This window comes from Rhinatrema bivittatum, unplaced genomic scaffold (assembly GCF_901001135.1).
Source record: "Rhinatrema bivittatum unplaced genomic scaffold, aRhiBiv1.1, whole genome shotgun sequence".
Taxonomy (NCBI): Eukaryota; Metazoa; Chordata; class Amphibia; order Gymnophiona; family Rhinatrematidae; genus Rhinatrema; species Rhinatrema bivittatum.
In genome coordinates, this window is record NW_021820876.1 from 50,571 (window position 1) to 122,659 (window position 72,089).

The window sequence follows — 72,089 nt, forward strand, 5'->3', positions numbered from 1 at the left end:
AAACGCTCGCCTGGACTCTCAACCGGTGGATTTGGAGGTACTCAAGTCCATTCCCGGCCTTGACCAGAAACTCCAGTCAACTTTGGAGCTAGTAGTGGCAGACGTTAACCGTCTCACCACCCGTCAAGACGACCTGTCTCAACTTAACGTCCCATCTCCACCCCCAGCAGCTATCACGCCGGCTTCAGATCCTGGTCGAGTGGCTATTCTTCTGTCTGCACTGCCGCACTACTCAGGAAACCTTATGTGGTGTCGGGGTTTTTTAAACCAATACCACATACACTTCATCCTGCAACCAGCGTTGTTTCCAAACGACCCAGTTAAAACGACCTTGATCCTTTCCCTTTTGGATGGCAAGGCCTTGGTTTGTGCCTCTCCCTTGTAGGAGCGCTCTGACCTCTTGCTCTAAAACCTGCCACACTTCATCTCAGCTTTCAAACAAGTCTTCAAGGAACCCAGGACACTGCCCACCATGGGTTCAGATCTCCTTCGTTTGCGACAAGGCTCTCGCTCCCTAAATGATTATGCCATCGAATTTCGAACTTTGGCCATGGGGTTAAACTGGCAGGGGAACAGCCTTCACGCCATGTTTCTAGAGGGCTTAGCCCCCCAAATCAAGGACGAACTTGCAGCACGAGAACTTCCTGCTTCCCTCGAAGGGCTCATCAATCTCACAGGGAAGATCGACCGAAGACTCCAAGAGCGGGCCCGGGAGAATCTCGCTACCCAGCGGGTACACGTCAAGGACCCTCTCTTCCTAGCTGATGACCACCCGTTGCCTCCTGAGGAACCAATGCAACTGGGCCATGCTCATCTCTCGGTGGTTGAGAGCTCCTGTCGCCACCAGTTGGGACTTTGAGCCTATTGTGGTAATTCTTCACACTTGCAGTCCCAATGCCCTGAAAAGAAGAAGGTGACTCCTCATCAAGAGACTGCAGAAACTATAACCCTCGGCCTTACTATGGTTTCGCCCCTGTTCCTGTTGCCCGCCTCTTTGGAACTATCCTCCACTTGTACTTCCACTCAAGCCCTAGTGGACTCCAGCACGAGGGGAAACTTTATACAGCAAGATCTTGTGGATCAATATCAACTTCCCACATGTCCAGTGACTCCTCCTGTGGTTCTCTCTTCGGTACATGGGAACTTCCTCCCCGGGGAGGTCACACGAGCCACACGACCTCTGTCCCTGAGAATAGGACCAGATCACTCCAAACCCATTTCGTTCTACATTCTTCCTACGGCCGTGAGTCCTGTAATTCTGGGCCTGCCATGGCTGCAGAAACATCAGCCACAATTCAATTGGTCTTCACCTGATTCGATTCAGGGGGGGCCACAGTGTTCGGAAACCTGTATAGAAGCCACACGGTCTTTTCGGTCCCTAACCGTGGTTACGGTCCTTCCTAACCCTCTCCTTCCCTGCGAAAAATCTCAAGAGTCTCAGACCAGACCTGGTTCTCTCCAGAAAAACGTCCTGAAGGATGTTTTTGCTCAGTTGAAGGAGCAGTTGGCGCTCAAGACATCTGAACATGAAGCTCTCGTAAGGAAGCACAAGCAGGCCACAAAAGGCTTTGTATCCTTGCTGACCTACAAGGAGCAGGAGGTCCAGAGGTTACACGCTCTCTTGCAATTTATGAACGGAGGAGGGCATTCCTCTGTGGCCCTTTTGACACCTTTGAGATCCCCAGTTTCTCCTCGGGCTAATCTTAAGATGGTTGTTCCTCTGTGCTCCATTGGACTTCTGACCTCGAATTCACAAGGCTTGGAGAACAATCAGCTCCCGGGCCAATCTCATCCTCTTGGGGAGGGCCTTGAAGAGGGTGTACTGTTATGCCGGTTGGCCACGAACTGTTACCTCACGACACACTGCGGCACAAAAAGCCCCTGCTTCCACGCCCATTCCCCGACGTCTTCCGGCAGCAGCGCAGGCCGACGCGACCCGAGTCAAGCCCCGCCCATCACGGCGTGTCTAATTTCAACCCGGAAGTTCCTGCGTTCACGCGGGAACTTCAAATATATAATGAACTGAGCCCAGCACAATCTCGCCTCAGCTACAGGCTTGCTTGTGCTGGTGCTCCTGTGTGATTTTGCGGTTTGCCTTTGTTTCGACCTCGGAGTGTTTTCCTGGACTTCTCTGTTTGCTGCCTGCCTGTGATATTGGATCGGACCTGGACTTCTCTGTTTGCTGCCTGCCTGCGATATTGGATTGGATCTAGGACTCTTCTGCCTTTCACCTGTTCGGGGACTGGAGAGATACCCCTCGCTAGCGCTAACTACATCGCTCTACTATCCCCTGAAGGTAAGATTACGGTCTACTGTGGATTCACATACAAAATCATAACACGAACTACGCGGCCGACCCCACTCACCTTCCTGCCGGGGACGGTTTTCGGTGCTGCTGCAAGTTGGAGGAGGTGCCTGCAGCGCATCTCTCTTCTTCACGGCTCGACCCGCAGACGAGGAGCCTCGATTCGCAACAGGGACGCTGTTGCCATTCCCTGCTCTGCCCGTGGACCTCCTTAGGCACGCGTGAGCACTACCAGGACTGTATTTAAAGGGCCCAGGGCGGGAACCCTGGGCCATCCCCGTCTGATGACATCACTTTCAAGGAAATATTTAGCTCCTCCCCGGCTTCTCTCAGATTGACTTGGCAATGAGTTCCCTCATTCTCTGAATCCGCTGCTTTCGCTACAAACTCCTCCTTCCTGCTCCTGTTTCATCGGTGTGAGACTTCCTCGTCTCTGGCTATCTGCTCCTTGGAGGGCCCTGCACCTTGAACTTTTACCATCCCTGTTCCTTGGGGTTACTTCCGGAACCTTTTCTTACAGTGAGTACTCCGCACTGTGGACCTCCACCGTGACATCTCTTCAAAGGACTCTCGTCGGAGTACCCCACTCTGCGAACCATTGCCGTATCATCTCTATTGAGGAAACCTCATCGGTGTACCCCGGTCTGCAGACCATTGCTGTATCATCTCTACTGAGGAACCCTCACCGGTGTACCTCGTTCTGCGGCTCCATTCCCAGGGTCACCCTCTCCAGCCTTCCCAGTCCCTCTCTCTCCTCCATTTCTATCTGTTCTTGTGTTGCACACCCAGCGGCCAGACCTCACCTCCCGATGGTGAGGCTCAGTGGGGCTCCTCCTCATGGGTGGTACCACCTCTCACCTTGGCCCAAGTGCCCACGAACCTACAAATCATGAGCCATCCATATAATTTAAATATAGCCAGTTAAGATAAAATTGGTCGGGTACACATTTCTGGATAAATTTAAATCCAACTAACTATATTCAGTCATGACTGGTTAGGTTTGAAAGTTATCTGATAAATGTTGCCCAGATAACTTTATTCATATATATTCAGCTGAATGTTTATCCTGCTGAGTATTGCTGATAACTTATCCAGCTAAAACTAGCCAGAAATGTTATCCGTTTGCTGTTTTTGTGAATATTGACCTCCATATGTTAGACAGCCTATTCTGACATAAGGCCTCACTAATATTTAGTTATGGGGTCATCTTTCCAAAAGGTGTTCCTGGTTTATCCATACTTTGCTTAGGTAGGCAAATAAAATCTACCCATTTCAAACTCCCTGAGGCATCGAAGCCTGCAAATTCTAAAACAATTTCAGAGAAAATTGAAAGCCAGTTAAGCACTTGTAAAAAAGTTTCAACCCCCAAAGGAAAAAAACTCATGAATAAGGATTGTAATCCTACTTCTTTTAGAACAGCACAAGGAGAAGTGCACCTTCCGCATCCACGTAAATTTGTTTAGCTTCTTGTGCTTAGTTTTGGAGAGAGGATTCTTGTAATAATGAAAATCTGCAGGAATAATTTGAATCTCAGTCAATGCTTCAGTTCCTTTAGCAGGAGAGCTCAGCTCACTCACATTAAGGGAAATAGCTTTCAGAGATAAGAAAAAAGTACAGGAAACAAGATAATGCAGACAAAAGCTCTTTTCTGAATCTTTTCCTTTATTCCAATACTGCCCCTTCCCCCCCCCAAAGACCAAAGCAGAGAAAGAAGAAAGGAAAGATTACCAGCAGTTATCTGAAAACAAGTTAAAGCAACAGTTCCATGAGCCATCTTAGACCACCTATTTTCCCACAATTTCTATTCCCTCCCTTCCCTGAAACTGTAGGACCTGAACCCAGAAGGATTTACTGCATAACCCAGTACATCAAACGAGTGGTGAGTACAATCCAGTGGTCTCTCCAAAGATGTGAACACTAGCAATGTCATACATTGAACACTAAACCATGATCCCCATTAGATACAAGGCGTAACTTAGCACAAACTGCCGTGCCAGGGGAAGCCTCTTCCGCTACGATGTCTGTGTGGGCCGAGGGCATGTAAAGCAGAGACTTACGATGGAGCTGGCAGGGGACACTCTCAGAAGCCCTCTCACCAATTCAGTACTGCAAGGAAGGGGTCTGCACCCCATCCTATTTCGTGTCCCGCAGGTAGGGAGGGAGAGCAGGGGAAAAGGAAGGAAAGGAAGAGGGGCACTGAATGACTGGATTTCTTCTGCTGTATAGAAAACAAGAGTTATTAGCAAAAACTGTAATAAATGCAAATGGTCACACAATACTGAAAAATTCTTTTATACACAAGATGTTTTTATATACACAGGTGATGGTAACATTTAAACAGGTGCGCAGGTGCACAGGTGCATGCATTCATCGGCCCGCACCCAGGGTCATGGCCATTTTATAACATACGTGCGTAAATGCATATATGTTATAAAATAGCCTGAACCCGTGCACACGTGCCTATGCACAAATGCCACTTCTACCATGTAAGTGGGGGCATTTTAAAATACATGCGCGCCAACGTCATTACCAGTTCATTCCCAGTTCACTGAGATAAGGAAGAGGACTTCCAAACCCTCCTAGTTTAATACCTCCCTTCTCCCCTGTTAGCCCTGATCCTTAAAACCCCACTGATGTGTTAATTTTTGTTTTGCTTTCCAACATACATTTCGTCCATATAGGTATAGTTAGGCAACAGGGGACTCCAGCGAGTGCCTGTGTGCATAAATATTTATTTATTTATTTATTTATTTATTTATTTATTTATGTATTTATTTATTTGTTGACTTTTATATACCGTCATTCAGTAAAAACCATCATAACGGTTTACAAAAGCTCAAAATGCAAGATTTTTAACAATTGAGCAAAAGGCATAACAGGAAGTATATTAAACAAAAGAGAGACATTCAATTGCAAAGATATTAACTGGCATTTGCACTACGAATTGCACTAAGGGGTGCACAAAGGGGAGGGCCCCTTTGCCGCGCCCCTTCGGCGCGTGACGCACGGCACGCAGCGCCTGGTGGCAAGGTGCCTTTCAACGGTCGGTGCTGCCCTTGATGACATCGGGGGGCGGGGCTTCCAATCGGGTCTCTCCCTCACATTGCTGTTCCCTTTTCAGTTTCTGGTGTTTTTTCTTTTTTTTTTCTCATGGCGGTGGAGAAGTGCTGCAGGGTGCCCAAGGATGGTGGGTGGGCTCTCAGTTCGAGGGCGCCGGTGGCAAGGCTAATTTGAAGTTGAAATCCAGGAACACCCTTGCCCTGCCCAGACCACGCCTGTGCCCTGTCCCTTGTTTGGATCTTTTCATTTGTGCAAGCAGCGGGAGATAAGCATGAACTCAGGCAGCTTTTAAAATCCACTTGGCGTGCACCAGTACAACATATTCGAGCTTTTAAAATTCATCTTTAATGATGTAACTACTCCTGAGATGGCAGTATGTTCACTGTCCTTGAATCAAGAATGACTGTTCAAGATCAATTGTCAAATAAGTATTTTATATGTATGAATTATTTAAGGTGTTAAAAGTATAAAGATATGAAAAGTAGGTTCAAGAATTTGATGCTCACTGTCCTTTTACGAGTATTCCAGTTCATGCTATAGCTAGCTATAAGGCCCTTGTAGTAGTTAGCTATTTATATCTCTATAGGAGGCCCACCTAGTAACCCGAGGTGAGGTTTAGGTATTAGTGTAGGTGTTAGGGGCCACTTTGACATTCAGAGTGACATACGAACAGAACAGTGCTCTCTTGTGAAGATTTGATGACTAATCAAGCTAGGTTGAGAGAACATTGTACAAATCTCATCTTTGTGTAAGTTTCCTCACTCCGAAGGACATCAAATCTTCACAAGAGAGCACTGTTCTGTTCGTACGTCTCACTCTGCATGTCAAAGTGGCCTCTAACCCCCTTACACTAATACCTAAACCTCACCTCGAGTGACTAGGTGGGCCTCCTATAGAGGAGGGCCTTATAGCTAATCTCTCTCTATCTCTCTCTCTCTCCCTCCCCCCCCCCGTCTAGGGGCAGTCTTTTGCTTAAACTTCACATAAGTATTTTTATGCATACAGCGTTTTTAAAATCTAGCCAAAAATGTATAGCTAGAAAATTGTTTTTCCCTTAACTATTCTATGAATGATTTTCCACTAGTGTGGTATAGATGTTCTGTTTCGTTCACATTTTTAATGTATTCCTCCTCAAAAATGCCTACAATGTAGAACCATCTAGAAAAAAAAATAATCAAATGCAAAATAGTGTTAACAGCAAATCTGAAAGAAAAACAGTATCATAGTTTTTGCCAGAATCTGTGGATCTTTTTAAGATCACTGGGGAAATCCCGAGGATATTATAAGTGTGCACATCAAACAATTTGTTTTGTTTCATTTTGGTGAGAGGAGGTTTTTGACCAAATTTCATTTCATCAGGGAACTTTTTATTTGTTTCATTTTGGCAAATAGTGCACACTATTTCTAAATAGTGCACACTATTCACAAATGGCATACATTATTTGGAAATAGTGCAAGTGATTTACAAATGGCACATGCTATTTGCCAAAAAAATGCAAATGAAAAAAATCAAATTTCTGAGGGAATTTTTTTTTGTTTTATTTAAAGACAAAACATAATGAAATCAGGATATTTTGTTGCATTTTTCATTTTTTTTAATCATGTACATCCCTAGTGGATGGCTTTTTTTTGGCTCTTGGGGAAAATCAAATATTAATTCATATAAACCTTGGGAAGATCAATCAATCCATTGAAGTTCATGCCAGAATTTGCTAAGATTTACTTCAGATTTATGTAAATAACCACAAATTTTGCCATTGATGCAAATATTTTAAAAATAGGTTTGTTGAACCAATCCATTAAACCTGCTGATTTTCTGCAGGTTCTTCAAACTGGTTCACAAACTTCTTTTGTAGAAAGATTAGATCATCCCTACCCAATGATATGTTATATGAAGTATTAACACAGTTGAATAAAATTTGTTGTCAAATGTATATGAGTCTTATGGAATGGACTAAATATAGGCTGTGTATTACAGTAGGAGCTGGAACAATACAATTTTTGCCTACTGGCAGACAGCAATGTAGGAAAGCATGTTTTCTGTTCGCTCAGCTAGTCACCATGCTTTCTTCATATTATCATTACAGACAGAGTCACATTTGGGAAGAAAGACTAGCGTTTGCTGATGCATGAAGTGTTGTACATTCCCCTTGTCTGTTTTGTATTACTAGGGACTTAAATTATATTGCTCACCAGTTCTTTTTTTCCCCGAAAACATAATCAGACTAAGACACTGGCGATCTATAAACATGCTAGATTAAATTGAAAACAAAGCATCAAAAGTCATGGCTGCACGAAATGAAGGTGTCTTCAATTAACATTTTTTAAGTTTGTACAAACACCAAAAATCAAAAGGAATTCTGTTTGACTTTTTTAAGACAATATGCTTACATAACATTTTATTTAAAACATGTAAAATGAAATCATTCCACCAATAATTTAGAGTACTGCTGGTTTCAAATTGTTATAAATCAAGAATATTTTCTAACAGTGTTTCCTCTGAACATGTTTAAGGAAAAACTCCTGGACTGGATGTTTAATCTCCTTCTTCTTCTGTCCAGCCTGATCACACAAAATTGTATATATCATTCTTCGACAATCTCCAGTGATTCTGACTTGTATGATACAGTATCTCAGGACTGGAGAATATGCATTTAATTGAAAAGATGGATTTTCTTGTTGTCCTCTTGAGAATTTGCCGTCAATAAAATTATAGTGTCTAATAAAATAAGAGAGATATGTGAACATTTCATGCTGCCTAGTTTGATTCTTTGGTACAGAATATTGTGCATGGTTATGACCATGGGCCTCATTTTCTAAAGTATTGCAGGCCTGCGATACTTTAAAAGATGAGGGGCGGGGGGCCGAAATGGGTGGCAGGCCTGCACTAGCCGGCAGCGATCGCACCATCGCGGTGCGATTGCTGCCGGTTTCGCACCCAATAGCGCCACCATAGGAGGTGTAACTATTCTGAGCGAAATAGGACGCAAAAAGGGCCTTACCTTTTCGCTGTCCACGGCGTCGGCGCAAAGTAAGCCCCGGTGACACCCCGACTCCTCGTCTTCCGGGGCCGACTCCACCCCGACTCCGCCCCCATCCTGGTATCGCACGTGATAAGGGACTTTTCACGTGCGAAAGGTCCCTTATCGCGTGCGAGCCGCTTAGAAAATGAGGCCCCATGTTTGTTATGTCAATACCGGTGTTTATTTATTTATTTTATTTAAATCTTTTCTATACCGTCGTTAAGGTGGGTACCGTCACAACGGTTTACAGTAAGGCACAAAAGCAATGTTATTAAAATCTATCAGTTTACACAGGTGCCATTATGTTCGGTAACATAGTTTTTAATCAATGCTAGTTGTTAAATGAGTGTGATCACTATTATGTCCAGGTCAATTCTATAGCAGTTTTGAGTCTAGGACTCATTCTATAAATGTAACTTATCCTTTAGTGATGAATTCTATTAAAACGTACACCCTTAGTGATTCCTGTTTGTGTGGGTGTTTTGTATCTTGCACTTCCCTGGTTTGAACCTTGCAATTCCCTGGAATCTATTCTCCCTTCTCTTTTTGAAAGGCTTGTTTAAATAGCCAAGTTTTTAGATTTTTTCTGAATGTTTTGTTTTCTCGTTGTAGTCTTAATTCCAAGGGCATGGAGTTCCATAGTATGGGTCCCGCTAAGGATAACGCTCTTTCTCTTACCTGGGTTAGTCTTGCTGTTTCGACTGATGGAATAGTTAGAAGTGCTTTGTTGGCTGATCTTAGATTTCTGTTGGGATGTGTACATGAAGGGCTGTGTTAAGCCAGTCTGCGTTTTTGTTGTGTATTAATTTGTGTATGGTGCATAGTGTTTTGTACTGTATTCTTTGTTCAATGGGAAGCCAGTGCAATTCAGCCAGTGTTTCCGTAATGTGGTCTCTTTTCCTTTTTCCAGTTAATACTCTTGCAGCCGTGTTCTGCAATATTTGTAGTGGTCTTATGGAGGTGTATGGTAAACCTAGTAGAAGGGTATTGCAATAATCAGTGCTTGCAAATATTAGCGCTTGCAGTACTGATCGAAAGTTGGCGGTTGTTAGAAGTGGTTTAAGTTTTTTCTGAGGACCATGAGTTTGGCGTATCCTTCCTTTACTTTTATGGATATATGTTGTTTTAAGCTTAGTTCTGTGTCGATTATTACTCCTAGATTTCGTACTTTCTCTGCAATTATTATTTGTTTGTTGTTATTGAGTGTGATTGGGTTGTGTGAGATCTCCATGTTTTTTTTCCTTTCTAAATGAAGGAATTCTGTCTTCTTCTCTACAGACGGCCGTGGCCATCATAAAGATGGCCACCGCCGTATTTAAAGATGGCTGCCGCCATCTTTAAAGATGGCGCCAGCCATCCAGTGCTCCTACCATGTGACAGGAGCCAGCCAATGGCACAGATACCCTGTCATATGGTAAGGGCAAAGGGCCATCGGCGCCATCTTTATGTGTGGCAGCCGACGGCCTGAGAACGGGAGATCGCTCCCGGGACCACCACTAGACTACCAGGTATGTTTTGGGGGGCTCGGGAAGGTGGGAGAAACTAAGGGGTCATTTTTAAAGGGTTGGGTGGCTTTTTTTTTTTATCAGGCCATCGGCGCCATTTTTGAGTGGCAGCCAAAATAGCACCGATGGCCCGAGAGCGGGAGATCGGTCCCCGCGCCCCCACTGGACTACCAGGTAATCGTAAAAAGTTTTGGGGGGGGTTCGGGAGGGTGGGGGAAGGTAAGGGGTTAATTTTAAAGGGTCGGGCCTCACTACAAAAAAAATAATGATGTGAATCAGAACCAATTCCGATTCACATCACCCACATCACCCACGATCAGATTTTTCCCCCCTCTAGCCGAACCCGATCGTTAAGACGATCGGGCACACTATTCACATCTCTAATATATATGTGTGCATGTTTTAAAATAGCCTGAATGCGCACACACGTGTACGCAGTTTTAAGTAAACACACGTCTATGTGTGCAAATGCTGCTTCTACCGCATAAGTGGGGATTTTAAAAGACATGTACACCAACACCATAACCAGTTTTACCAGTTTGCCCAGGTAAGGAATAGGACTCCAAACCCCACTAGTTTAAAAGAACATAAGAAAATGCCGTACTAGGTCAGAACAAGGGTCCATCAAGCCCAGCATCTTGTTTCCAACAGTGGCCAATCCAGGCCATAAGAACCTGGCAAGTACCCAAAACCTGTCTATTCCATGTTACCATTGCTAATGGCAGTGGCTATTCTCTAAGTGAACTTAATAGCAGGTAATGGACTTTGCCTCCAAGAACTTATCCAATCCTTTTTTAAACACCGCTATACTAACTGCACTAACCACATCCTCTGGCAACAAATTCCAGAGTTTAATTGTGCGTTGAGTGAAAAAGAACTTTCTCTGATTAGTTTTAAATGTGCTCCATGCTAACTTCATGGAGTGCCCCCTAGTCTTTCTACTATCCGAAAGAGTAAATAACCGATTCACATCTACCCATTCTAGACCTCTCATAATTTTAAACATCTCTATCATATCCCCCCTCAGCCGTCTCTTCTCCAAGCTGAAAAGTCCTAACCTCTTTAGTCTTTCCTCATAGAGGAGCTGTTCCATTCCCCTTATCATTTTGGTAGCCCTTCTCTGTACCTTCTCCATCACAATTATATCTTTTTTGAGATGCGGCGACCAGAGTTGTACACAGTATTCAAGGTGCGGTCTCACCATGGAGCGATACAGAGGCATTATGACATTTTCCGTTTTATTCACCATTTCCTTTCTAATAATTCCCAATATTCTGTTTGCTTTTTTGACTGCCGCAGCACACTGAACCGACAATTTCAATGTGTTATCCACTATGACGCCTAGATCTCTTTCTTTGGTTGTAGCACCTAATATGGAACCCAACATTGTGTAATTATAGCATGGGTTATTTTTCCCTATATGCATCACCTTGCACTTATCCACATTAAATTTCATCTGCCATTTGGATGCCCAATTTTCCAGTCTCACAAGGTCTTCCTGCAATTTATCACAATCTGCTTGTGATTTAACTACTCTGAACAGTTTTGTGTCATCTGCAAATTTGATTATCTCACTCGTCGTATTTCTTTCCAAATCATTTATAAATATATTGAAAAGTAAGGGTCCCAATACAGATCCCTGAGGCACTCCACTGTCCACTCCCTTCCACTGAGAAAATTGTCCATTTAATCCTACTCTCTGTTTCCTGTCTTTTAGCCAATTTGCAGTCCACGAAAGGACATCGCCACCTATCCCATGACTTTTTACTTTTCCTAGAAGCCTCTCATGAGGAACTTTGTCAAATACCTTCTGAAAATCCAAGTATACTACATCTACCAGTTCAACTTTATCCACGTGTTTATTAACTCCTTCAAAAAAGTGAAGCAGATTTGTGAGGCAAGACTTGCCCTGGGTAAAGCCATGCTGACTTTATTCCACTAAACCATGCCTTTCTCTTTGTTCTGTGATTTTGATGGTTAGAACACTTTCCACTATTTTTTTCTGGCACTGAAGTCAGGCTAACTGGTCTGTAGTTTCCCAGATCGCCCATGGAGCCCTTTTTAAATATTGGGGTTACATTTGCTATCCTCCAGTCTTCAGGTACAATGGATGATTTTAATGATAGGTTACAAATTTTTACTAATAGGTCTGAAATTTCATTTTTTAGTTCCTTCAGAACTCTGGGATGTATACCATCCGGTCCAGGTGATTTACTACTCTTCAGTTTGTCAATCAGGCCTACCACATCTTCTAGGTTCACTGTGATTTGATTCAGTCCATCTGAATCATTACCCATGAAAACCTTCTCCATTACGGGTACCTCCCCAACATCCTCTTCAGTAAACACAGAAGCAAAGAAATCATTTAATCTTTCTGCGATGGCCTTATCTTCTCTAAGTGCCCCTTTAACCCCTTGATCATCTAAGGGTCCAACTGACTCCCTCACAGGCTTTCTGCTTCGGATATATTTTAAAAAGTTTTTACTGTGAGTTTTTGCCTCTACAGCCAACTTCTTTTCAAATTCTCTCTTAGCCTGTCTTCTCAATGTCTTACATTTAGCTTGCCAACGTTTATGCTTTATCCTATTTTCTTCTGTTGGATCCTTCTTCCAATTTTTGAATGAAGATCTTTTGGCTAAAATAGCTTTTTTCACCTCCCCTTTTAACCATGCCGGTAATCATTTTGCCTTCTTTCCATCTTTCTTAATGTGTGGAATTCATCTAGACCAGGGGTGGGCAATTCCGGTCCTCGAGGGCCGCAAACCAGTCAAATTTTCAGGATACACCTAATGAATATGCATAATGGAGATTTGCATACAGCTGAGGCAGAGTGCATACAAATCTCTTTTATGCATATTCATTAGGGATATCCTGAAAACCTGACTGGTTTGTGGCCCTCGAGGACCGGAATTACCCACCCCTCATCTAGACTGTGCTAGAATGGAATTTTTTAACAATAACCATGCCTCTTGGACATTTTTTACTTTTATAGCTGCTCCTTTCAGTTTTTTTCTAACAATTTTTCTCATTTTATCAAAGTTTCCCTTTTGAAAGTTTAGCACGAGAGCCTTGGATTTGCACACTGTTCCTCTTCCAGTCATTAAATCAAATTTGATCACTATTGCTAAGCGGCCCCACCACCATTACCTCTCTCACCAAGTCCTATGCTCCACTGAGAATTAGATCTAAAATTGCTCCCTCTCTCATTGGTTCCTGAACCAATTGCTCCATAAAGCTATCATTTATTCCATCCAGGAACTTTATCTCTCTAGCGTGTCCCGATGATACATTTACCCAGTCAATATTGGGGTAATTGAAGTCTCCCATTATTACCGCACTACCAATTTGGTTAGCTTCCTTAATTTCTCTTAGCATTTCACTGTCTATCTCATCTTGACCAGGTGGACGGTAGTATACCCCTATCACTATAGTCTTCCCCGACAAACAATGGATTTATACCCATAAAGATTCAATTTTGTATTTAGTCTCATGCAGGATATTTATCCAGTTGGACTCTATGCCATCCCGGACATAAAGTGCCACACCTCCTCCCGGGTGCTCCTCTCTGTCATTGCAATATAATTTGTACCCCGGTATAGCACTGTCCCATTCGTTATCCTCTTTCCACCATGTCTCTGAGATGCCATAAGAACATAAGAACATAAGAAATTGCCATGCTGGGTCAGACCAAGGGTCCATCAAGCCCAGCATCCTGTTTCCAACAGAGGCCAAAACCAGGCCACAAGAACCTGGCAATTACCCAAATACTAAGAAGAACCCATGCTACTGATGCAATTAATAGCCTTGGCTATTCCCTAAGTAAAATTGATTAATAGCCATTAATGGACTTCTTCTCCAAGAACTTATCCAAACCTTTTTTGAACCAAGCAACACTAACTGCACTAACCACCTCCTCTGGCAACAAATTCCAGAGCTTTTTTGTGTGTTGAGTGAAAAAGAATTTTCTCCGATTAGTCTTAAATGTGTTACTTGCTAACTTCATGGAATGCCCCCTAGTCCTTCTATTATTCGAAAGTGTAAATAACTGAGTCACATCTACTCGTTCAAGACGTCTCATGATCTTAAAGACCTCTATCATATCCCCCCTCAGCCGTCTCTTCTCCAAGCTGAACAGCCCTAACCTCTTTAGTCTTTCCTCATAGGGGAGCTGTTCCATCCCCTTTATCATTTTGGTTGCCCTTCTCTATACCTTCTCTATCGCAACTATATCTTTTTTGAGATGCGGCGACCAGAATTGTACACAGCATTCAAAGTGCGGTCTCACCATGGAGCGATATAGAGGAATTATGACATTTTCCGTTCTATTAACCTTTCCCTTCCTAATAATTCCTAACATTCTGTTTGCTTTCTTGACTGCTGCAGCACACTGAGCCGATGATTTTAAAGTATTATCCACTATGATGCCAAGATCTTTTTCCTGGGTGGTAGCTCCTAATATGGAACCTAACATCGTGTAACTACAGCAAGGGTTATTTTTCCCTATATGCAACACCTTACACGTGCCCATATTAAATTTCATCTGCCATTTTGATGCCCAATCTTCCAGTCTTGCAAGGTCCTCCTGTAATGTATCACAGTCTGCTTGTGATTTAACTACTCTGAATAATTTTGTATCATCCGCAAATTTGATAATCTCACTCGTAGTATTCCTTTCCACATCATTTATATATATATTGAAAAGCACCGGTTGAAGTACAGATCCCTGAGGCACTCCACTGTTTACCCTTTTCCACTGAGAAAATTGACCATTTAATCCTACTCTCTGTTTCCTGTCTTTTAACCAGTTTGTAATCCACGAAAGGACATCGCCTCCTATCCCATGACTTTTTAGTTTTCTTAGAAGCCTCTCATGAGGGACTTTGTCAAACGCCTTCTGAAAATCCAAATACATTACATCTACCAGTTCATCTTTATCCACATGTTTATTAACCCCTTCAAAAAAATGAAGCAGATTTGTTAGGCAAGACTTCCCTTGGGCAAATCCATGTTGACTGTGTCCCATTAAATCATATCTTTCTATATGCTCTACGATTTTGATCTTGAGAATAGTTTCTACTATTTTTCTCTGCACTGAAGTCAGGCTCACTGGTCTATAGTTACCCAGATCGCCCCTGGAGCCTTTTTTAAGTATTGGGGTTACATTGGTCACCCTCCAGTCTTCAGGTACAATGGATGATTTTAATGATAGGTTACAAATTTTAACTAAGAGATCAGAAATTTCATTTTTGAGTTCCTTCAGAACCCTAGGATGCATACCCATCCGGTCCAGGTGATTTGCTACTCTTTAGTTTGTCAATCTGGCCTACTACATCTTCCAGGTTCACAGTGATTTTGTTCAGTTCGTCTGACTCCTCACCCCTGAAAACCAACTCCGGAAGTGGTATCTCCCCAACATCCTCATTAGTAAACACGGAAGCAAAAAATTAATTTAGTCTTTCTGCAATGGCCTTATCTTCCCTAAGAGCCCCTTTAACCCCTCGATCATCTAATGGTCCAACTGACTCTCTCACAGGTTTCTTGCTTCGGATATATTTAAAAATGTTTTTATTATGAGTTTTTGCCTCTATGGCCAACTTCATTTCAAATTCTCTCTTCGCCTTTCTTATCAATGTTTTAAACTTAACTTGACAATGCTTATGTTTTATCCTATTTTCTTCAGATGGATCGTTCTTCCAATTTTTGAAGGATGTTTTTTGGCTAAAATAGCCTCTTTCATCTCACCTTTTAACCATGATGGTAATCGTTTTGCCGCCTTTCCACCTTTCTTAATGTGTGGAATACATATGGACTGCGCCTCTAGGATTGTATTTTTAAACAATGTCCAAGCCTGTTGAACACTTTTAACCTTTGCAGCTGCACCTTTCAGTTTTTTTCTATTTTCCTCATTTTATCAAAGTTTCCCTTTTGAAAGTTTAGTGTTAGAGCTGCAGATTTACTTATTGTTCCCTTTCCAGTTATGAATTTAAATTTGATCATGTTATGATCACTGTTGCCAAGTGGCCCCACCACCGTTACCTCTCCCACCCAATCTTGTGTTCCACTAAGAAATAAATCTAAAATAGCTCCCTCTCTTGTTGGTTCCTGTACCAATTGCTCCATGAAGCAATCATTTATTACATCCAGGAACTTTATTTCTCTAGCAAGTCCTGATGTTATATTTACCCAGTCAATATTGGGGTAATTGAAATCTCCTATTATTATTGCACTGCCAAATTGGTTTGCTTCCCTGATTTCTCTTAGCATTTCATCATCTGTCAGACCATTTTGTCCAGGTGCACGGTAGTATACTCCTATCACTATACTCTTACCCAACACACACGGGATTTCTACCCACATATATTCTGCTCAGCATTTAGTCTCTTCTATGATCTTTAACCTGTTGGACTCTATACCTTCCCAGACATAAAGTGTCGCACCCCCACCAAATTGATCCTCCCTATCATTGCGATATAATTTGTACCCTGATATAGCACTGTCCCATTGGTTATCCTCCTTCCACCAAGTCTCTGTGATGCCAATTATGTCAATCTCATCTAACTCTCCCATCTTACTTCTTAGACTTCTGGCATTGGCATACAGACATTTCAAAGTGTGTTTTTTGTTTGTTTTAACAACCTGCTTTTCAGTTGTTTGGGATAATTCAGAAATCATTAGCTTTGGTGATTTTTTACATATAGGCATATGGACTATGTTTGCTTTTAATGGAACCTCTCTGTTGGGATGCCCTAACTCTCCTATTTCATTAGTATCCTTCAAGGATACATTTTTCCGAACTATGCACTGCTGAGTGACTGTCGGCTTTCCCCCTTGTTCTAGTTTAAAAGCTGCTCTATCTCCTTTTTGAAATTTAGTGTCAGCAGCTTGGTTCCACTCTGGTTAAGGTGGAGCCCATCTTTTTGGAAAAGTCTCCCCTTTCCCCAAACATTTCCACAGTTCCTTACAAAGCTGAATCCCTCTTCCCTGCACCATCGTCTCATCCATGCATCGAAACTCTGGAGCTCTGCCTGCCTCTTGAGACCTGCACGTGGAACAGGAAGCATTTCAGAGAATGCCACCCTGGAGGTTCTGGATTTCAGCTTCCTACCTAAAATCCTAAATTTGGCTTCCAGAACCACTCTCTCACATTTTCCTGTGTTGTTGGTGCCCACATGTACCATGACAGCCGGCTCCTTCCCAGCACTGTCTATAATCCTATCTAGGTGACACGTGAGGTCTGCCACCTTCGCACCAGGCAGGCAAGTTACCAGGAGGTCCTCACGTCCACCAGCCACCCTGCTATCTACATTTCTAATAATCAAATCTCCAACTATGATGGCTGGCCTAACCCTTCCCTCCTGGGCAGTAGCCCTGGGAGACTTGTCCTCAGTGCGAGAGGACAATACATCACCCGGAGAGCAAGTCTTTGCTACAGGATCACTTCCTGCTACACCAGGGGAGACCTTTCTGATCCAAGGCAGCACTGGGGCTGCCAGACTGGATTTGGGATTTGGCTACTATGTCCCTGAAGGTCTCATCAATGTACCTCTCTGTCTCCCTCAGCTCCTCCAAGTCTGCTACTCTAGCCTCCAGAGATCGGACTCATTCCCTGAGAGCCAGCAGCTCTTTGCACCGAGTGCACACATACAATCTCTCACTGGTGGGTAAAAAATCATACATGTGACACTCAATGCAAAAGACTGGAAAGCCCCCCTCTTGCTACTGGGCTGCTGCCGCCTTCTTAGTTTTATTGAGTTCCTAGTTAAATTTTCAGGTGAATTTACTTAATTTGTCAGCTAGTGTCCTACAAGGGGATGATTAAACTTTCAATAAGGGCTGGTACAATAGTATGATTTCGATAAGACCCTGATTTATTTTTAATGAGAAAGTCTCATGCCTAAAAATAAAGGGTTGAGTGGGTGGGAAAGACAGACACTAGAATTAACTACCTCTGGCTTGCTTATTACCTCAGACACACACAAACTCTAAATAATATAACCCTTAATTTCACCTTTCACCAAACTTTTATAAGCCCAAACATTTCTGAAAGCTATACTTACCAATCCTCTTTAAGCACCATTAAATTAATCTTCACTCATTTAATGGAAGAGTTTGAGATTTGTGCGCCTGACGGCGTGCACTTTCGGTCCTCCTCTACTGCAAAGGGTGCGGAGCCTCTGTAAGCTGGGGCTGTGGAAATCGATCCCTGAATCGCTTACGGTAACCTCTGTAGTCTACTAAGAAAAGAGAAAAAGGTTATGAGAAAAACCAGTGGGTGTCGTGAGAACTACCTACCGAGCAATAGGGAGTGAACCAAAGGCTTTTGAGAACAAATTTGTGTTTAATTTTTTTTAATTCATTGTGCGATGGAATCTACCTTAGGTGGTCTAGGATACAGTTCCAGAGTGAGGGGCCTGCAATTGAAAAGGTGCGTCTTCATGTGATGTCAAGTCTAGCCAAACAAACCGATGGTATTTCAAAGAGATTTTTGTGTAGTGAACATAGCTGCCTATTTGGTTGATAGATGTGGAGAAGCAAACAGAGCCAGGTAGAAGAATCTTTGTAAATCATGTTATGTATAATGGATAAAACTTTATATTGTATTCTGTGTTGAACTGGTTGCCAATGTAATGAATGTAGAATTGGGGTTATGTAGTCTTTTCTTGATGACCCAGTTAGAATGTGAGCAGCTGAGTTTTGGATTAGTTATAGAGGGCGAAGTGCGTTATCATGAAGACAGAGGTAAAGGGTGTTACAGTAATCTATTCCTGTGAGAATGAGAGATTATAGAATGGTGCGGAATTCATTAGCAAATATTAAAGGACGGAAGTATTTTAATAAGTGAAGTTTGAAGAAGGAGTTTCTAACAGTAGTTGAGATGTGATGAGACATAGATAGACGAGTAAGATTACGCCAAGGTTTCGGGCTTTTGATATAATTGGACTATGGAAGTCATCTAGGAATAGATGAGATGGGGGACTATAGGCAGAGTGTGGTATAGTTGAGAGGTGAAGAATTTCTGTTTTTGATGTATTTAATTTATGACAATTATGGGATACCCATATAGTTTTAATATATAGACATATGGTAGAAAGTGCAGTAGGCCATGATGTAGAATAAGGCACACAAAAATGAATGTCGTCGGCATAGATTTTTCTTTATTATTGATGTTTTTGAGGATTGGTGATATTTTTGTGTTTGCATTGTTGCACTGCATAGTCTTGCATCTTGCAATTTCAGTTCATTTCAGTTTTTGTTTGCACATTTCTATTTATGATTTATTGTGTTTTATTCTGTATTTGGTGAGCTTCTGTCTGTGTTTCATACATGTGACAGAGGTAAAGCATTCTTCTAGCTTATAGTTTCTATGTAGGGATCTACAGCAGCATGACTTGTTCTGTTTTCCTAATAGGAGGTGTATTGGTGTTTTAGGGCCTGATGCATTATTTGCAATGTTGTCTTTTCACCGTATAGATCTTTAGGTATAGCAGCTTACAAATGTGTAAATAGGTAGGGTTGTTAATGCTTGAGTTCTAACAGTTAGTTCTGTTTTCATATGGAAGGTTTATTATATTGTAATGGTAATTCTATTTATTCATGACTTTCTGAGGGCCAGCCCCACATCCAATATGCTTTACAATAGACCTAATACTATATGAGTTCCAAGTGTATTTTTTTGCAGGGTTTTCTTTTTATCCTGACAGCAATGCATGTAAAAATAATATACATGTTGTTAAGTGATTTTTTTTACATCAGAACACTGTACTTAATTCACTTTGAATGTCCTTTAGGGAAGTGGTTAATAAGAAATGTTTAAATAAGTACATCATTTTTATTTGTGCATGAATAACTGACTGACCTGCTCTGAAGGAATGTTTTCGCAAGTCTACAAGATTCACCTAGGGCACTTAATTCCTTTTGCACCAGTCCAGACCCCCACCATTCACCCATTTCTCCAGGGAACAGATGCTGGGGAAGGGTGGCAAGCAGTTGGCAGGGTTCCTGGAAGTGTGGCAGGGTTTCCAGCTTCCTAGAAATCTTATCAGTGATACTTTATCTGTCACTCCTCTAGGAATCCTGACCCCTGCATCCCTTCCTTCCCCAGCATTTCAAATAACCACAAAGGCAGGACTCCATGTGGACCCCCCAAACTTGGCTTTCACAGTGATTTGACTTATGCACTGCCATGGGGAGGAGGGAGCACCATCTCCCTCAGGCATCAAATTTCTTTGAGCCATCCCTGATTGTTCTTATAATATGTCCTTTTAGTTTTGCCCACTGCTCTTCTACTTCCTCTAGATTTTTCCATCCAGCTAGCAACTCCTTGAGTTACTCTCCCATTTTAACAAAGTTAGTTTTCTGCATGTCTATGACCCTCACCTCTGGGTTAACCTTCCTCTTCTGTGCTCAAATACTGAACCATACCATCCAGTGATCACTAGATCCCAGATGATCATCCACCCCAACTTCAGAATCACTGTCTTCACTGGTAAGCACCGAGCCCAAAATCTCCTCCTCCCATTTGGGTTCTGTTACCATTTAATGGAACAGTTCTTCCTGCGGAGAAATCAGTATCTTCCTGCTTCTAGAAAATGCCACAGCTGGGATGTCCCATCCTGCAGATTGAAATCCCCTGGTAATAACTCCTTCCCTTTCATAGCAATTTTAGTAAATCTCTATGTTCCATTTCCTTTTTTCAGTTTAACCCACAGTTCATCTTCCTTATCTTGTAAGCCCTACAATTCTATTGCTTTAATATTATTTTATATATAGTGCCGCCCTAAATAGATTTTAGCCCAGTATAACTATATCCCTGTCATGGTTTTCCATGTATGAGGTCTCTGTGAGGGCCACTACATCCAAGTTAGCTTCTTCCACGACTGCCTCTAGATCTGGGACTTTATTTCCCATATTATGAGCATTAGTATACATAGATTTCTAGATGTACCCCATGTCTATACAAGTATTTCATGTTTTACTTTAGCGCTTTATTCCCTACTCCTGAAAATCTTAGTTTAAAGTCCTCCTCAGTAGGTTTGCCAGTCAGCATTGGAAGACACTGTGCTCCTTCATGGACAGGTGGACTCCATCTCTGCTCACTAATCCTTGAAACATCACCCCATGGTCCAAGAAGCTGAAACACTCTCATCTACACCAACTATGCAGCCATTCATTTCCAGAATGTGAGCTTCCCTGCCTGGGTCTTTTATCCTTGACTGAGAGAATGGATGAGAATATTACATGTGTATCACTATCTATCTGCTTTATCTTCTCTTCTAGATCCATGAAGCCACACAGTGGGGCAGATATTTAAAAAGTATGCATGCGCGTACTTTTGTTCGCGCAACCGGCGCAAACAAAAGTACGCCGGATTTTAAAAGATATGCGCATAGCCATGCGCATCTTTTAAAGTCCGGGGTCGGCACGCGCAAGGCTGCGCAAAATTGGCAACCTGCGCGTGCCGAGCTGCGCAGCCTGCCTCTGTTCCCTCCGAGGCCGCTCCAAAATCGGAGCGACCTCGGAGGGAACTTTCTTTCCAGCGCCCCTACCTTCCCTTTCCTTCCCCTAACTAACCCTCCCCCGGCCCTAACTAATTCCCCCCCTACCTTTATTTCAAAAGTTACGCCTGCCCAAGGCAGGCGTAACTTGCGTGCGACCCGGGGCTTGCGCGCACCACCGAGCCTATGCAAGATAGGCTCAGCGCGCACAGGGGGTGGAAGGGGCAGCTTTTTGGGGGTTATGCGCGTATCTTACACGCGTAACCCTTTGAAAATCTGCCCCAATATGATCTGTATAGTACCTTGCAGTTTCACTCGTGCTAGCATGGATGAGCACTTGAGCAGCATCAGATAGTACTAGTCAGTAGACTTCATGACTTTTGGCAATCTCTCCATAATGTCTTGGATTTTGGCTCCTAATAACAGCTTACTTCCAAGGACAACATGTCTGATCAGCAGATGGATGCCTCTATGCTCCTCAGAAGTGAGTTACTAATCATCATCACTACCCTTTTAAGTGCTATGGGGCAGATTTTCAAAGGGTTACCCGCGTAACTCCCGAAAAGCTGCCCCAAGCTGCCCCTGCACGCGCTGAGCCTATCTTGCATAGGCTTGGCGGCGCGCACAAGCCCTGGGATGCGCATATGTCCCGGGGCTTCGAAAAAGGGGTGTTCTGGGGGCGGGGCGTGCATGTTATAAAATCAGGCGTAGATTTGTTTGCACCAGGTTGTGTGAACAAATCTACGGCCACGCGCAGGTTTAAAGATCTGATCCAAAGGTTGTTAAGCTCACAGCTTTGGGGTTGGCAATTTTTTTTTTCCTTATCCTGGGATGGCTTCTCCTCCTCTGCTTCCAGGGCTGAACACCAGTTCTTTAGCTCAAAAGAAATTGGAGTCGGGGTATAAGGTCTAATGGCTATATTAATCTGGATTCATCTGTCATCTTGTGGTCCAGTTTCACCTTCTATTCTGCTTGAGTTTTTCATCTTTGATGCCTCAGTAAGCATTCCAACGATGTAGTCTTCATTCTCCCAGATACATGTCAGTCTTGCCACCTCCTCTGAGTTCTGCCACCTGCTTCCTGAGGGAGTTGATATGCAGACATCCTTCACATTGAACCGGTTCCTGCTATAGAACAGGATATCTGTCTGGACAGCAGTAGAAATGATAACAGTGGTGACGGCTTTTGACCCATTTTGACTTATTCAACCCCATGTGGGAAGGTTGGAAGGGCAAGGGGGAGGCAGCAGTAGTGATGGGTGCATTCTAAAATGAAAGAGAATCCCTAACCAATTTTGTTTGGCTTATCCTTTCATTTTGTTTAGAAATGATCCAAAATGCAATGGAGTGTTAGGATATATGTCTCATGTCATTTTAAAATGAGTTCATGCTGCTAATGAATTACACCACAGGGTGTGTTAGAGGGATGGTAAGGTGGTAACATTGGTTGTTACTAGGATTCAGGGCTTGAGAGCAAGGAGAACTGCTGAATTCCATGGCTTTTAAGAGAGTAATTTTCAAACAGCCTGCATGGGGCAAAAGTTTGTGGGAACTGTTACCCACAGCTTTATCCCAAATTTTCAAAGTGGAGGTATGCCAACAAGTCTGCTTTGAAAATTCAGAGGTTCACCGGGTATGTGCCCCACCTGGAATGCATTCTGCAAATGAAGGTAAATTTGCATGCAAAATCATGTTTTATGCTTACATTTACATGCACAAATCAAAGTTTATTTTCAAAGTGCTGCTTGTATGCATAAGGCATGTTTTAGTATGTAAGTTGCTTTAAAAATCACTACCTAAACTCTTTCAGTCACATAAAGGTTTCATCAATGCAGTTAGGATGAACTTTCCTCCACAACCTCAGGCATACATTCAGGAAAAAAAAAAGTTAGGCCTACTATTTCCCTCTGCAGACCAACCTGAATTTGTTCCAATAGGAAACACAGAGAAAAGGGTACAAGGCATACAAAGAAGAGCATGGAAGCAAAATTGTTTTATGCTTTCCGTAAAATTTTGGAGAAGTAAAAAATATGGAGTAACTCAAATTTATGAATTTATTTCTTCTAATGGCAGTTCCGCTGGCAGAGAACTCTGAATTAATACAAGTATAGGTGTAACTGTTATTTAAATATTATTCTCGCATCATAGTTGTAGGTTTTCCATTAGCCTCAGGTACAGACAGCAGATAAGAACAAGAAAAATAGTTGTATATGCTGGAGAATGGTAAACGACAAGAGGAGCCGTTTTTAGATATTTTTCAGCTTGCATGCTAAAATGCCATCACTTCTGTTTTCAAAATAATTTATAAAACCTGATTTGCCAATATCCTTAAAAGTGTTCTTTATATTAAAGTGCACATTTGAATCTGACTGTTTCTGTTATCAAATTCTTTCAATAATACTTTGTAACTTTGCCTTTTTTTTTTTTCTTTTTTCCGTTAAAGCAACCTAGCCCTTTTGCAGACAAAGAAGTGTTTGATACTTACCAACAAAGCTTCTTAAAAGATAAAGAATGAAATGCAAGTCAAGAGCATGCCTGGCAGGCAGACAGAAGCTGGCCAGTATAGGCCAAATTCTTCAGGGGTTTGGTTTCCGCTTCAGCTCAGCTTTCTTTCTGAATCTCTACACCTAAAGAAAACAAACCGTAATCCTAGCTGGGGCCAGCGCTGGGTTTATTTCACCTGGTGAAAAAAAACGTTGCCAGCTCTTCCAGACACTGAAAATCCAAATGCACCCAGCTTTGGAGCTGTTAGAAACAGAAAGATGTTCCAAATTACAGAGAATCTGATAGGTAATAATGCAAGCTTAGGGCTGCATATTTGTACTCTTAACTTGTGTGCAATAAAATGTCACTATGCAATGTCAAACATGAATCTGATGTTACTTAAATACAGTAATCCAAGAATTAATATTTGTAAATTAGTAAAGGAAGTTGCTTTTAAAATACCCTCAAAGTAGATTCATTTTGATTCTAGAATATATCTCCTGTAATCACATTTTATTCCATGCAACTTGGCCTTGAGTAAACTTATATTGTTTTGTTTAAGGTTACCCTAGCAATAGGTTACAAAATGTGCCCCTTTGCTTTCCTTCCTACCTTTCTTTCTGCAAGCTGCAGGATATGGACTTTGCTGCTTTTTAGGAGGAGCTCTTCCACCCTGCTCAGTGATTGCAGTTCTTGGTGTACAGTAGGTTATCTCGGGGTGAGCAGATGACTGTGTGAACGCTAGGACATTTCTGTCCCATGTTGCTTTTCAAACCTTGAAAAGGCTCAGGGACTCGTAGTTTCAAGCAGCATTATAAAGCATAGGATATTAAGGGATAGGAAATTAACAAAAAAAAAATTACGCCACTGTTCTCTGAGTTCTGTTGAGTTACTTTTGGTGATCTTGATCTGTTTGATGAGTAACGTCATTTCATTGATCATCAATGAAATGGTGATGTCATTTCTGTTCAGAAATTGAATGCATGTTAGCAGTTTTTCCTAGCTTCACACTGTCATACCCAGAATCATCTCTATAAGGATCTCTATGAAAGAAGTCTATAATATTTGAATGCCAGCAGTCTCTGTTGGACACATGGCAGTAATGAAATGTGAAGATGAGAGAGCAGGTTAATGTAGTTGGTATTCTCCAGCTAGGCTGGCTTGTGGGGCAGCTCCATTAGCTACTCTGTAGTATGCTATTCTTTGGAAGTAGTTGTTGAACTCTTATTTAATCCACAAATTATTTTCTCTTTAGACATTCCTATTTTTCTGAGGCCCTATGTTTGGCCCATCATTTTCTATTATTTCTGTGATTTTTAGTCTTTCATGATGTGTTCTATGGTTTATTCGTTTTCTTTTTTTCATTTTATTGTTGTCTCATATTGCTGATATTACTTTATACCTCATCAAAGGCGTGCCCAAAATAATGTGTCCTTAATGTGATTAAATAAATAACAATCACTATAATACTCATTGTTCTACTCAAACAGCAGTCTTATTAAAACATAGAAAAATGGGTGTGGTTTTAGACTTGGAGTATTGGTTGGCTCTGCCTCTAGTAGCTTTTATCAGTTCATAACAGTTGTTCATTACAGTGTAATAGATGATCTGGAAGTCACAAAATACAGCAGATGAAGAAAATCTCATGTAATAATTTCACTTTCTAATTTTGCTTTTGGAGTATTTGAGAATACAAACCTGATACTCTGTGAATAAGTCTCCTAAAAGAAATGAATTCTTTGCAGGTTGTAACGTGTGATGTGGTTTTTTTAGAACAAGTTAAGAAGTAATTATCTAAAGAGGATGAAATGCACGAACTTTTGACACGTCATGTGGTCATGAATGCATCATCTTTGAGTAATTCTTTTATGTTTGTTCAATAAAAGACATCACAAAAAGATATCCAGTTATCTGCATGACCAATATTAGTGCTATAATTTAAAGGAAGCAAATAGATCATGAATTTTCATGCAGTGGTACTATATTTCTCTAATTGTTCCTGGTAGAGATGTGCAAAACATTTTGCACCAAAAATAAAAAAGAAATGTGCAAAATTATAAATAGTAATGACTACATTTCGATAAATTTGTTGCTATGTAAAAACATACTATTAATCAACTGCTGAATTTGCATTTTTCTGTAAAGATTTCATGAGGATTTGTCATTAATTTTATGAGAACTCATCATTTTTAATTTTGGTTTTACATGAAAAACAGGGATTTTTGACTGCACAAAAGATTTGAAATTAAAGATTAGGGCAAAAGTGAAAAATAGTGACTTATTGTGAAATTATTTGTAAAATGGAAAACCTTATTTGCTCCATGTCTTTACTTTATGATTTTAGAGCATAGATCTGATTCCAGGCCCGCAAACTTTATATTACATCTTGAATCTGTCATATACTGTAATAATGCCAAGCCACAAGCAGGAGGGATCCAACTAAAGCAGAATGAATTATGCTATAAGGGGTTGCGTTATCTAGGTGTAGTAAAATTGCAGCCTTAACCCTGATTTTCAGTGTTATCCAGCTTGGGGCTAGATTCATCAAACTATCACATGTGATAGGAAGAGGGACATGTTTTATGGTAATAGCACACTTTGTGCTAAATAAGCTATCTTAGCACTTCACATAGGTATTGGAGAGAGAGAGAGACTAGCTATAAGGGCCTTCTAGTGGTTAGTTATTTATACCTCTATATGAAGCCCACCTAGTTACTCGAGGTGAGGTTTAGGTATTAGTAGTGTAGGGGTTAGGGGCCACTGACATTCAGAGTGAGACGTACGAACAGAACAGGAACCCACAAAACAAGAAGGGAGGTGATCTATGAAAGTTGTAATGGTGTCAACAAACAAAATAGATGCCGGATGTCCTTTGTAAGTATTTATTGTGATGGAGACATAAAAAATACCCGACTCAGGCCGAGTTTTGCCAATTCGCAAGTGGCTAACTCAGGGGCTGAATTGTTCAAGGATCTGAACATACATATAACGTTCTGTTATATGTACTCTTAAGTGGAGATTACACATCCAAATAGTGTCAAAATGACAGGCATTGACTGGTGCCTTTTTACCTTCAAACAGAATAGAACAGTGCACTCTTGTGAAGATTTGATGTCTTCGGAATGAGGAAACTGGCCCAAAGATGAGATTTGTACAATGTTCTCTCAACCTAGCTTGAGTCCAGCGCTCGCAAGTTATATAATCGGGCGTACATATGTGCGCGCCAGGTAGCACACTCACATGTATGCTGCGTGCGCCCCTTAGTGAGATGAATAAGTGTAGGACTAAGATTCAGCTGCCCTAAAGTTAGCCAGATAAATTTATCCAGCTAACTATAAGATCGGCAAGTATATTCAGCAGCAATCGAGAGCTAAAACTCTCTTTTTTAGGTCAGAATTTGAATGAGCAAAAGATGATTTTAATTGAAAATGTAAAGCAGTGTTGCTGCCATTAAAAGCATTCCAGTGACTGGGTACTACTTCTTATCATTGTAATGCCTTTCATGGTTCACTTATGGCAATAACACTTCTTTATATTTTCAGGTAATATCATATTTTGCTCATTCAAATTTTGATATTAAGAAGAGAGTTTTAGATCTTGAAAGATGGTCAAGAAATGATAGTCCAATAACAAGGTACCACCTCATAAACAAACAAACAAACAAATATATATATATATATATATATACACTATATTTACACACATATATACACACACATTTGTTTTTATATGTTAACCTTTATGTCTTGGCATTCAAGTGGACTAACCTAGTAACCACACTACTTTATCCTTACACTTTTAAGGCATTGGTATCACTTATTTGACAGAGAAAGTAAGAGGATACCAACTTACCTGAAACCTGTGATCTAGCCAAAAGCAACATCTTACTCCCTCTTTCAAGTCCCTCCACACAAAATAAAATCCAGGTACAATATTTTCAAGGGATTGGCACTTGTCTGTGAAACTCTCTCCCTATGATCTTTCAAATCACAGATGTGTTTCATCGCCAACTTAAAATCATGGCTCTTCAGCCCACAAAAGCATGACCCCAAGAGATTGGACTCTGGCAACCCACAATATATCAAATAAGCAGTGGACCATATATATGATATCTCAACTCTAGACTGAATTGTAATGCTATTATAACACATCTATATTATTGACATACTACCTCAATCCTATGACATAACTATCATGTTTTTGTACTCCATCAAACCTATGATTTAATCCTATAATCCTATTGTAATCCACCTTGAAGTGACTGCCCAGCCATGAAAAGTAAAACAGAAATTTAAAATTAAAGTGAAAATTAGCTTGACCATTTAATGTAAACTTTAAATTTGTAACAATGATTGCTGATAAATAGTGACTGCATCACAGGTATTGTGCTGTCTTTGTTGGCACTGTTCAGCTTTGTGTTTTTATTGCTTCTTGTTCCTACTCTAGAGTGATTTGCCTTAATGAGGGGTTTGTCTGTACCAGGAATCTAGGATGTTCCACTACAGACAAGAATTGTAGTTGGGTGGTGCAGATTCTTTGTGTGGAAAGTTTAGTGCAAGCTGTTCCCTGGTGGGAAAAGATGCGATAGAAGCTAGCTCCTGCCGCTCGCCTGAAGACTAGGCGGATCCTCAGATATCGGAGGGTCTTCTACCCTTACCCCCTGTGGAGAAGAAGCAACCTCCTGTCTTCTCTCTAAACTGCAGGGCCTTTTCAGTTCTACAAAGGTTTCTGTTAGAGAAAGGAAGCATTTAGAAATTTCTCTTACAGGTCAGAAATAAACATCATAGTTGAGGTGGAGGATAACACTGCCAGAAAAACATCTGCTCACCTGCAATTCCTGAGAACTGTTTCCTCTGAGAGCTGCGAATTGAGAAACTTTCAGGTGGCTTTGCCTCGCGAGTGAACAACCACGAGCGACTTCCGGGTACCTGACATCAGGAGGAGGGACTACGAGGCGTATAAAAATAGACACCCTGCGGTGTGTCGACGTCACCAGCGTGTCGCCGAAGCCGCGCGCGCCAAAGTGGCGCGCAGCTTAGTCTTGAAGGAAGTTACAAAGCGAGAGAGTCTCAATTCCTAAAAAGTGAGTAATAAATTTCAATTTTGATTCTTCTACCTGCCTCTTTTCGCATGAAGAACTTTTTATATTTTGAGAAGGAGGGTAAAGGAACGTATTATCTGAGTATAAATTCAGTATTAAATCCTTTTATTTCAATGCCTCATACTAAGCGGAAGGCAAGAGTCAGGGAGATGTCTACATCATCCCTTGTACTGACTGCCTCCCAGTTTCGGAAACCAGCTTTCTTTGCTCCCACAACAGGTGTAGAACCGGTGGAGCGGGCCGCTGGAGGCAATGGTGTAGAGCAAATACCTGCCCCCCTGGCTGAAACAACTTTAAGTCCCGGTGCCCCAAGTACTCCTCCTCCACCATCACAGATTTCCATAGACTCTTTGCAATTACAACCTGACAATTATGGGCAAGGAGTGTCTGAAATACCAGAGAAACTATTCCTGCACTTGGATAAACTATCTTCAATAACAATGGAAAGTCTGTGGGATGCCATTAAAGCATTAGAAAATGCTGTGTTAAATCTGACGAAGATTACTATTGACTCTAATCAGCGGTTTAATAAAATAGAAACAGCAATATCTAAGCTGAATACACAATCTAAACGTGTGGAGAAAAGATTTGAGAATTTGGAAGTGTGGCAGCAGAAGTTTGCCAGAGCGGAAATAGTTTATGATAAAAAACTGGAAATTTTGGAGAATTCATTTAAATATTTGAATTTGCGAATATTAAATTTCCCAAAACATAATTTCCGCTTATGATATGTTTAAAGAATATCTACTGGAAATATTGAAAATTCCACAACAAGCTATTCCCACTATTTCAAAGATATATTATGTCGAACCGAAAGGATTAGCATTACGTCAGAATCATAATATGGAATCTTCTCTAGATTTAACTGGGGTGATAGTCAACTATAGATACAGTTATATCTACATTACATGCATCATTCTCATTTGCTACAGATAGGGATAATATCTTAGATCATATATGAGAAATAGAATGAGTGTGATTTATGGTAGTAGAATTTGGATTTATCCAGATCTTTCCAAACAAACCCAAGATAGAAGAAGACAATTTCTAGATTTAAGACCGGATGTAGAAAGAAAAGGAGGGAAAATGTTGATAAAATTTCCCTGTAAATGTGAGGTAGAAATACAACAACAAAAAAATGTATTTTTTGAAGTTTCTCAGTTACGTGTATTTTTAGATTCTATTCCCCAAGTAAATGCGGCAGTAGATCTTGTGGCTTAAAAGGAATGATATCTGTTGGTTCTCAATATTTCAATTGTTCATTTGAGTAGGAGTAACCCACTATATGTTTCCTCAAAAATGCTCTCTTACATAATCTTCATGTGAATCTTATTTCCACTATTCTTTTTCATTAACTATGAATACTGATAATTATTATTATTGTTTATTATATACTTTGATAAGATGGATCTGTATTCATTTGTTTATATCCTTATCATAATTTGAAAATACATAAACAAAAAATTAAAAAAAAAAAAGAAATAAACATCATAGTTAATTCAAGTTATCCACATGCATTTTACTTACTGAATTGCTGGTATGCCTTAAAACAAAAAAAAAAAAGTTTTCTTTTGCAAGAGACTGTGGATGTTAAAATAACTTTATTTACTATAGCAGCCTCTTTTTCTTGCTTATCAACTCTTTTCTCACTGAAAGTCACTCTTTCCTGTTTCCAAAGAAGTTGCCTGCCTTCAGCTAAGAACTATCCAGATTTAGGATTAACTCTTTCACTCCAGTGTCGAAATTCTGCCTCCTTTCTCTAACAGGGACAGTGTCAGAATTTGCTTCCTCTTTCTCCTTTCCTCCAGAATATCTGCACTGCTACTTACTGTGGCACTCACCATACTGGAATATGCTCTGTGCCAGAGAATACATTTAACCTTTATCCAGGTAAATCACTTTGTAGTAGGGACAAAGCGATTGTGAGTAAAAAGTCTCCATGCATTTACCTGCAGTAAGCAGAGGCTTTTCCAGGGAAGGGGCTTGCATATTTTGTGCATATTTATTTTTCTGAAAACTTCTACTCACAGATTAACAGGGGGTTATTGTGTGAGGGAGTTTTGGTGAGATAATATTCAAAAGGAAAGTGCACGTACACTTTTCCTGTGAAAATTGATGTAAGGTCTGTGGGTAATTTACCCTTAAATTTATAGAGCCTGGTCAAAATTACCCACTATATGTCTTTAGGTACGTTTCAATTTGGCACGATATACTGCTTTAAAAGTACATCCGTGACTTTATACGGGTTTCAGTGCCTAACTTTGGGGAAAATAATTAGATCATTAAAAGCAGAGGCTGTCCTGCAGCTGTACACAAGCCAAAATAAATCAGCATTTACCCATTCACATATTTGAAATGGCATTGGAAAGGTACTGTATCTGTGACCTGCTGAATAAGGAAAAGAAACAACAGAAGAAAACCTAATGCTCACTGTCACACTGTGTTTCCCAGATTAAACAATCAGTGTCAGGACAAAAATAAGCCCTTTATGAACAAGCACAGTTTTCCAGCTGTTTAAATCTTAGTGACTCTCAAATAACAAGATTAGGCAATTGTAGGCTACAGGAAGGATACCAGTAATTATAGCATGATTGGCAAGGAGCTATAATTAATGTGTGGAGCACTTCAGACTGTATGAGTAGCAGTCAGGTTTGGTAAAAGCAGTCCCTTTACATTTTACATTTTATTTACTCGGTTTAAAATTTTCTTTTAAGGAATGCTGTTAATCATTCCCCCCGGAATTTCCTTCCAGGTTTTATAATTAGAACTAATAGTTCTTTGTCTAGTTCATTATTTTAGTCTTTTACCCTCCCAAACACAGCCAAAGATTAGAGGACTAAAAATGTGGTTAACTGGAGCACCCACCCACAATGCCCTGTTCAGCCACCCCCTTCCCCCAAAAGATGATTCCCGCACAAAAAAGACAGATGCCAATTTGGATTTAATGGTCACAACTGTTTGATAACCTAGCAAGGAAATCTAATAGATAGCAGAGTCTTCTTATCCTATTCTCTGCCCCTTTTAGGAGGCGCTTTCAAGATCAGGTTGCCGCCAGTGCCCACACAAGTCAACTCAAACCTCACAACTGCTCCACGGACATTATTGAGTTGCACTGTCTGTGAGGGAAGCCACCACACAGCAAGCCTACTGGCCTCCCCTCTCATCTGCAATTTGGTGTATTTGCCCCCATTCCCTTGGGCCTATTCTATGTCAGACATTGGGTCATCTGTCATTGCCAAGATGGTGGCCATAGCTATGCCAACTGTACACCTGTTTGCACCTTCCTTCAATCTGATTCCCCCCTCCCCCCAATACTGGCCTCAGCAGTCCAATGCAGCAGAGATATCAACAGTAATTGCAAGCATATTCCAACCTAACTAACAAAAATCATCCTTATTTTCAGCCAAACGTGAGGGATGGGTCAGGTCGGAAAGTTGACCTGGAGCTGGCAGTGAAGAGGAGGTAGCCACAGGAGCTGGCAAATTTTAAATTCCCCACCGACTCTGCCCCTAGCATTCATGTTACAACTCCAGCCTGGGAGCCAATCAAGAATGGTCAGTGTTGTGGCCTGACGACATCACTGCAACTGGCGATGGCTAATTCAACAGCGCTGTGTCATCACATGACAGTGGAAAAGTTGGGCTTCCCATTGGCCACTGCAACAATGTGGCTGGCAACATTCCCCCACCCACCTCAGCGCAGCCTCCCCGTCCCAGGATGCTATCGCGGGTAGGCCCTGGTAGCCCCACAGTCGGGTACATGGCATGCTTATTAGTGTCATTTGTGCATCTGTGTTCAGGTGGGGGCCACCCATTAGTTTGACGAGTTTCCACACAAGGCAGTCCTGTTACGAGCGCGCGCGGGTGCGGTCGTCTCGGGCGGGTGGTGAGCCCTTGGGCCACGGCAGGACCCCAGGAGGAGCCCAAGGCCACACCGTGGGAGATGAGCTGAGCAGGCATGGTGAGCGAGGCAGGCAGGAACAGAAGCAGGGAGTCCGACCCTCAGCCGGACCTGCATGCCCATGGTAGCCAACACGGGGAAGTTGACTAATGAACGGTCCTCCGACTGTTCCCGGCCCTTTCGGACCTGCCGCAGGGAACGGCAATAGGGATGTGAATCGTGTCCTCGATCGTCTTAACGATCGATTTCGGCTGGGAGGGGGAGGGAATCGTATTGTTGCCGTTTGGGGGGGTAAAATATCGTGAAAAATCGTGAAAAATCGTGAAAAATCTAAAAATCTAAAAATCGCAAAACCGGCACATTAAAACCCCCTAAAACCCATCCCCCACCCTCCCGAACCCCCCCCAAATGAGTTAAATAACCTGCGGGTCCAGCGGCGGTCCGGAACGGCAGCGGTCCGGAACGGGCTCCTGCTCCTGAATCTTGTTGTCTTCAGCCGGCGCCATTTTCCAAAATGGCGCCGAAAAATGGCGGCGGCCATAGACGAACACGATTGGATGGCAGGAGGTCCTTCCGGACCCCCGCTGGACTTTTGGCAAGTCTCGTGGGGGTCAGGAGGCCCCCCACAAGCTGGCCAAAAGTTCCTGGAGGTCCAGCGGGGGTCAGGGAGCGATTTCCCGCCGCAAATCGTTTTCGTACGGAAAATGGCGCCAGCAGGAGATCGACTGCAGGAGGTCGTTCAGCGAGGGTTCCGGTGCCTCGCTGAACGACCTCCTGCAGTCGATCTCCTGCCGGCGCCATTTTCCGTACGAAAACGATTCGCGGCGGGAAATCGCTCCCTGACCCCCGCTGGACCTCCAGGAACTTTTGGCCAGCTTGTGGGGGGCCTCCTGACCCCCACGAGACTTGCCAAAAGTCCAGCGGGGGTCCAGAAGGGACCTCCTGCCGTCCAATCGTGTTCGTCTATGGCCGCCGCCATTTTTCGGCGCCATTTTGGAAAATGGCGCCGGCTGACGACAACAAGATTCAGGAGCAGGAGCCCGTTCCGGACCGCTGCCGTTCCGGACCGCCGCTGGACCCGCAGGTTATTTAACTCATTTGGGGGGGGTTCGGGAGGGTGGGGGATTTAATTTAAAGGGTCGGGGGTGGGTTTTAGGGGGTTTTAGTGTGCCGGCTCACGATTCTAACGATTTATAACGATAAATCGTTAGAATCTCTATTGTATTGTGTTCCATAACGGTTTAAGACGATATTAAAATTATCGGACGATAATTTTAATCGTCCTAAAACGATTCACATCCCTAAACGGCAATGGGCAGCAGGCCGGACAGAGGCGAGGGCAGACAGAGTCCTTGAACAGAAGACATCAGACGGGGCAGAAGCAGGCTGAAGCAAGACGGAGACATCAGGACAAGGGCTGAAGCGAGACACAGGAAAGGTCCAGGTGAGCAGGAACTCCGATGCTGGGATACTCACATCCGAAGCCCCCTCGGCTGGCAGAAGCTCAAGAGCCCGTGGGACGAATCCCTCCTGTTGGCCACTCCAGGGCCCAACAGGACAGAAGGCTCAGGAACCAGGTCAAGGCAGAGACAGGAAGACATCCGGACAAGGGCTGAAGCAGACACTGTAGACAAGGCTGGATGGAAACATTGCACTGTCCATCAGGGCGCCCTACTCAGCCCACCCGTGGGACTGAGTCGCGGACCACCCTGTCCCAGACGCGCCCTACACAGCCCAGGAAGGCTGGTCGCGGACCACGCTGAGAAGGAGGGTGCGGGGAAGACCCAGGCGAACAGGAACTCCGATGCTGGGATACTCACATCCGAAGCCCCCTCGGCTGGCAGAAACAGGAGCAGACATCAGGCAAAGACACTGGACTAGGAACCATGGAAGACCTGGATCAGCACAGTTACAGCCAACTGTAAGGCCTGATCGAAGGCCCTTTGCAAGTGAACAGGCAGTCCTTAAATACTGGAGGCAGAAGGCAACTCCCTGGGAGGAGCTTGCCAAGACCGCCCACCGCTGGTCCTATAAGTCAGGTGGAGAGCTGCGGGCCAGCCCCTAGGAGAAGGGCGTCGCCAAACAGGAAGTCCAAACGCAGAGGCATGCAAGCCACAGGCACAGCTAGGCCTCTCAGGCCCTGGAGCAAGTCCCGGATGGAACACAGGCGAGGCCCTGGCTTCAAGGCGGCCTCTGGAGGAAGGTAAGAGACCTCCTGTAGCGCAGCAGCAGGGGGGATCGCAACAAGTCCACATTCACTCCAAGCATGACAGGAGTAGAAAATGGTTTTAAAAATGATAACTTCAGTTCATGAAATCTTAACAATAAGCCAGACCTGAGCCCAAATACCCAGAACAAAATATCTCAGGTCTGGCTCATTTTTGCAGTGTCATGATTTAAAAGCACTATTCCTTAAACCTTTTCCTGTTGCTTTCATGACTTGGGGAGTGCGGAGTGCTATGTGTTTATAATATATTTAAATGGGTGCTTAGCGCTTTGTTCCTGTGATCACCTGGGTCTCTTTTATTCTGGTGCAGGCTTTTTGGTGCTCATTAGTTTGACTAAATTATGGTAAGTAGTACCAAAGTGTCTAGCAAATATTCAGTTCTTTACTAAAAGGAAAGCTCTCCCAATCATGTTGTGTAGTCCAAAGATGCTTCTCTACTTCACAATATTAGACTTTTTGGGGGTAACTTATTTAATGGCCCGCATAGATTTAAAGTCAATTACCAATGGATTTTATACCAATTTTCAAAGACAAATTGCATGTATACTTTCCTTTTTAAAATTATTCCACCAAAACTATCCACACACATCATGTATGCACAGAGATATTTGGAGAAATAGATAAGCACATTTGAAAATACAGCTGTATGCATGCAAGTGCAAACCCTCCCTCCCCAGAAATGCCTCTGCTTACTGCAGGCAAAAGTGCATAATTACAGGCCTAATGCGTGCACCTTTACCCACTTAGCATACGGTTAGGGACCTTTCTTTTCCGTTTTTAGTTTCAATATTTGTATTGACCACAATCAGTTTTTCATTTATTTTTGCAGGGAACGTATTAATGTTTATTATAATGAACAAAAACTGGGAGAAAAATCATTGGGGAAAAAAAAGAGCATAAGCTAGCAAGTCATCCCTCCTATGTCCTAGATTGCAGTACATCAAATTGAACATTTCAAACTATTTTTGATTTACATTATGCAATTTCAGCGATCAAAACAGTCTGCTCTGATTAATAATTATAACAGTACTAGTGTAAAAGGGCTTATCCAAAATGATGTCCAAAAAAGGCATTTATGCATATAAAGTTAATCCTTGGATTTTTCCCCACATAAAAGAATGCCTCTTTCCTCAGCAGTGGAAAAAGCAACTGTTTATGCACATTAACCAGTAGGGATATTCGTTCATTTGAAACAAATGGGTAAACATAATAAAGGAGCCCATATTTGTTTCATTTGTGGTCCCCCAAAATGAATGGAAGGGTCCCATGAATGAAACAAATAATCTTCATCTCAATTGTTTATGTTCCCCATTCATTTTTCTGGCCTATTGAAGTCTATGGCTCTGCTCTAAGTAAATAAAAAGGTGCAGGTAATTTAGCAAACAGCTTTAGCCTGTGTGACCTCATCGCCTTGTCAAAGCATTGTCAGAGCTGAGGCAGGGTAAGTTTGCTAGGAAACTAGCTGGAGGACAAATCACAGTGCAGGATGAGCTATCTGGATCAAATGATGATGACAACCTCGCACTGTAAAGTCTGAGCATATGCAAGAAGCTCTGTAGTTCCTCTCTAGCTCTTGGTACAGTAGGATGTGCTACCAGAAGCTCTCAGTTTTTACTCCTATTTAAAGTAAAAAAAAACCTCCAAAAAACAGTGTAAAGAATCTTCAGAAGGAACCCTGGAGCATGATGTAAATAATTGCCCATATTTACAAAATAATTCTTATTAAACTAGCCTTTCAAAGCAAGTCAGTACGCAAGACGCGTTTCATACTGTGGTATTAGGAAGAAATCACTAAAGCATTTGAATCATTACAAACATTTAGGATCAGTCCTATATTACATTTAATTTGTTGTGTGTAATAGTTTTGTTTGACTAAATGACGGTTAATAATAATTTGTTTTCTATGCTGACATTTGAACATGGCTATGACTGAAGCCAGCTGGTCAATTGCTCTGCAGGCTTAAGTAAATGTATTGAGGGCTGAATAATTAAAGTTCAATTTATGCAAAATAAATTTGGCCATTGGAGGGCGAATGTGGGAAAAATGTGAATAGGATGCATTTTTAAGTAATATGGAAAATGCAACAAAGCACTCCATTTCATTATGTGTCACTTCAAAACAAAACAAAAGTGGGCTCCAATGAAATTCTTGTATTTTGGAATGCAGCTTCTGCCTTGCCTCTGCCACTGGCATCAACAAATCCCCCACCCTCCAGCAATGCCAAAATAATAATAAAAAAATTAAACCCTCCAGTTATTCCTGAATCCCTTCAACTGTCTCTGGACACATCTTACCCTATCCTTTGGTTGCAAGAAGAGAAATGGAGCAGAAGTGATCCCCAGTCTCTTCTGCCCTCCAGGTCACATGTTCAAAATGGCTCTGGCCGATCCTGAGGCTTGCAAACATTTAACACAATGGTGCCAACCTCAGGAGCAGCCAGAACAATTTTGTAAACGAGATCCGGCAAGGCAAGATGAATATAATAACTAAGTAGCATAGTAAATGACGGTAGATAAAGATCCAAATGGTCCATAGAGTCTGCCCAGCAAACTGTTTGGGGTAGTAACTGCCACTTTGTGCAGGTTATCCCCATCCCTTTTATTAAGGTTAGTAATTGCAGTATCCCCATGCAAGTACCCCGGTTTCTTCTTTTCCATCGTCTAGCCAGTAGGGATCCTCTGTGTTTATCCCATGCCCTTTTGAATTCCATTACTATTCTTGTCTTTCACACCTCTTCTGGAAGGTCATTTCATGCATCCACTACACTTTCCATGAAGAAATATTTCCTGACATTGTTCCCGAGTTTACCCCTTGGAGTCTCATATCATGACTCCTAGTTTTACAGCTTTCTTTCCATCAGAAAAGGTTTTGTTCTTTTGCATCATTAAATCCTTTCAGATATTTAAAAGTCTGTATCATATCTCCCCTCTCTTCCAGGTTACGTATATATCTTTAGGTCCTTCAGTCTCATCTCATAAGTCTTTCGGTGCATACTTAACACTATTTTGGTTGTTTTTCTCTGGACATTATCATTTCCTTTACCCCCTTCTCTTCTCATCACCTTTGCTCTCTCCTCCTACACCCCACCTCCTTTTTGAGATATGGTTTCCAAAACTAAACAGAGCACTCCAAATAAGGCCTCACCAAAGAACTGCCCAGGAGCCATTATCACCTCCTTTTCCCCTGCTTGTTATGCTTCTCTCTGTGCAGCCCAATATCTTTTTGTCTTAGCCTGACCAGCTGAGGGTTTGTGACTTTACTGGGGGGAGTTCAGGCTAAAGAACCAGCAGCAGGGTCATGAGGACACAGAGATGGACTGGGAAAATTGGTGGCCAAATTGGTAAAACTGGTAATTTCCATCTTGTGTACATGTGTTAAAATTTTCTGAATTGTGCATGTACTCTCGCCCTAGCTTGATAGCAGCTAGGAAGAGAGTGCATCAAACTAGGTCAAGAGTACAATGTACAAATCTCATCTTTGTGTATCTTTCCTCACTCCAAATCACATCAAACCTTCACTGATGTGTACTGTGCTGTTTGTACATCTGGCTGTGCATGTAAAACTACTCCCAAACTCTAGACCAACACCAAAACCTCACCTCTAGTTATTAATTGACCCTCCTACAGTGGTTAAGGCTAGTAACCGCCACACCAGCAAGTTACCCATACTTATTTGCTTTCTCCCCATGTTTATTTGTTTTCCCAGATCATCAAATCCAGTGTCCTTGTTCGTTGCTCTCTGAATCTAATTCACCTTTTCCTCTTTTCCCCCGCCATAAAAGCAGAGAGAATAATGGAATTGCATCAACATTATGAAGGCTTATTGGTTAAGGGTAGTAACCACTACACCAGCAAGTTACCTCCATGCACTCTTTTCTTCAATTCCATCCTCTAGCCTTTAGGGATCCACAGTGTTTATCCCATGCCCCTTTGAAATCTTTCACCATTTTTGTCTTCACCATCTCCTCTGGAAGGGCATTCCAGGCATCCATCACCCTTGACATTGGTTCTGAGTCATCCTCCCTGAAGTATCATTATGTGACCCCTAGTTCTACTGATTTCTTACCATCGGAAAACATTTGTTCATTGTGCATCATTAAAACTTTTCAGATATCTGAAGGTATGTATTACATCTCCCCTGCACCTACTCTTCTCTAGGGTATACATTTTTAGGTCCTTCAATCTCTCCTCATAAGTCATTTGATGGAGACCCCTGACCATTTTTTTTTGCCATTCTCTGGAACGCCTCCATCCTATCTCTGCCCCTTTTGAGATATGGTCTCCAGAACTGAATACAATACTCCAGATGAGGCTTCACGAAGGACCTGTACAAGGGGGTCTATCACTTTCTTTTTTTTACTGGTTATCTATACAGCCCAGCATTCTTCTGGCTTTAGCTATCGCCTTGTCACATTGCTTCACCGTCTTCAGATCGCTAGACACTATCACCCCAAGGTCCCTCTTGTGTTCCGTGCACAACAGCCCTTTACCCCCTAAGATGTACAGCTCTTTTGAATTACCACACTCTGGATGCATGACGCTGCACTTCTTGGCATTGAATCCCAGCTGCCATATCTTTGACCACCATTCAAGCTTCCTTAAATCATGTCTCATTCTCTCTACTCCTTCCAGCATTTCCACTCTGTTGCAGATCTCAGTATCATCTACAAAAAGACAACATTTACCTTCTATCCCTTCCACAATGCCACTCACAAAGATATTGAACAGTACCAGTCCCAACACCGATCCTTGCAGCACTCCACTTAACCCTGCTTTCTCTTCAGAGTAAGTTCCATTTACATCGCACACTGTTTTCTATCCATCAACCAGGCCACCACCTTGGCACTCACTCCAAGGCTTCTCATTACTTAATTTGTCGTAATGTACTTTTTCTGGTATACACTTTATTTAAGATTATTGCAATACGATCTTTCTCAAGTAATATTTTGCAAGGCAGATTACAATAATAACATAAAATAAAACATCAAAATAAAAGTCATGACAACAAAAACAATAAAAAAATGCATCATATAACTTTTAAAACAAATATGTTGTACACTTTACAGCTCTTAAACTCTATTGCCTGAATTTTAAGAGGTCTGCGCGCGTAAAATCTGGGGGTTACGTGCATGGCTGGGCCGTGCGCGCACTGGGGTAGATTTAAAAAGGTGCACGCGGGTGTACATGTGCGTGCACTACCCGGCGCAGCACATGTACACCCAATTTTATAATTTGCATGCACAGGCATGCACAAGTTATAAAATCAAGGGTCGGCGCGCGCAAGGGGGTGCACAATTGTGCATCCCCTTGCGCGCCGAGCCGCGCTGCCTTCCCCTGTTCCCTCCCAAGCCACTCCGAAATTGGAGCAGCCTTCCCACCCCTTCCCCAGACCTTTCCCCCCCCTAGCCCTACTCTAGCCCCCAAAAACATTTTTATTTTACCTTTTGCGCCTGCCGGCAGGCTGCCAACATACAAACCCTCAACACAGCAGCAATGGCCACTGTGTTGCAGGCCTCTGGCCCCATCCCGTACCACCCCCACCCCGTCCTGCCCCCACCCCATCCCCGTACTGCCCCTTTAGTAAAGCCCCGGGACTTACAGACATCCCTGGCTTTACTCGCCTTGCCGGGCCTTTTTAAAATAGGCCCGGCGCGCATAAGACCGGTTATGCGTGTAAATCCTCCGAATTTACGCACGTAACCTTTTTAAAATACGGCCCACTGAGCGCATTTTACAAATGGTCCGGCCATGTGCATAACTGCCAATATGTGCAGAAGTGCTGGGTCATGGAAAAGGGAGCCAGCCAAGGGGTGGGGAGGAGGCCGGCCAGGACAGCGGCCATTAGGCCCTGTTCTGGGGAAGCGTGCGCCGGCCAGCTGCCAGCGTGCTGAACTTGCTTCATCTATTCAGATGAAGTAAGTTCCGAAATAAAAAAAATAAAGGTAGGGAAAGGGGTTTTAGGAGTTGGGGAGGAGAGGGGAAAAGGGAGGCAGAGTAGGAAGGAGTATAGGAAAGTTCCGTCCCAGTCTGGGACTGGGAGGGAACTGGGGAAGACCTACTTTCATCGCCGCACATTGGTTTTAAAAATTCCCCCCTCTGTGCACGCAAGTCCCGACCTGCCAGCACCTGTGCGCACGAATATTAAAATCTGGCACACATGTGTGCGCGGGAACTGCATTTCATAACACGCGCGCGCCGACGCTTGCCTGTTATAAAATTGTGTCCATGTGCACATGTAGGGATCTGCGTACACATAGATACACGCATGCTTCTTTGAAAATCGACCCCTATATGAGACAAACATGCATTTATATAGTTAGAAAAATTACATTTTATTTTTACAGGGAAAATTGTCACAGGCTGGAAAGTAATTCTAGGTAAGAAACAATTTGACATACATTTATTTCAACTTTTCCTTCAGGAGCAAAAACATTCTCTTCTACTGTCTGCTTTTGGTTTACAGGAACTGAAATTATGTCAATAATCCCTAAATTTAGTACATGAACTATTTGGTAAGAAAACTGTTCTGTTTTAAAAAATCAATAGTAGGTTTGCTGAAGTTCTTTAAACTGAACTTTTCTTTTTGCAGGGAACGCCCTCGAATTTCAGAAAAAAATGGATTCACCAACTCTTCCAGGTGAGCGCTACTTTAAAACACTCTTTTTAAAGAAAATAATTTGTATCACTAATTATATTCTTTCATAACTTCACACAGATTTTAAAGAACCTCTGTGTGTATGAGCTTCACTATATAATAATGTTTAAAGATGAGCATTTTTGGAACAGTTTCAATATTCTCCTTTTAACAAAAGTTAAAATAAGAAAATGTGAACAATTCAAATCTGAATTATTTAATTTCAGAGGTGGGTGTAATTGCATAACCAGTAGGTACCAGGAGCCCAATATTCAAAAGATCCTAACATTAAGAGTTTAAGCAATCAGACTTTTCAATTAAAAAATGTGCTGGCTTCAAGTGCCTTCATTTTGGCATCTTGAAAAGGGGCGGGAACCAGGCGGGTGACAAAGCCAGGCACCTAACGCTAATTATCAGTGCTAGGTGTATAACTTGGGGGATGGAACGTAGGTGCTGACAAAGGAGGCCTAATTCTGGCCCCCTACCTGCCTTCCCTGTTAAAATAAAAACCTATGGAGGGGAATCTGCCCTCCCAGCCCCTCCCTTTACCTCCTCATCCCTGTGCAGGAGATCTGTAGCCTCTCCTACCTCAGCACTCTCTCTGCCTCCAGCCTTGTGCAATTAACAGAACAGAAACCAGTCTCCCATTTAGAGCTGAGCTCTGAACAGTGATGAGAATACATTAATGCCTATGCTGGGAATTATCAAAGCTATCATTTAAAGGTGAATTTTCTAATCTACATTCTCATCTTACTAGATCTACCTGCAGCATTCGACATGGTCGACCATAAAATCCTAATTGAACGACTAACCGAAATAGGCATAACAGGAAATACACTAGCATGGTTCTCTTCTTTCCTTCGTAACAGATCATTCCAGGTAGCCATCAACAACTCCCTCTCAGAATCAATCCCTCTTGAAACCGGAGTGCCACAGGGATCAGCTGTATCTTGCACCCTGTTCAACATCTATATCCTACCGCTATGCCTACTATCAAATCTCGGCATCACCTATTACATGTACGCAGACGACATCCAACTTATCATCCCTGTAACAAGCACAATAGAGAATGCCCTCAACCTTTTAACCACATATCTTACCAACATAAAAAATACCTTAAATCAAATGAAACTAGGCTTGAACATCGACAAGACCGAATACATTCTGCTCGAAAGAAAAAGCTCAACAAACCCTCCCATTAACACAAGTCTAAATGGCAACACAATGATCAAACTCCGAGAAAATGTGAAAGACCTAGGTATATGGCTTGACCCTGAACTGAATTTCAAGAAACACATTGCCTTGAAAGCCAAAGAGGGCTTCTATAAACTCGCAATACTTAAACGACTAAAACCACTTCTAAACCAACCAGAATTCAGAACAGTACTGCAATCACTAATTTTCTCATGCTCTGACTACTGCAACTCACTACTCTTAGGACTCCCTAAAACAACCACACATCCTCTCCAAATTCTTCAGAACGCCACAGCCAGAATTCTCTCCAGATGAAAAATGCATTGAACACAAAATGCTCACAATAATCCACAAAACCATACATAACAATGAACCCAACTGCCTAAATACATTATTCCAAAAGCATCATCCCCAATGAAACACAAGATCAGCAAACAAAGCCCTACTAGCAATTCCCCCAATCTCCTCAGCAAACCTCACAACAGTCAGAGAAAGAGCGACATCAATAGCTGGACCATACTTATGGAACTCACTGCCAGAAAACATAAGGCTTCAAAACGACACACAACTCTTCAAAAAACTACTCAAAACTTGGCTATTCTGACAAGCCTACAAAGACGGTATTGGATAAGCCGACTGTACTAGATAAGCAGTTATATCAACCTCTTGCATTTGTTTTTGTTTATTTCATAGTTATGCTATTTAGCGGTGCTCCCACGATTGTTATTGTCCTTTGATATTTATATAACTTTAGTCTACAATATTTTAGATTATTTTAACTACTATTACTAATGCTTTACTTCTTTATATATTTTAACTGTCATCATTCTTTTACTATATATTATTGTACTTTCCTTGTTAAATGATTATAAACCGTTGTGAAGGTTCCCACTGATGCGATGGTATAGAAAAACAAATAAACCATAAACCATAAAGTTGAACACATAAATATCAGCATTTGTGTGAGTAACTATATGCAAGCATATATGCTATTTTGCAAAACTAGAACCCAGCATGTGCAAATAAGGGTGCTCGGGTAAAAAAGGGGCGGTCCAGGGAGGCCAACATTTATGTGTGTAAGTTGCTATTTTATAAGAGATTTACATGTGTAGATTTGGCAGCTTACTTGCATATATTTACACCTGCTCTTTATCTGGAGTAAGTGATTGCAATCATCTTAAAATAAAATACTGACTAGGTGGGGGATCTAGGTAAATCGGGAAGTTGAGGCTGAAGAGCCAAGATGGAGTCTTTGTCTGGTACATGGAGGAGATATACTAATTGGTAACACTTATAATTTCATTGCTGCACACGAGTTAGAAAATCTCCTAACTTACACGTGTAAAACCTGACTTTTGGGGGGTTGATAAATGCATGTAAATTATGTGGGTAACATCTCCATGTGTATATTTTTAAAGGTAGAAATAAAAATATGTGGGTATAGTTGTTGCACACCAATCATCCGGATAAGTTTCAAGTTATCCGGCTATGTAGTGGCTTTGCCACTGGATAAGTCTGAAAAATGCTATTTATCCAGAGACAGGTAACTAGCTCTATGTAAGACTTATCCAGCTGTCTGACTTAGTCGGACAAGTAGTGCTTTTAAGACTTATCCAGCTAAGTACCTGCAAAGCTGCTAGTTAGGCACACACTGAGCTGAGGATTTCAAGATATTGTCCCCAAGGACTCCGAGGCCATTTTCCTGAGTGGTGACAGCATCATGCACCTGTATCTGTGATCATTCTTTCCTGTGTGCATCACTCTGTTCTCATCCACATTGAATTTCATCTGCCATTCAGATGCCCAATCTCCTAGTCTCAATGTTCTTCTGCAGTTCCCCACAATCCATTACTGTTTAAGCAACTTTGAATAATTTCATGTCCTCTGCAAATTTGATCACTGCACTAGTTGCTCCCTTTTCCAGATGATTAATGAATATGTTCAGCTTGGAGAAGAGACAGCTGAGGGGGGATATGATAGAGGTCTTGAACGAGTAGATGTGAATCGGTTATTTACACTTTCAGATAATAGAAGGACTAGGGGGCACTCCATGAAGTTAGCATGGGGCACATTTACTAATCAGAGAAAATTCTTTTTCACTCAATGCACAATTAAGCTCTGGAATTTGTTGCAGAGAATGTGGTTAGTGCAGTTAGTGTAGCTGGGTTTAAAAAAAGTTTGGATAAGTTCTTGGAGGAGAAGTCCATTACCTGCTATTAATCAAGTTTACTTAGGGAATAGCCACTGCTATTAATTGCATCGGTAGCATGGGATCTTCTTAGTGTTTGGGTAATTGCCAGGTTCTTGTGGCCTGGTTTGGCCTCTGTTGGAAACAGGATGCTGGGCTCGATGGACCCTTGGTCTGACCCAGCATGGAAATTTCTTATATTCTTATGTTCTTATGTTCTTATGTTAAACAGCACAAGTCCCAGTAAAAATTATTGTGGTTCTCCACTATATGAGGGTAACCTGCACAAAGCAGCAGTTATTACCATAAGCAAATTGTTGAGCAGACTAGATTGACCATTTTGTCTTTATCTGCCGCCATTACTATATTACTATGTTATTATAAGTCTGAATGTATACCAATAAGTGCAATATGTATTTGCACATTTATTTTTTATCATATGCATGCATGTTGCAGGGTACATTTGCACATATCTTATAACCCGTGCCTATCACATATGTGCATATTGTAAAATGAAGGTGTAAATTTTTGCATGCCTGTATATACCAAGTTATCCTTCCTGTATTCAACCAAGCAGAGAACTGGTAAGATCACCTTTTCCTCCTTCTGGGTCAGCTTAAGGAAGGTAAGGGGGGAAGAGGGCTACCATTGGAGGGAGGACATGGGGGCTGATGCCTGATGACTCTCCCACTGACATTTTTACAAGTTCTAAGGCAAGTAGAGTGTTCGTTTCTTTTACACAGGAAAGATGGAGACTGCAGAAAGAGTGTGGAATGGTGAATCAACTACCTACCCCTCAGCACAGACTATTTTTTCCATGGGAGAGAGGTGGAGATTAGGCAGCTATATTCAGACAATGCTGAGTGGCCCATTTTTAAGCATCTACAAAATGTAGGTATTTATTTTCAAAATCACAGAGAGTGACAAACTATCACACATAAGTATCCAAGTCTGTATAGTAGAGATAGTGATACAAGTGAAACCCCAAAGAGCATACCAAAATGCAAATCAAACTCTAAATGTGTGTTTCTGGGGTCCAATGAATTCACTACTCTTAGTTTTTCTGACACTGATTTACAGCGGTTATTAGACAAGCCTTCAGTTTTTTCAGATATACCAGAAAGTTTTGCAGACCTTCCATACCACCATAGAATATGTATAGAACTACATAAAGATGCATTGACAGAATACGGTCGAGTCCATCACATTCCTTGGAGGTAGTGGTTTATGAAAGAACCCTGCTTATATATTGAACAGTTTATTGCTCAATGGAATGTGATCCTTAATATATGTAATTTAGATCTGATGATTTTGATTATACAAGGGGCACATGTGTTTTTGCATACTATATGTTTGGAAATGTCTGAAGCTACTGCATCATTATAGACAATCTTATCTGATGACCTGCTTTCTGCACAACACTGAGATTTACAAGATAATTTTAAAAAGTTTGAGTGAATTAAAGAAATTTAAATTGGAGAAATTCTGTAAATATGATTTAGATTATCAACAAAGATTGGACTACCCATGGAGCTCTTGAGCCACTACTTTGGCATCACTTTCAATTCATCTCGGGAGCACTCTTCAGGAGGTAAAGGGTCTGGACATCAGATCGTATATCATATCATTACTTCTCTCCTTATCCACAAGGATTTTTATCAACAGGGAGCTGCTGAGGATGCAGCAGATGCAAGACTCGGAACAACCAACACAGAGTTTTTTTACCTTCTTCCATGTTTGGAGCAAACCTTCCCAAGAGTGACTCAGTAGCAATCCAACAAACTTCCATTTTAAATTTGTCATCAACAATTTTGTCCCCAGTGGCATCGGTAGCCCCTGTCACATGGTAAGGGTGAGGGCAGCCAGTACCATTTTGACTCACTAGCCCAGGAGTGGTAGGTCACTTCTGGGCCCACTGCTAGATCACCACGGATTTTGCGTGAGTCCTTGGGGGGTTGGGGGGGGGGGGGGTTGGTGGGGGTTCTGCTGCTGGGGGGGGGGGGACTTTATTTAAATAAATGTGAAGGGTTGGGGCAGGTTTTGGGATTGTGTGTTTTTTTTTATGCACTTTCTTTGGCTCTCTCACCCCAAAATATTGGAAAAACAACATGAAATTTTGTGGTTTTTCCTATTGTTTTTTGCTATTCCCAAAATGCAATGAAATAGAAAATATCATCTTTATTTCCTATTTCATTTCAAATGCCTTCCCAAATTCTATCAGCCATTGCCATCTGATCCCCCCTGTGTTACAAGTGCTCATTGAAAAAGAGGTTGATACAGCCCTGCAGATTGGGTGCGTGACTCAAAAAGAAGCTTCTTTTTTTAAATGCCTCCATCCTATCACTCCGGTGTTTTCTGTTTTACTAAAGATCCATAAAAGGTTCAATGATCCCCCATGATGACCTATTGCTTCAGGGAGAGGTTCTTTGTTAGAACTTCTTCCACAGTTTGGTGATCTTTTTTTTAGCACTCTTTCTTTCCACTTTACCCTCATATGTTAGAGATTTGCACAATATAATTTCTCAGTTGGAAAATTTTTCATGCAGCACCACGGATAGTTTAATGTTCACAATGGACATGGAAGCCTTAATACACGAACATTCCCCAACAAGGGGCCCTTGATATCATAGCTTCTTTTTTTGAGCAATGTCCTCATCCACATCGGGTACCAACATCTTTTCTAATACGTTTGACGAGTTGACTTTAACATAAAATTATTTCACACTTGATCATCAGTACTATGAACAGATCCATGGCACAGCTGTAGGTGCCATGATGGCACCCAATTTAGCTAATCTTTACATAGGCACATTTGAGGAGACATGGCTTTCAACTCATTCCTTTAAGCAACATGTATTATGTGGAAAATGTTATATAGATGATGTCTTTATGGTATGGCAAGGTACTCATGCTTTTTTAGACCAGTTTGTGATCTGGTTCATTAGCAGGAATTAGGGATGTGCAGAGGGACGCCATACGTTGCATTTGTGATTCGGATTTGTTGGGGAGCAGATACGTTGCATTCGGCCGTATGGTGCCCCGATGTGTTAATCCGGCGATTTCTATTTGTGTCCCAGCTAAAATAAAAATTAACTACAACCCCCCACCCTCCTGACCCCCCCAAGACTTACCAAAACTCCCTGGTGGTCCAGCGGGGAGTCCGGGAGCCATCCCCTGCACTCTCACACCCTCGGTGCTGGTTTCATCATGGCGCCGATAGCCTTTGTCACAGGGGCTACCGGTGCCATTGGTCAGCCCCTGTGACATGGTCATTGGCGCCATCTTTTGCTCCTACCATGTGACAGGGGCTGACCAATGGCACCGGTAGCCCCTGTGACATAGTATGGGCAAAGGCTATTGGCGCCATTTTGAGTACTGGCATCGGGCGCCCGGAGTATAGGAGGTCGCTCCGGGACCCCCGTTGGACCCCCAGGGACTTTTGGCCAGCTTGGGGGGGGGCCTACTGACCCCCACAAGACTTGCCAAAAGTCCAGCGGGGGTTCGGGAGTGACCTCCTGCATGCCGGCCATCCGATGCCAGTACTCAAAATGGCACCGATCGCCTTTGCCCTCACTATGTCACAGGTACCGATGGTCAGCCCCTGTGACATAGTGAGGGCAAAGGCGATCTGCTGCCAGTATTCAAAATGGCGCCGATTGCCTTTGCCCTCACTATGTCACAGGGGCTGACCGTCGGTACCTATGACATAGTGAGGGCAAAGGCGATCAACGCCATTTTGTGTACTGGCATCGGACAGCCGGAGTGCAGGAGGTCGCTCCTGGACCCCTGTTGGACTTTTGGCAAGTCTTGTGGGGGTCAGGAGGCCCCCCAAACTGGCCAAAAGTCCCTGTGGGTCCAACGGGGGTCCCAGAGCGATCTCCTGCACTCTGGCCATCCGATGCCAGTACTCAAAATGGCGCCGATAGCCTTTGCCCATATTATGTCACAGGGGCTACCGGTGCCATTGGTCAGCCCCTGTCACATGGTAGGAGCACAAGATGGCGCCGATGGCCATGTGACAGGGGTGACCAATGGCACCGGTAGCCCCTGTGACAAAGGCTATCAGCGCCATGATGAAACCGGCACTGAGGCTGTGAGTGCAGGGGATGGCTCCCGGACCCTCCGCTGGACCACCAGGGAGTTTTGGTAAGTCTTGGGGGGGTTCAGGAGGGTGGGGGGTTTGTTTAAATTTTTATTTAGGTGGCCGTATAATTTGGCGAAGATTCGTGTATTTGTGGGGAATCGTGATACGTTTCGCTTCCCCACGAATACTACGAATAGTGCAATATACATTGCGGATTGCCAATATGGCGAAAACGAATGCACACCCCTAGCAGGAATTATAATTTAAAATTTTCGATGATCTGCCGTGAATCCCACATATTCTTTTTGGATCTTACTATCATTAAGATCTAAACTGACTTTGAAACCACACTTTTTAGAAAACCCACTTATTATAAAAATTTGTTACATTTTAACAGTGCTCATCCAAGAGCATTAAAACAAAGTTTACCTATGAGTCAATTTCTTTGACTCCGAAGGATCTATTCCACTGTTACAGAAAATAAAGCACTAGGGATAGTCATTTGGGAGAAATAAAATAGGAAATGAAACAAAATTTCCTATTTCATTTAGGGACATTTTCAAAATGGAACGAGTTAATTCTGACAAAATTTTGTCAGAATCTCATTTCATTTTGAAAACCAATTTAAAATAAATGTCCCTAGTTGTACCTCGGCCTAGGCCCAAAGCCAGAGCTGTGCCTAGGGAATAGGCTGAGAACCCCGGCAAGTGCCCGAGTTTTCCGGTGACATTGCCCGATGAAGGGACCAGGGCCTACACCTGAGTGCAATGCCCAGGTCTCAGCCCAGGCCCAGAAAATTCCCCCCCCCCCCCCCCCCCACTTAACAAATCCAATGCCATATCCTGGACTGGTCCCGACCCCTGGCCCTCGGCCTAGGACAGGGCCCTGTGCAGAGACCGGGTCCCAATAGCTGGGCCTTACTCCAGACCAAGGCCCAATGCTGTGGCTCACCACTGCGAGCCTAGCTCAGCTTCTCTCATGATGCTGTGGTCCACTTCTGTCACTCACTGCAGCTGAACCCCTTCACTGCCACAGGCCCCTAAGTATATACTTTAGGCTGGCATGTCCCTGATTCTCACTGCTGGAGCTGTGGCCTAAAGCTACAGTTGATAGGGGATACAGCTGATGCTCTAAGGTCTGCATCCCCGAGTCCCTACCATTTCTTAAAGGGACAGTACCTGGAAAAAAAAAAAGTATGTGGAAAAAAAAACCAACTTTAATACATCTTTTTTCAGCCTTGCTCACATAGATGCCAGTTAATTGGTCTTCATTTTTTTTTTTTCTGTGTATTCACTGTGGTTCTTTAAGTATCAAGAAATGAATGTCAGCACTCTGTCTACTCATGGAGCTATATAAATAATAAATATTTGCAGCAGTGGTGGTACTTTTATCTTCAAATGGCCTAGTATGATGCACAAGTTCCCTCAACATATGTAGTGAAATTAAGACCTTAGACTACAAGCTCTCTTTGTCACTTCCAATCTCAATTTGTCAGTATGGCTTAGAGTTTCCATCAGCTCATTTTAAATTTTATGACATAATGATATTGAAAGGAAAGCTAACTACAGCATTTAAAAACAAAGTATACAAACATATATTGCATAATCCTTCTTGTGAGTAACTAATTGTGCAGAAGAAGAAACCAATTACAAGACCCACTTGGTATTCAGTAAGCACCATGCTCTAATGGGCATTACAAAAACATTTAATCATTATTTGTATTTTGTTTGCTGCCTGTCCATATCTAATGCCCATTTTCTGTCTTTTTAATTAAAACTAATTGACTTTGCTCAAAAAAGCAAATAAAATAAAATTGCTCTAGCACATGCAGATGATAGAACAATTAAGCAAAGCAGAATTTGACCTTTTACACTGATTTTGTGAGGTCAATGATGCGGTTTGCAGGCTGGTGTTTCTTGCATTCTGTTCCTATAGTAAATAGTAATTTGGAGAAACTTTTTATGTATAACAGCTAAAAACGTGGCACATTTTTGCTGACTATCTGGTGAAATTATAGTTGGAAGAGCCTGGAGTTGAATTATTGTGGGTTACTGTAGAGAAGGCCTCAGAATTTCAGTGTATCCTGATTTCAACTACTGCAAGATCACTTGCAAAGTACAGAGGAGCAGTCTTTTCCTCTGGGAGGAGAAAAATAAGTTAGGGCTCCTTGGGGGGCTTGTTATCACACTGCATGACCTGCTAAGAATTAAAAAGAAACTTTGCAAGGCAGGAGTTGTGGGGGTTGCCTGAGGCTAGGGTAGGCATCTTCCTTCAGCTGTGGTACCTGAAGGCAGAATAACTACTTGTAGCTTCTCTTCTCATCTTATTAAGCCTGTACTGGAATCAGCAAAATAAGAATAAAGATGTTTAGTCATAAATTGACCTTTCCATCATGAATTAAAACGAATTACCAATTAGTCTTTGAGGCCCAGCAAGAAGGCTTCAGTGTTAGAAACGTCACTCCCAATATTAGTCCCTTGTTAAATTGGACGTTCCAGGAGCAGTGTTTTTGTGTCGCATTAACACATCACCAGTTTTGATTCCAGATTATGCAACTGAGACTTAATGAAACAAATGAGCAGCCCAAATTGTCAATATATTTGTGGTTTCTAAATTTTTGACGATTATTGGAATAGGAAATGATACTCTGGTATCTGACAATCCATCAGGATAATATTGTATCACAGAATAGTACTTAATTTCACTTTGCAGTTTGTCAGTGAAGTAGACTATGGTGCATTTCAGCACTATTTAGTTTGGGGGAGGGAGGAAGGAATGACTGTATAAATACAGTAGTTGAATCAAAAATATCACTCTGAAAACCAGAATATCCTGCTCAAAATATAGCACTTTAACCCATTATGTCCCAATTTTTTTTAAGAAGCTGATTTCTAAATAGGACACTGAGTCATAATGGACTAAAAATATTAAAGGAAGTAAGTGATAATTTTCAGTGGCTACCTATAAACCAATGTACAGGAGGTGCTTATATATATAATCATCAAAACTACATTCCCCTCCGAATCACTTCAATTTTTTTAAGACTTTTTGTAAATAAAACCCTTAGCTCAGAGAACTGTAGCCATCGATACACCCAATGTTCCAGTTTTTCAGAAGACCCGATGTGGCCACATTTCAAAGAACCTCTTCTTCAAGGGTCCAAACAAAGTTTTCTTTAAATGGCAGAACTCAAGCAGAACTCATTAAGACGACTTCATGCTCAATACGTGCTTTCACATTTTAAAATCGAAGCATGACAGTAACATATACTTTTTATCGATGGGGGGTGGGGGGGGGGGGGGTGGGGAGTCTCTTAACCTGCTTTTCCACTCTGATATATTTGGAAAGGTTCATGTAGTGATCACAGAGTCAATGGATGGGGAAGTAGCTGTGAACAAAGAAGGTGATTCTGTGATGCATTTTTCCATCCAGTTTAGCAGTAAAAGTAAGTTAAACTCTGGGTTGGTTTGTCTAGTCAATGGGAAATAGCGTTTTGGGAGGGCTGGGTGAATTATAAAAATGTAATTCTAAATTTGAGAAAAGGTAGTTAAGGAGGTTGATTATGAATAGCAGAAAATTGGCCATTAATGAGCTTATAATGAGTCTTTTGGGGTTGCCTCAGAGGCACAGAATGCATTATCTGCCTCATTACAATATGCATGAATCTTATTATCCCATTTCTGATAGGCAAAGTTGATCTTGTGACATCTGTCCTCTATTGAAAAAAGAAGAGAAAACACAGTGAACAGGCATGGGCTGTGATGCCAGTGTAAACTAATTGCAAGAAGCCCAAAACATTTGTCTACACTTCCACTGCAAGCCGGTAAATAGGGGCTTGCAACCAATATGTTTTGTGTTTCATGTGGGGGTTTTTTGTTTAATTTTTTTTAAATTAATTTTTGTTTTGTTTATTTTAATTGTTTTTGTTTAGTTTAACCAAAATAAATAGCAAAGAAAAAATAAAACAAAAAAAAAATAAAGGGTTCAATTGGCCATATCCCAATAAAGGAGCAAATTGGCCATATCCCAATCATGAGAATCTGTGAACCATGTCTCTGCAATAGCAACAATGTCCAAGTCCACCTCCATCATTAAGACCTTCAGATCTGGGATTATGTTGACCAGACTACGAACACTTGTAGTCAAAGCTTTCCAGCTGCTATTCCTCGTCACCTTTTCTATTTTTTTCAACTGATTGATTTTATTACTTTCTTTTCCCTCTTCCTGTTTAGCTTGGGGGTGACATGCCAAATTCACTGGCCACCTCCTGCCACTCCCACTCCCTAGTTTAAATGCCTGATAATATATGACCTGAATTTTTCACTTAACACGTGCTGACTTATGCACACTGTTGAAAATTACCCTCTTTATGTACCATGAATTTGTCTTCCAAGAAATCTCTTTGATAAAACAAGATATTGCCTCTACTTTGATATCACAATAAAAAATGTTATCAATCTCCAAAACTCTTGATCACATACCACATAAATCTCCTGTGATTCATGGTATAACAGTTTCGCCCATTCCCTCCTCTTCTCCCCCTCCCCACCCAAGCGATCTATTAAATAAACACCTCTGCATTATGGAGGCTATAACTTGCTAAGAAAGGGCAGAGAGGACAGAAAAGGGAGAGGATTAGCTTCTATGTAAAAAACAATATCCAAACAATTCAATTGCAATGGATGTGTTGTCAAGAAGAAGTATTATCGACCATTCTAATAAAAAAAAAAAATGGTGCTTCCATTTTTATTATAGTGATCTACTGATCACTGACTTAAACTAGTCAGAGAACTCATCCAGGACATCCCACAGGTGGGAAAGAATGGAGAAGTGTTGCTCATTGGAGATTTTAATATGCCAGATGTGGACTGTAGTATCCCTTCTGTAGAATATACAAAGAGTAGAGAGAAGTGCATGACCTTCAAGGAGTGCTATTCAAACAAATGGGAATAGAACTCATGAGGGAGAATGTGATTCTCAATCCAGTGATCAGTAATGGTGATAATGTCTCTAATGTTTGGTTAGGGACTCACCTGAGCACCAGTGATCATCAGACAGTATGGTTCGATATTGCAAATAGGATACAGAGAAGTCACATGAAGCCCTGAGTTTTGAATTTCACAAATACGGATTTTGTCAAAATGGTGACATACCTGATGGAAGAACTGGAGGTTTGGGAGAAAATGGGTGAGGTGGAACAACAGTGGGCAAATGAAAAGGTATCATTACAAAGGCAACAAATCTGTGTACAATTCTGGTAGCCACATCTCAAAAAAGATATAGTTGCGATGGAGAAGGTACAAAGAAGGGCAACTAAAATGATAAAGGGGATGGAACAGCTCCCCTATGAGGAGAGGCTGAAGAGGTTAGGGCTGTTCAGCTTAGAGAAGAGATGGCTGAGGGGGGATACGATAGAGGTGTTTAAGATCATGAGAGGTCTTGAACGAGTAGATGTGACTCGGTTATTTAGACTTTCGAATAATAGGACTAGGGGGCATTCCATGAAGTTAGCAAGTAGCACATTTAAGACTAATTGGAGAAAATTCTTTTTCACTCAATGCACAATAAAGCTCTGGAATTTGTTGCCAGAGGATGTGGTTAGTGCAATTAGTGAAGCTGGGTTCAAAAAAGGTTTGGATAAATTCTTGGAGGAGAAGTCCATTAATGACTATTAATCAATTTTACTTAGGGAATAGCCACTGCTATTAATTGCATCATTAGCATGGGTTCTTCTTAGTATTTGGGTAATCACCAGGTTCTTGTGGCCTGGTTTTGGCCTCTGTTGGAAACAGGATGCTGGGCTTGATGGACCCTTGGCATGGCAATTTCTTATGTTCTTATGTTCTTAAATCTATATTTATTTATTTATTTATTTTTAATTTTTATATACCGATGTTCCTGTATAGAATACATATCGCACCGGTTTACAGAGAATTGAACTGTCTCCTCAGGGGCGGATACATTGAAACAATATATGTTAGAAAAGTAAACGAGTAAGAGGAAAAAGAAACCTATATGATTCTCTAAGGAGGTGACTGAAAAAATAAAGGCAAAAAGAACAGCATTCAAGAAGTATAAAAGATCCCAAAAAAGGGAACACAAATAAGAATATCTGTTAAACCTGAGGGAGATGAAGAAAGAATAAGGAAAGCTGGTCAAGTGGAAGAATTGATTGCTAAAGAGGTAAATCATTTTTCATATATCAGAGAAAGAAGGGCCAGAATGTTATGACCATTGGTCGCAGATGGCTGCGACCGCTATTACTTCATGTGTCACTGCCCTCTCTCCTCTGGGAAGACTCGCGGCTGTGGCTATCCACCTCCGACCCTCATGGCTCCATTCCAGGACTCCCCAGGGTGGTGAGGATGCTGCCGACCGCCATGTCTCTCCCGGGCCTTCCTAGGCACGCATGTGTGCTCCATGGCCTTCCTTTAAGGACGCATGGGCAGGAACCTCAGGGGCATCTCCCCTTGATGACATCACTAGCCCTGGACGCTTAAGCACCATCGGGCCCTGGCTCTAATCGACCTGGCAATGTGTTTTCTCCTTGCTGAATCCTGCTGTTCTTGCTATGAACGCTGGTTCCTGGTTCCTGGTTCCTGCACCTCCTGGCATGAGACACTCTTGGTTACCCACTCCTCAGGGTCCATGCTCCTGTCTCTGGCTATCTGCTCCTCAGAGAGCCCTGTGCCTTGGACGCTGTCTGCCATCTCCCCCACTCCTCGGGGTTGCTTCAGGAACTACTCTACCCATGAGATGCTACTTTGGTGTACCTTGCTCTGTGGACCATTGCCATTCTACTCTACCCGTGAGACTCTACTTCGGTGTACCCCGCTTTGTGGACCATTGCTGTTCTGCTATACCCGTGAGACTCCACTTTGGTGTACCCCACTCTGCAGACCATTGCCATTCTACTCTGCCTTGTGGAGACCAATGTACTGCCTCACTGCTCTGCTTCATGGAGACCTAGCGCTGGTGTACCCTGCTCCATGGGCCATTGCCATTGCTTGTGACTAAGCCGCGCTCCTGCTCCTCGGGGTTGCGCATTGTGAACTTGGGACTGATCTGCGCTCCCCCGCTCCTTGGGACAGCGCCTTGTATACTTAAGTTACTACATTCCGCTCCCTGCTTCTCAGGGTAGCTTCCTGCCTATCTCTGAGACTGTACTGCACTCCCCCACTCCTCGGGTAGTGTCCTCTTGCAGTGCCAGAATCTCTCAGGCTTCCCCGTGTTCCGGGTAAGCCTGTGTCATACTTTCTGTGCTGACTCTCTCTGTGGCTCCAACCCTGGGGTTGCCCTCGCAAGCATTCCTCCATACCCTGCCTGTATTACCCGCTCCTCGGGGCCTGTTACGCACTCCACCACTAGGGGGACCTATTCTGACAACCACATCTACACCCCAGTCTCTTGCTTCTCTTGTACTCGCTGGGCTGTGTCACCTATTGCTCAGACCTCGCCTCCCGATGGTGAGGCTCAGTGGGATGGTACCATCTCTCACCTCGGGCCAAGGGTCCACTAACCTACGAATCCTAAAACAGAAGTGGTAAAGTGAAATTGAAAGGTGACATGGAGCAATTTGTGGAGAGAAATGAAGAAATGGCAGTTCAGTGTTCACTAAAGACCATTGCTGGTTAACAAGACCATAGATGTGGATGAAGTTGACAAAACTCTGTTTACAGAAGAGAATGTTTGGGAGGAGCTAGGCAAACTGAAAGTGAAGAAGGCCATGGGGCCAGATGAGATACATTCCAGGATAATGAGGGAGCTCAGATATATGCTGGCAGATCCAATGAATTACATGTTCAATAGATCCCTGTAAACGGAAGTGGTGTCGCAGGATTGGAGAATAGCAGTGGTGGTCCTGCTTCACAAGAGTAGTAGCATAGAAGAATCTGAAAATTACACATTGGTTAGCCTCATCTTGGTGGTGGGAAAATCAATGGAGTCTCTGCTGAAGGAAATGATAGTGAATGATCTAAAATCTTGTGGACTGCTGGACCTGAGGCAACATGGATTCACTAGAGGAAAGTCCTGTCGGACAAATCTGATTGATTTTTTTTTGTTTTTGGTGACTAGAGAATTGGACCAAGGCAGAGCGCTTGATGTGATCTGCTTGGATTTCAACAAAGCTTTTGATACGGTTCTGCATAGGAGGCCAGTGAATAAAATGAGAAACGGGAGTGAGCACCAAGGTGGGGGTGTGGATTACAAACTGGTAATTGAAACCTACTCTTACTTGTAAGGGCCCTGCCCAAAAGTTATTTGTTCTGATGTAAACCGATGCGATGTGTGAACGGCTATCGGTATAGAAAAGACTTTAAATAAATAAAATAAATAAATAGCTATATAAATAAATAAAATAAATAAATAAATAAATAAAATAAATAAATAGACTTTAAATAAATAAAATAAATAAATAAGTAGCTGTATATAGTGGACCCCATATTTATTTTGTTCTCTTGTATATACAGAGGACTCCTTATTTACATTGTACACTTGTATATAATTATCCTTCTCTATCTCTTTTATTTCTTATAATCCCAGTTCATGAACCCTTGTTAATTGTAACTGCTTCTCTTCTCCACGTTTAATTATGTTTTCGGTTATATTTTTGCACCCCTGTTTTCTGTAAACCGACATGATGAGAACGAGTTCTTGAATGCCGGTATAAAAAAACCTTAAATAAATAAATAAATAAATAAATACTCTGAAGAGAGAACCATGTTAAGTGGAGTGCCACAGGGATCAGTGTTGGGACTGGTTCTGTTTAACATCTTTGTGAGCAACATTGCGAAAGGTATAGAAGGTAAAATTTGTCTATTTGCGGATGATACCAAGATCTGCAACACAGTGGACATACCTGAGAATGAATGAAAAGTGATTTAAGAAAGTTTGAAGATCTGTCAAATATTTGGCAGCTGGGATTCAATGTCAAGAAGTGCACAGTCATGCATCTGGGGGTGCAGTAATCCAAAAGAGCTTTATGTGATGGGGGTGAAAAACTGGTGAACACGGAATAAGAGAGGGATCTTGGGATAATAGAGTCTGGTGATCTGAACATGGTGAAGCAATGGGACAAGGTGATAGCTAAAGCCAGAAGAATGCTGTACTGCATAGAGAGAGGAATAACCAGTAAGAAAAAGGAGGTGATAATGTCCTTATACAGGTGCTTGGTAAGGCCTCACCTGGACTACTATGTTCAGCTCTGAAACCCAAATCTCAAAAAGGATAGAGACAGGATGGAGGCGGTCCCAGAGGCGGGTGATGAAAATGTATCAGTGTGGAGTCTGTATCAGAAGAATTATGAGAAGAGGCTGAAGGATCTGAATATGTATACCCTGGAACAGAGAAGATGCTGGGTAGATATGATACAGACCTTCAGATACCTAAAAGGTTTTAATGATGCACAAGCTCTGAACCTTTTCTTTGGAAAGAAAACAATAGAACTAAGGGTCACAAAATGGAACTGCCATGAGGATGACTCAGAACCAATGTCAGGAAATATTTCTTCATGGAGAGGGTGGTAGATGCCTGGAATGCCTTTCCAGAGGAGGTGGTGAAGCCAAAAACAGTCAAAGAATTCAAAGAGGCATGGGATAAACACTGTGGATCTCAGGCTAGAGGATAGAAGTGAAGAAATGCATGCAGGAATGTAACTTGCTTGTCTGGGGTTACTACCCTTAGTAAAAGACATGGAGATTCCTACCCTTAACCAATAAACTTAATGCTTTTAATGCAACTGCAACATTGCTCCCCACTTCAATGGCAAGGGGGATAAGGGGAATTGGATTAAGAGGATAACCATAGGCCCTGACTTCTACGTCTGGGATACTGATGCACAGACATAAGGGAAAAAGCACAAGACTGCTTCTACGGCTTAGTTCTAAAAGAAATGAAGAAAAGTGTACAGGGAGGTTACTTGCTGTTGCAGCTGTTACTACCCTTAGTAGAAGGCATGGAGATTACTACCTTAACCTATAATCCTTGATGCTTATAATGCAACTGCAACATTGCTCCCCATTTCGACAGCAGAGAGGAAAGGGGAATTGCATTTAGACAATAACCAAGAGGGCCCTGACTTCTACAGTCTGGGGTACTGATACTCAGGCATAAAGGAAAAGGCACAGGACTTCTTCTATGGGAACGTCCATAAGCAATGCACGTTAAGCAGCACTGTCTGAATTTTCAAGAAAGCTCATCACCCAGCAAAAAATCATAATAGGTTAAATTTTTATGGGTTATCAGAAAGCTTGGGATAACTGCACTGTGCGGCAGTTACTACCTTTAAGAATAAAATGGGGATTGCATGCACTTAGTGGCAGTTGCAACATAGGGAAGCTTGCTGGGCAGACTGAATGGAACATTTGGTCTTTTTCTGCCGACATTATCATGTTACATATGCGCCAGTGTTGGGGTGTCTAAAGTTATACTTGTATTTTAGAAACCGTATAGTGACTGTTGTACAGTTTTTAAAATACATGTATATCCACCCCTAATTTATGCACGTATTCAAAAGTATGAGCATACATTTTGTATGTGACAAAAAATATGTGTGTACTTTCCACATTTACTGTTTCTGCTTCCGCATGTATGGAAACATCAGCAAAATGGTGGACAGTGTTTGAAAGCCTAATTTCTCAGATGGGTTGAAGAGCCAGCTTGCTCAAACATAACCAATGAGGATGTGCTGTTCTCCATCTGTGGAGCAAGGTATAATATCAAAAGAACGTTCTTCCTTGGCAGGCCTTCAGATGGTTCAAGCACTGATCTTCCTATCCCTGTAAGACATAAATTAGTCAGACAAAACCTTTTGAATAATAGGGATGTGCAGAGGGACCACATACGTTACATTCGGTATTCATATTCGTGGGGGGGGGGGGGGGGCAGAAAAGTTGCATTCGGCAAGGAGGGGCCCTGATCCGTTCCTGCGTTCCATTCTTATTCATTTCCTAGCAAAAATTTAATTTACAACCCCCACCCTCCTAACCCCCCCAAGTCTTGCCAAAACTCCCTGGTGGTCCAGCGGGGGTCCGGGAGCCATCTACTGCACTCACGCCGTCGGCTGCCGGTATTCAAAATGGCGCCGATAGTCTTTGACCTTACTATGTCACAGGGGCTACCGGTGCCATTGGTCGGCTCCTGTCACATGGTAGGAGCAATGGACAGCCGACACCATCTTTTGAATACTGGCAGCCGATGGCCCGAGTGCAAAAGATCGCTCCAGGACCCCTGCTGGACCACCAGGGACTTTTGGCAAGTCTTGGGGAGGTCACCATATTCATTGTGGGGGTCAGGAGGATCCCCCAAGACTTGCCAAAAGTCCCTGGTGGTCCAGCCGTGGTCAGGTAGCAATCTCCTGCACTCGGGCCGTCGGTTGCCAGTAATCAAAATGGCGCCGATAGCCATCACAGGGGCTATCGGCGCCATTTTGAATACAGGCAGCCGATGGCATGAGTGCAGTAGATGGCTCCCGGACCCCCGATGGACCACCAGGGAGTTTTGGGAGGGTCAGGAGGGTGGGGGTTTTGTTTAAATTTGCTCCTTTAGCTGGCCGAATAATTCGGTGAAGATTTGTTATATTCATGGGAATCGCGATACGTTTCGCTTCCCCACAAATATAATGAATATGGCCCTATACATTGCGGGTTGCCAATACGTTGCAAACGAATGCACAATCCTATTGAATAATGACTTGGGATGTGCACAGCCAACATTTTTGTTTTCGATTCATCCATTTTTTTTTTTCTATTTTTGGGAGGTCTTTTATATTTTTCATTTATTTGATTTCAGCAAAATATTTCAAATAGCATTGAACTGTTTGCAATCCTTTTCCAAAACAAAAATGAAAATTTTTGTTTTTCTGAGGCCAAATTTATTTAATTTGATATGAAACAAAAATGAGCTAATTTGTTCTGTTTTCTATTTTTGTTTCAAATTAATGCACATTCCTAATATTAACTACTGTATTCTTTTTTTTAATTTTCTCTTTATTACTTTCAATTGTTTATCAAGAATACACTTCATCACAGAAAATAAGAAATAATACAAAAAAGAAACAAAAACAACCAATAAAAAGAAACAATATAGACCTCAATTTGGGGAGAATAATATTCAGAGTAATTTAAAATAAGAAAACTTAACAAGACTAATGATTACATATTCTGTATTTATGACTCAGAGCACTATGGGATGGGAAGGGAAGAAGACATCTTATTGTGCGAAATGTTTTCCATTTGAGGGGGGATCAAAAAAAAAAAATCATTGGTCCCTAATTTTATACATTTACATGGAACTTTCAGTACAAAATTTGCCCAAGGGACAATACCTTTTGGTTCAATGACAGAGAAACTCTCCGTCTCAATTGTGTAGCTCTGGCAAAATCAGGAAACAAAGCTATTGTAGCACCCATAAATTCTTTGCTTCAACTATGAAAAAAAAACTTTTCTAATGCCCAGTATTATCATGATCCAAGGCAAAAGTCAACAATAAGGTTGCTCTAAATTATTGTTTCCTGACCAGTGTGTCATGGCATGTTGCTGTGCCTTCAGACCTTATCAGGTACACAATAGAAAAGTTACTGCTTACGGATGCTCAGATCCAGACCAGCAGCTCATTGCAAAAAGAGGCACCAGCGGTGACTCATAAATGTGTAAGAGCTCCTTTCTAAGGACATATATAATCTTAAGAACATAAGAAATTGCCATGCTGGGTCAGACCAAGGGTCCATCAAGCCCAGCATCCTGTTTCCAACAGAGGCCAAACCAGGCCACAAGAACCTGGCAATTACCCAAACACTAAGAAGATCCCATGCTACTGATGCAATTAATAGCAGTGGCTATTCCCTAAGTCAACTTGATTAATAGCAGTTAATGGACTTCTCCTCCAAGAACTTATGCAAACCTTTTTTGAACCCAGCTACACTAATTGTACTAACCACATCCTCTGGCAACAAATTCCAGAGCTTTATTGTGCATTGAGTGAAAAATAATTTTCTCCAATTAATCTTAAATGTGCTACTTGCTAACTTCATGGAATGCCCCCTAGTCCTTCGATTATTTGAAAGTGTAAATAACCGAGTCACATCTACTCATATCTCCCCTCAGCTGTCTCTTCTCCAAGCTGAACATCCCTAACCTCTTCAGCCTTTCCTCATAGGGGAGATGTTCCATCCCCTTTATCATTTTGGTTGCCCTTCTCTGTACCTACTCTATCGCAACTATATCTTTTTTGAGATGCCTCCTCTTCCAAACTCCAGCATGAACCCTGGAGTATGGTAATTAGTGGGCAGCTTGCAGGACATGGATAACTTGGCCTCACTTTGTGTGCAGCTCATACACTTCACATAGCACCTCCTCACCTTCCCCCTTCTGAGCTTCCTCCTTGGGGTCCTTCACACATCTGTCTTATCCTCAGGCTGAGTGACATGGGGAAAGCGTGCACTTTGCACTGGATGTGACTCACTGAGTTTTAGGAGCAGCAGCAACGAAGGAGTTCTGCCAGTGACATGTGGCAGCCAAGTTAATTAACTGAGCAAGTTGCCCACATCATATTGGCTTTTTCCTTCTCCTATACTGCATCTGGCCTGGTTCTGGGCTGATGCCCCGGCATTGGGAACCAGCCTTCAGGCTGGGTCGCAGCATCAAGCCTGGGTCCAGGCTCTGGCCTAGGCTGAGGCCCTGGCATCGGGACCTGGCCTCCGGACTGGGTTATGACATTGGACCTGGATCCAGGGTGAGGCCCTGGCATCGGGACCTGGCCTCCGGACTGGGTTATGACATTGGACCTGGATCCAGGGTGAGGCCCTGGCATCGGGACCTGGCCTCTGGGCCACGTCGCAGCATCGGGCCTGAGTCCGGGCTCCAGCCTAGGCCAAAGGCCAGCCATCGGGACCCAGGCTCCAGGCAAGCCTGCAGCGAAGGACCTTGGCCCGGGCTCTGGCCTAGGGCAAGGCATGAGAGTCAGGACTTGGCCTGGCCACTTCTGTAGATGCCCGGCGAATCAGATAAGTTTGCTCAGGGGGTGGGGCTCAGCTGAGACTCCGGCATTGCACTTGGGTCTAGGTCTGCGGCCCCTAATGTTTGGAGTCATAGCCTATGATTACAGGGTTTCACAATGAGCTCTAGTGCATGGCTGTTAGCTGAAGGACCAGAATAGGGAGGGGAGGGGAGGGGAGGAGGTGTAAATATAGGAGAAAAAAAATCCCGTTATGAATGAAGGATTATGGCACCAGAATCCCAACCCTAGTTCTGGCTGAAGACACAAAGAAGCAGGCGGAACTGCCAGGTCCAAAAAAATAAATAGATTAATAAACATTCGGCTTTAAAGGCCCAGCCTACCCCTCCCAGTTACCATCCAGACTGAATCAAGCTCCTGCCACCTATTTCTGGTTTTGTCCTTCTGTTCCACATTGGGCAGAGATAACTACAATTCTCTCCATCCTCCTTCATTAAAAAACTAAGTACCTGATTTCTAAAAAGTTAATCTTGTAGGCACAAAAAAAGACAAGCTCTGTACAGATTAGGCCTTATGTCAGTTATAAATCATTGGTTTCTAAGCAGAATATAAGCAGGGTCACAGCTGACTCATATGTACAGAAACCATTTTAAAACAAAGAGGCACAAATAGGTTACGGAAGGGGAAAACAGATTTAAAATGAATTTTAAAAACCCCTGAACATTAATAAGATATCATTAGACAAACCATACCATATTTTGGCCCAGTGATATCTCTCTTTTTTTTATTAGTTGTTCATCCTTTGTATACTAAATCAAATGATCGTGAATTACCTTAATGTTATAATCATTTAATAAAGGTTCAATAAAACTCAGTAGAGCCAACAAGCTTTTCGATCTAAAATGTGTACAAGGCTACATAATAGTGCAAGTAGAGCAGATCACAAATTTAATTGTGCTTAGTAGCTAGGACTCAGTGCATATATTTAAGTTAATTAGCAGCAACTGTGCCACCAAGAGACACATCTCATCTTGGCTAACTAGTCACTCTGGGGCTATTCTACCAAAGGCTGAGGGCACTTCCTTTCAGGCCGCCTGCGTATAAATAAATATCCCCTGAAACAAACACGCCAGAATGCATAATATTCTTTACGGTATTACTGATCTACTGGTCATAATTTGATATTAACCCTGCAGATTAACAGTAAGGATGTGTGATGTTTTTCGTTGTCACTTTAGCAGTTTTCAGAACAAAAATTACATCTATCCCCATAATACATTGGTGTGTGTTATATACACTGTTGTCACATATTTAAAATGGCGAATGCCAATGTTTGTGGGCCTTCGTGGTCTTTAAGAGATCAACAGCTACTCATTTCTCACTATAAACAGACACATACCGATGATAGATATGTATGTAAGTAGTGAACTGCTAACATTTTAACTATTAAGTCTCCACACATATCAGATAAATCAAAAGGATTTATCTGGAGGCAGACTTTATAAATATATTCACAGGAGCAGCACATCTGGAATATGTTTTGCTGTTTTCTCTCATCCTTTTCTGCACTGCCCTAACCAATCCCTTTACTACATTCATTTTCATTTTTGTACACAGAGCTCCGTGCTTCTAGACTTCAGTGAGAAAGGACCCCCGAAGGGGAGCATTCGGATCAGCATTCTCATCTGTGTCCTGTGACTATGTAAGGTCAGGCCTGGTAATTACCTGGCTGGGGGACTACTTGGGAATACTAAATGGCCAGCCAGCTGGAGAAACCAATGATCCATAACCAAGCATTGCAAACTGCATTTACAAAACGAGGATCCCAAAGTAAATTCTTAAGGACATGTGCTCCATTTAAGAACACAGTGGTCAGGGGGAGACTGTGGAGGAATGACCAGCTAGTGACCCTACCTTCAGCCCATGCAGTGGGGGTTGTGTGTTACTGCTCTTAGTGCCTGCCTGACATCATCTTTTGGCACCTGCCTCCTTCTACTTAAATTGTGGATCTGTGGTGCCCCGCCAGTGGCATTACAAAGCCACACGCCAAAGGGGCATGGCCCTTGGTTCTGGTTTTTTTCATGTGAGTATTTGCTCTCGATTTGTGTTTTTCCTGTGGCATGAGTAAGAAGCGAAAGGATTCCGTCAGACCTTTCCCATCTACAGTAGATCTGGAACTCTACCCTTCTTTCAACACTCGATCATAAAGTTTATAATACATCTTGAACAAGGATTTTCAGACTCGAGGTCAGTGCAGCTAGGCAGTTTGTCTGCCACTCTTGAAGAAACTTGAGCCCTGAGATGTGGCTTCCACCTCAGTTGATGCTAGAGGAATCTGCAACACTCACAGAGGATAGGCAGAAAACTGAAGCATCCTTGGTCATCCTTCTGAACATGGAAAGAGTGCTGCTTTGATGGTTAATGTTATACCTGTTAGGTTGAACAGGTCTGAATCGGTTGTTCCAGACTGTTCTACCCCTGCTAAGTTGCCATCTACAATCTTAAAGTTGAAATTTAAAACCAGTGTGTGGGCGTACATGTTCACGTATGTGTCTGCATACGCCCAGGGACTATTTTATAACGTAAGCACATACATGCGGTCATGTTATAAAATAGCCTGGCAGTGCACACACGTGTCCCCAATTTTAAGTGGATGCGTGCCCATGCAGGAAAAAGCCGTATCTACCATGTAAGTGTGGAAATTTTAAAAGGGATGTACACCGCTATGGGGCCAGTTTTCCCAGTTCGCTCCCAGTTCACTCAGTTAAGGAATAGATCTTCCAAACTCCCTTGGTTTAATAGCCTTCCTTCCCTCCTCTTAGCTCCGACCCTTAAAACCATGCTGACTTGCCTAAAGTTTTTGGTTTTAAAACTTACACATCATCCGTAGCAAAAGTAAAGTTACGTGGCATGGAACCCCGTCATTTGCCAGGGCGCATAAGTATTTACGTGCAAATTTCAGTTTAAAATCCCAGAAAGCCCATGTCCCATCCATGTCCCGCCCAGACCATGACCACACCCTGCCCTTTTTCAGAAGTTCTGAGATGGGTGGGCAGTGGCATCCAGGCGGCTTTTAAAATCTGCTTGGTGCATGGCGGCACAACATATTCGCACATTCCCTGATTGATGCATGCATCGGGCTTTTAAAACTCACCTTTTAGAATCTGTTGGATGGCTATAAAGGGACTTGAATCCTTTTTGTCTGCTAAGATTGAAAATGCCTTTTCAAGTATCTGAGAGGTTTCAAATCAAGTAGCTGTTCATTCTCAACTAATTGCCTCTCATGAGGATAAGTTTATTAAATTGGAGGGTCAAATGAATGTGTTACAGCACATAATTGTGCATTAATTAAAGATAAGGAAGTGTTGCATCACGATGGAAAATTCTGAGAATTAATCAAGAAGGCTTAATCTCCATTTTTAAAATTTTCCTAAAATTTCTTTGATGGTACTTCTTGGGATTCTTAAAAAAAAATTCTAGAAGTCCTGCAGGTTTCTCCTGATTCATTTTCACCCATAACCAAAGCTTTCAATCTCTCCACATTTAATAGGGGGGATCTAATAAATGCTATTTCTAAGATATTTCAAGGTTTGGATAGGATAGATTTTTTTTTACAGGATTCAAATTATGAGGTAACATCTAGGGCAGTGTTTCCCAACTGTTTCAAGTCCAAGGCATACTTACATTAACAAAAATGTTGTGTGGCACAACAATCTCCAGGGAACAAGCAGAGTGGCCATGAAGTGGACTCATATGGCCAAAAAGAGCTAGGAAAGCACTGAAAACATCACCAATCTCTCTTTCAAATTTGAAAACAAAGGGAAAGAGAGGGTGAAGACACATGTGAACCTATTATGATGCACCCAGCTCCATTTTATATGTAAGTACAGGAGAAGAAAGAAATCAGTATGATGTGGGCAACTGGCTCAGTTAATTAACTTGGAAGCTGAGTCCCCACACCAGGGCCTGGCCCAGAGGCCGGGCCCTGATGCCTGGGCCTAGGCCAGAGCCAGGACCCAGGCCAGACACCACAACACAACCCAGACCCAGGCCTAACGCCGCGACATGGCCTGGATACCAGGTGCTGATGCAGGACCGAGGCCCAATGCTGGGGCTTGCCCCAGAGGCTGGGTCCCATTATATGGGCCTCGGCCTAGGCTGGATACCATCCCAGGCCTGATACTGCGACCTGGCCCAGAGACCAGGCCCCAATGCTGGGGCCTCGGCTTGGACTCAGATCCAATGCTGGGACCTGGCCTGGAGGCCGGGTCCCAAAGCCTTGGCCTTGGCCTAGCGTCAGGCCCAAACCCGGAGCCCAGGCTTCACAGCACATTTGTCATCTGCTTCTTTCTTCTTCATCTGATGCTGTCTGCTGGGGTCATGCTGAAGTTAATTAATTCTGGAACTTTTACCACAGCAGATGGCACCATTTTGATGTACAGCAATGTAGAACAATGCCTAGGCTTCAGAACCCGGCCCAGAGGAGCAATGGCTAATTAGATAAAGAGGGTACTGTTATGCAACTGGAGAGGAATTTCTTGTCCATAATTTCATTGAGGAGGACTCTAGATTTAGAAACATCTCCATTGCAGTATAAGAAGTTGCAATGTGAAGCCAAGAACCCATTTAAGGCAAGTTGAAGTTAATAGGTCAGTTGTGAAAAGTAGGATCACTAAGTGAATCCAAAGAATCCTGTTACTAATAATCTGTAGCTCTCATGTAAACCAGCCATAATATCTGAAGACTGGAGAGTGGTCAATTTAACACCAATGTTTAAAAAGGGCTCCAGAGGTGATCTGGGAAATATAGGCTGTTGAGCCTGGTATCTGTGCTGGATAGAAAAGTAGAGGTTATTCTAAAAACCAGAATTACTGGCCACATTGATAAACATGGCTTAATGCAGAAGCATCAACTTGGTTAATGCAAAAAGAGGTCTTGACTTACAAATCTACTAGATTTTTTTGAAGACATAAATAAACCTGTAGATAAAGGTGAGCAGGTTGATAGTTTAGTTTGTTGTATTGATTGTTGTGTGTATCTGAGTTATGATTATATATGCTTGCTCAGAATTGGTGATAGAACAGGCAATACTTCTTTTAAATAAATAATGTATTTGGATTTTCAGAAGACATTGACAAAGTCTCAAGAAAATTAAAAAGTCATAGGAGGTAGTGCCCTTTTGTGATCTGGTAACTGGTTAAAAGACAGAATATAGAGGGTAGGACTAAATGGTCAGTTTTCCAAATAGAGAAAGTTCATTAATGGCGTCCCACAGTGATGGGTACTGGGATCTGTGCTGGTTTAACATATTCATAAATCTGTAAAAGGAAAAAGTAAAAGGTGAATATTCAAAACAATTTTATTTATTTATTTTAAATTGTTTAGATACTGCATACTCCGTAGATTGGTTTATTATAAAAACATTCACAATAAAAGCACAGAAATTAAATACAAATTAGGCATAAAAACCTTTACATATTGTACATTAAGGCCCGGGAGCTAATCAAGCATCCCCATCCATTCTAGCATCTGCAGTGTTTTTCTTTAAATGCTTATCAAAATAACTGTTTTAATTCCTTTTTATATTTTTTTCCATCAGCCAATAAACTTAAATTCTCAGGCATGGTTTTCCATAATATTAGTCCAGCTATGGAGATGGCCCGTTCAAAGTGATTTAAGAAAGTGTGAAGAGTGGTCGAAGACTTGGCAGCTGAGATTCAATGCCAAGCAGTACAGAGGCATGCATCTGGGATGCAGCAATCCAAAAAAGCTGTATATAATGGGGGGTAAAAGACTGATGTACACAGACCAAGAGAGGGATCTTGGGGTGATAGTATATGGCAATCTGAAAATGGCGAAGTAATATGACAAGGAAATAGCTAAAGCCAGAAGAATGCTGGGCTGCATTGAGATAAGAATAACCAGTAAGAAAAAGGAGATGATGATGCCCCTTGTAGAGGTCCTTGGTGAGGCCTCATCTGGGATACTGTTTTTAGTTTTGAAACCTGTATCTCAAAAAGGATAGATACAGGATGGAGGTGATCCAAAGAAAGGTGACCAAAATGGTGTGGGGTCAGTATCAGAAGATATATGAGGAGAGGCTGAAGGATCTAAATATGTATACCCTAGAAGAGAGGAGGTGCAGGGGAGATATGATAGACCTTCAGATACCTAAAAGGTTTTTAATGAAACTCCAGGTGGGTCGACGCAGAACCAGCATCAGGAAATATTTCTTCACAGAGAGGATGGTAGATGCCTGGAATGCCCTTCTGGAGGAGGTATTGAAAACAAAAACAGTCAAAGAATTTAAAGGGGTGTGGGATAAACATTGTGGATCTCTAAAGACTAGAGGATGGAATGAAGAAAAGAGTGCATGGGGACAACTTGCTGGTGGCGGTTATTGCCCTTAACAGAAGGTATGAGGTTTACTACCCTTAACCAATAAGCCTTAATGCAACTGCAACATAGTTCTCTACTTCAATGGCAAGAAAAATAAAGATAATTGGATTAAGACAACAACTAATGAGGTCCCTGACTTTTACAGTCTAGGGAACTGATAAGTATGGAGATAATCTGGATGGAGCAACAGCTACTAACTTTAACATAAAACATGAGATTACTACTCCTAACCAATAAGGCTTGATTCCCATGATGCAACTTCAACATTTATTTATTTATTTGAGTGTTTTATATACCGTTTTGTTCCATGTGAGAATCACTAGTTCATGATGGCATACAGGGTAGATACTCACACACATAGTATGAATTACAAAGGTAGGCAGGTACACAGGTGAACAAGGATAACATTCTAAATAACACTTTCTGTAGTTACACGATGTTAGGTTCCATATTAGGAGCTACCACCTAGGAAAAAGATCTAGGCATCATAGTGGATAATACTTTAAAATCGTCGGCTCAGTGTGCTGCAGCAGTCAAAAAAGCAAACAGAATGTTAGGAATTATTAGGAAGGGAATGGTCAATAAAAAGGAACATGTCATAATGCCTCTATATCGCTCCATGGTGAGACTGCACCTGGAATACTGTGTACAATTCTGGTCGCCGCATCTCAAAAAAGATATAGTTGTGATGGAGAAGGTACAGAGAAGGGGCAACCAAAATGATAAAGGGGATGGAACAGCTTCCCTATGAGGAAAGGCTGAAGAGGTTAGAGCTGTTCAGCTTGGAGAAGAGACGGCAGAGGGGGGATATGATAGAGATCTTTAAGATCATGAGAGGTCTTGAACAGGTAGATGTGAATCGGTTATTTACGCTTTCGAATAATAGAAGGACTAGGGGGCATTCCATGAAGTTAGCAAGTAGCACATTTAAGACTAATCGGAGAAAATTATTTTTCACTCAATGCACAATAAAGCTCTGGAATTTGTTGCCAGAGGATGTGGTTAGTGCAGTTAGTGTAGCTGAGTTCAAAAAAGATTTGGATAAGTTCTTGGAGGAGAAGTCCATTAACGGTTATTAATCAAGCTTACTTAGGGAATAGCCACTGCTATTAATTGCATCAGTAGCATGGGATCTTCTTAGTGTTTGGGTAATTGTCAGATTCTTGTGGCCTGGTTTGGCCTCTGTTGAAAACAGGATGCTGGGATGGACCCTTGGTCTGACCCAGCATGGCAATTTCTTATGTTCTTATGTTCTTAACTAAGGGTGTACTTCAGAGACAGACACACAAAAAGCAATCATAGCTGGACTACAGGTGGGTTGAGAGAATGAGGGTGTTGTTCAGGACCTTCAGGGACATAGTAGTCCAGTCCCAGCTTCAGACTGGCAGCCCTGGTGCTGCCTTGGAGGAAGAAGATCTCATAATGGGAGAGCACCAACCAGATGTAGCAGGAAAGGATCCTGTAGCAAGGACCTGCTCTCTAGGTGATGCATTGTCCTTTCGCACTGAGGATATCTCCCCAAGGCCTACTGCCCAGGAGGGAAGGGTTAGGTCGGCCGTCATAGTTGGTGATTCGATTATTAGGAATGTAGATAGCTGGGTGGCGGGTGGGCGTGAGGATCGCCTGGTAACATGCCTACCTGGTGCGAAGGTGGTGGACCTCACGCGTCACCTAGATAGGATTTTAGACAGTGCTGGGGAGGAGCCGGCTGTCGTGGTACACGTGGGCACCAACGACATAGGAAAATGTGGGAGGGAGGTTCTGGAAGCCAAATTTAGGCTCTTAGGTAGAAAGATTAAATCCAGAACCTCCAGGGTAGCATTCTCTGAAATGCTCCCTGTTCCACGCGCAGGTCACCAGAGGCAGGCAGAGCTCCAGAGTCTCAATGCATGGATGAGACGATGGTGCAAGGAAGAGGGATTCAGTTTTGTTAGGAACTGGGGAACCTTTTGGGGAAGGGGGAGTCTCTTCCGAAGGGATGGGCTCCACCTTAACCAGGGTGGAACCAGACTGCTGGCGCTAACCTTTAAAAAGGAGATAGAGCAGCTTTTAAACTAGAACAAAGGGGAAAGCCGACAGTCGCTCAGCAGCGCATGGTTCGGAGAGATGTATCTTTAAAGGATACTAATGATGCATTAGAATTAGGGCATCCCGACAGTGAGGTTCCAATAATTAGAAAAGTAGTCCAAGTGCCTGTAACTAAAAACTCACCTGAGCTAAAAAATTCTAACTTATCCCTATCATTTAAAAAGCAGAATAAAAATACAATCAAAAAACAAACTTTGAAATGTTTGTATGCTAATGCCAGAAGTCTAAGAAGTAAGATGGGAGAATTAGAATGTATAGCAGTAAATGATGACATAGACTTAATTGGCATCTCAGAGACATGGTGGACAGAGGATAACCAATGGGACAGTGCTATACCGGGGTACAAATTATATCGCAATGACAGAGAGGAGCAGTCGGGAGGAGGTGTGGCGCTTTATGTCCGGGATGGCATAGAGTCCAACAGGATAAACATCCTGCATGAGACTAAAT

General features: G+C 42.3%; 1 long non-coding RNA gene across 1 annotated transcript; it reads right to left on the bottom strand.

The window, feature by feature from the left end:
• Window positions 1–6,967: 6,967 nt before the first annotated feature.
• Window positions 6,968–23,920, bottom strand: LOC115082245. The gene is made up of 3 exons (XR_003854112.1): window positions 23,873–23,920; window positions 17,951–18,127; window positions 6,968–8,084 (listed from the first exon to the last, which is right to left on the bottom strand). It is a non-coding gene; the product is annotated as an uncharacterized LOC115082245 (long non-coding RNA).
• Window positions 23,921–72,089: the final 48,169 nt, after the last annotated feature.